This window comes from Pinus tabuliformis, chromosome 1_1, assembly GCF_031772625.1.
Source record: "Pinus tabuliformis cultivar Carrire ecotype Pingquan chromosome 1_1, CPIR1, whole genome shotgun sequence".
Classification (NCBI taxonomy): domain Eukaryota; kingdom Viridiplantae; phylum Streptophyta; class Pinopsida; order Pinales; family Pinaceae; genus Pinus; species Pinus tabuliformis.
This window is the reverse complement of record NC_142297.1, coordinates 317,192,215-317,264,303: the sequence shown is the minus strand read 5'-3', so window position 1 is coordinate 317,264,303 and position 72,089 is coordinate 317,192,215.

Genomic DNA, 72,089 nt, shown 5'->3' with positions numbered 1-72,089 from the left:
GCTTTCAATCCTCCGCCAGATCATATTTTCGAAGTCCTATACTCTTTTCCTCATTTGCTTCTAAGAAGCAATGATAATCTTTGTCAGAACAACTACACTAGGAAGTTTCTGAACCTTTAGTTTGTTTCTTTAATCATTCCTTTTATTAGAAAATAATTAAGATGATGCTTTGAAATAAGAAGCTTGATATCAGATAGAAATTTTTCGTTGTGGCTGAATTTTATCATCACTACTATCTAAAGCCTAAAACATTTACAACCCTGCAAGGTATAATTTATATGAATCTTGACATAAGAAGGAATGATTACATGATTGTTTTCCTTTACTTCATGTTGTTGAGACATTGGTATAAACATTCTTGTTAGAGTTTATCTTTCAAAACTTGGATTTTCCTTTTCACTTTTAAATTTCTTCATTTTTATTTTTGTTTGTTGATTTATTTTCTCACTTTAGCTTAAGAATTCTTTTCCTTTTGTTTTCAATTTTAATTTTGGTGACTCTGCCATGATTTATATGGAAAGCCTTTTTGTTACCTAACAATGGTCGACATATATAGGGAAAAATTGTTAATAGTCTACTACTAGCTTTTTCTTAAAATCTCTTAATATTTTTTTTTCTTATTATAAAGGTAGACATACTTAAGAAAGAGATTACAAAACAATAGAAGTTGACAAAGTATCATAAAATCGGAGAAATTTCTCTTTTTTTTTCATTAAAATGTAATTATTTTGAGATTTCGATATTTTATTAGATCTTTCAAAATTTTATTATTAGTCAAGAAAAATTATTTTTAACCAAGTAAAGACACTTTACAACAAAGCACCTTTAACTCTGAAATTGTCATTCTTAACTGTTAAGGAGTCGATGATTTTATCTATCCCAAAAAGTCTTATTTTTCTATAGTGTAATCCAAAAGTATATTTAAACTTAAAAGATCAAAGATCTTGTCATGAGCTTACTTACCATGATCATAGGGGAAAAATACGCTGACATTACCAACACTGCTAAACAAACTAGGGTAATGGCTTATGATTGCAAACAATTATAAGATAAGGGGTCTCATCACGAGCCAGCTTATTTAGTCCAATTATATCCAGTGAATGGCATTGCCAACTATCTGGCTACCAAACCAGGACAAAGGCTTTTAAGAACTAAAAAAAATAAAAAATACAAGGAATATAAATATATAAAAATGGATTTATCTCTAAGTCAATAATTCTTAAATAGATGAGATTCTAAATCATTCATGATTAAAAGGTAACTCTGTCGAGAATATATATGTTTTCTAGCAGCAGTGGCTCTATCTATGACAAATGAGTATATTTTAAAAAGCTAAGTTGTAAAGTAACCCCTGCTTTATCTCTACAACTAATTAAGGACTGAAATAGAATTTTGAAATATTTTAACTTATGAAGAATTTTAAGAAAAATTACAATAAGATGATTCTGGTTTTTATTCAAACTAATGAACCTAGTCAATCATTCCAAAAATAATTTTCTCTTCTTTAATTATTTTTACTTTAGTTTTAGGAAAATCTCATTCATACCAAACAGAGATAACTGGTTCTTCTCCCTGTGTCGCCATTATTGTGGTAAAACACAACCCCCCCATTTTTGACTTGTTCACTTCAAATAATGGGGACCCTTTCTATAAAATTTTTGGCTAAACGCCTTTTAGGATTTTTATTAAGTTGATTATCCTATGCTTTTGTTAATTTTTCAATTTTTTTAGACATTCGTTTTTTATTGCTTTGTTGAAATCGATTTTTGGCAAGCTCCCCATCAATACTTGTTTTGCCTCATTCGGTCCACTGGTTTGTAAATGGCACTCCTTTGAAATCTAATTATTTATGTCACTTGGGTTAAACATGTGTAAAATGTATAATATTCCATTTTTGTAATTAAACTAGTTCAATAATGTATTTATTTTAAATATTAACCACTAATTAGTTATTACTAACATTTTTCATTTTGTTCCTTATACAACCAAATCATGAAGCATTGAGATTTCAGAAATTTACTCTAATTTTCAAATAAATTACTAATCTCGAAAATTCAAATTGTCAAACTCGTTGTAGTTTAATTTTTATTTTTATCAATATAGCTGTAATTTAGATAATAAAAATACGCTTTAGATAATTTCATAACTAAACTAAATTTCATTAAAATAAAACCAAAATAAAATAATATAAAAATGTGTATATAAAATAAATAAATAAAATTACACTCGGATCAGAAAATTGCATCGGAAGTTTTTAAACTACACATTTTTTAAATCCCTATAACCCTGACCTCCTTATTTGGCGATTGTGAATAAGTCAAAGGGGCATAAGTATCATAATGAAACTTCATAATTCATTTGTTTGACTTTCAAACTCATTCATACGAATGAGTGAAATGGTAATGGAGTGGTAGGATAATATAGTTTAATATTAAAATAAAAGTTAATATTTAATATTAAATTTTAAATTAATTAATATATAAGATATAATTAATTAAATTAAATTAAAATTAGCTAATAATTAAATTAATATTAATTATTTAATTAGTTTATAAATAGTTAATTTATTTTATAAATTGACTAAAATTAATTGTTAGATAATTAAAATCTAATTTAGAATAAGAATTTAATTAAAAATTCTGATTTTTTTAGCCCAGTAACAGAATTTCCAGAATTATGCCATATTTGACTCATCAACTTTGGATATTCATAGATTGAGTTATACTTCGCCAAATGAGGCCCAGGATGGCTCATTGAAAAGATAAAATCAAGGAGGTTTCACTAACATATTTAGTTATTTATTGGGTCAAAAAGTAGTCAGAACATCAAGCTCCGAATTTTTAAAACAAAATCAAATTTCTGAGTTTTATTTTCTTCATTTTCATTTGCCCAAGCCTATTATAAGCGCAGATTCATTCATCAATAATATCCTTGGCCAATTAAAATCATCATATGCATCAATAGAAAGCTCAGATTTCCTTTTCAGCTTAATTAATTATATTTGATTGGATTTGTTTTAATGCCAGAAATGACATATTGATTTTATTGTTACATCTTAATTTATTTTGATTTTTTTTGCAAAAAAACAATAGAAGGGATATGGAGAAAAGGATCTCAATCAATGAGAATTCTCCAACAATATAAGGTTGGAATTTTGAACAAATAAAATTGGATTGGCCAGATTTTTTCTTCAACAAACTTTCCTGTCAAAAATACCTTTGGAAATATTATAAATGGCGGATTGCAGAATGTAATTAGAGGCTACTCTCCTCTACAATTTTGGACTTCTAAAAGCACTTATACAATAGGAATTTAGAGTTGTAGGAGGAAGGAGAGAATATCTCAGATCTGAGGATTATTGAGGATTTTTCCTTTGTATCTTGAATTATGTATGATGGGCAGAGTTTGCACTATTGAAGCTCTTGTTTTGAAAGCAAAAGTTCAAGCAATGTAAAAGACTATTGGAGACCGGAGCCATAAAAATGGATTCAATAAATTGGTATTTCTAATACTATTATTTTAAATACTAGTTTCATTTTATGATAATAGGAATGTGCAATTTTATTCATGTTTGTGCACTATTGTCGATATGGGTAATTTGTCTCAATGTTGTTATTATTTATCTCTACTCTTATGGATTAAATTTTGATTTCTGAGTAACTATTTACTCATAAATCTATTTTATAAAACTAATTTATTAAATAGTGATGTGTTGTGAACTATTTCCGCATATTATTGTTTAATTATTGGATTTACTGATTTGACAATCAATATCATTTTTGTGAATTACTTCCCGAGTGTTGTTGGCCTATTATTTCAGTTAAGAAATCTCAATAGGATGTGTTTCGGTATTCACAAATGTCAGCTAATCGAATTACTTCATTAGCTTGATATTAACTAAAAGCCAGACATATTTAAATCCTTATCACTTAATTATCTTTCTCTTAGTTGGGTTAGATGTATATCTACCTAATTATAATAGGATTAAGATTAGTTTCTTTTTCTTGCATTATAGAATAAGTTTACATTTAGATTAATTTTTACATTCTTTTAAGTCCTCTTCTCAAAGAAGCAAAATTTTAGTTGTGGTTTGGTTGAACCCAAATGAGCTTAAGGGTCATTCTCTTTCCCAATCAGCAAGAAGAAGTGATTTGATATCCCTGTCTATTGGTAGTTAAAGATACATCATAAACTAATAACGATAGGGAAAAGGTAACTGGACCTAGTTAAACCAGTGGGAGCCACTACGCAAAATGGAAAAGGAGCTGCTTTAAGGTCCGGACAGTGTGGTTATCCCCCAATGTTGAGGCAGACATTTTTGGCCCCTCAACATTTTAAATATTTAGAACTACAGAAGTGAAACTTCTTAAGTCGAATATTATACAAATTGACAACCAAAGATTCTGCAATTTTGTGAAAGAAGTTTTTTCAAGACTTGCACTTTTGCATCTTCTGAAGGTTTTCTCAGATAGGAAAGTGGAATCGAAGTCTTGTTTACATAGAAAGGATTCGAATGCATATGGTACTTCTATCATTGTTTTTGTCTTATTTCTTTATGTGAATGAACATTTCCTAAAAGTTGCTATTGTTGATATGTATGTATGTTTTTCAGACAATTCTTTAGCATATAATTTCTGAAGGTTTTAGAATTGTTATCATTTAAATATATATATGTCAGTGATATATATTGTGATGAATGTGATAATATTTTTATAATTACTTTGTTTAACTTATTAAACAAATTAATCATTATATGAATACATCTTTCTATTTACAAATAAGCCATCTTTATGATTATTTGTCTATTAGAAATAATTAGAAATCGCATTGTTAGCAGGATACCCGGGTTATATAGTTATATTTTTATATTTATGAATTGTAGGATAAAACACTTATCACCTCTGTTACACATTATAAAACAATCACCTATCAACTCATACATCACTAGGAAACTGGCCCCATTATATCCAGTCAGAGCCACCATACCAAACGAAAAAGGAGTTGCACTAAGGTCCGAACCGGGTGGTTTTCTCTGATGTTGATGCAATGATTTTAGAGGCATCAATAGAACCCTGAGTTGATAAAGTAAATTTAAAGGCATCAATATAACTCTGAGTTGATAAAGTAAAGTTGGTAGCCCCAGGAGTTGCAACATTCTTTCTGCAATACTAGTGCTCATCACTTCCTTCATAGATGCTTTCATATGCTCCCTTTCCTTGTTTGGGCGTAGCTCTAGATGGAGCTTACAACATGTGGATCTCCAATTTCCACCCTTGTTGGAATGGCTACAATGGTTCTTCTTCCTCCATACTTTTTTTACCTTCTTTGAATGACTGTCTATGGTGCAAGTTCGACTAGGAGAGATTTCCTTAGCTCTTCCTTTGAAATGCTTAGTATCACTAGAATGTTGTGTTGTACTTTCAGCATCCGACACTATCTCAATCTTATCACTTGAAATCTCTCCTATCGTCATGGGTTTGGAATGTATTTTATCGATAATCTTGGAGAGTGTCCCATATTCCTTTCCAACATATCCTAATCTTGCATGTCGACGTAGTTCCACCACTTGGAAGGGTTTCACAATTCCATAGACATTAACTCCTAAGCCCTTGGCTTCATATCCCATATTATTCATTAGATTCGAACCAATTCCTATAGTGTGCTTTTCAAATGTACCAAAATCATCATCATAATGAGCACATGAAATTGAATAATCACTGGCACTGTTTATCTCAGTTATCGATTCTAATCCAGGTGATGATGGCTTCACTAAACCTTCGTTGCACTTCAAATTTTTGAAGGCTTCTTCCGTGGCTTGTAACTAAATCTACAATCCCTACTTCTTCTCTTCTGCTTCTTGTAGAAGTCTTCTCAGTTTAGAATTCTTTGCTTGAATTCTCTGGTTGATCTCCTCAAGTTCTTGGAGCCATGCATTCCTTGGTGCTCTTCTAATATTTCATACAATATCTACTACAATATTTGTCTCATCACTTAAATCAGAACCCAAGTCAATTGGTCCATCAGCTACAATCCCGAAAGCTATGATATTCATCTATTCGCCTGAATTGGGACCAAGTTCATGGTCAACACCTGCAAATATAGCAGATGTGACCTTCATCTCATTGTTTGAATCACATCTAAAGTCGTGTTGCATTGGAGCAACCATATTTTGCATCCCTTTTCCACCATACTTCTTTGGCTTCAATTTTGGATGCAATTTCTAGCAATGCTCCTCATCATGGCCTTCTTTCTCATAATGAGTGCAAGATGGTTTTATTTCCTTTTTCATTGTTGTCACTACCTTCTTTGAATGGTGGTTTTGTTCATACTTTCCCCTGCTTCAAGGTGAATGGATTTCACACGAGCCGCATCAAAAGTAGTTGGTTCAAACAACAATAATGAATGTCAAAGATAATTATCTAAAGAACCCATATATTTCATTAAAGTATCAGGTGAATCTAAAGGAATGCCCAATGACAAAGCTTGCTTCCTAAATTCCTCTGTGAAACTTTAAACATCTTGACCTTTTCTTTGTCTCAAAATTTTCCAGTCTATCAGGGCTTTTTGCCAATATCCCAATGGATAAAATTGTCCTTTTAAATCATAAACAAATTCAAACTAAGAAGAAAGGAGTTTACCCACACACTTGCTACCTTTCCAAATTTTTCTCTTCCACCATACACGAGTGATGCCTCCTAGTTGAAGAGATGCTAATTGGATATTTGCCTCATCCTCTTTGATTTGTTATATTCCACAATACACTTCAATATGTCTGATCCAATTGTTTAACTTTTCTGCATTAGATTCTCTGTTAAACTTAGGAAAATCAAACTTTACATCCAACTTAAAAAAGTGTTTTTAGAAGAATTTCTATGCCGATGATTAGAGTTATGAGAATGGGATGATGAAGAAGAATAACATTCACTGGAAGATGAAGACGAAGCTTCAAGAGGTTCTCCTCTGTTTCCTTGATTTACAGAAGCATTATCCTCTGCTTTCTCTTCCTTCTTCTTTTCCTTTTTTATCAATTTCCTCTCGTAATCTGCAAACAAATTTTCTACCTTATTTTCCATGGTGTTGAAAGCGTCACAAAATGCTTGTTCCTCCTTAGTAAAGGCATCATCATCTACCATTTTCCTTATCCGTGCTATATGTCCAATATCTGGGTCAAAAGACTAATTTTTTTCTTCACCCTTTTTGAGCTTGGACCTAGTTATCATTCCAATTCGTAATTCAAATCAGAAAAAGGGCCACTTTGATACCAAACTTGATATGATATATCTCTGATACCATCATGATCCAAGATATTTTCTTCAATTGATGTTAGAAAAACTTCATGAAAGAGCATGTAAAATCCATATGTGTAAACACTTAAAGAAGAAGCATCATAAAATAGACCATAAATACAACACACAATGTTTGATAATGGAGTTCGTCTAGTGTGGGCTACGTCGTTGGGCCTTAATTCAACAATGGGGAGGCTGCTTCATTCATCTCATCAAAATGAAATGAAAGTACGTGGAAAAAATACATCATTATACCTCCATTTCTAAGGATGGCCTAAAAATAGGCTGCTCAAATGCAAAAAAACATATTGCACTAGTGAAATCATTGTGAAATAATGATTAAAATGAGTATAAACTCTATTCTACCTCTGTCAACTTTGGCTCCCCAAAGAATCTTTGAATTCTATAATAAAATATTTGCAAGAATATTCTAAGAAAACTCCCTTGAGAATATTCCTCTAGAATTGTGTGCCCTCCTAGTTCTGTGAATAGAGTTTCAGCCTACATCCTAGTTCTCACGCTCTGAATTATGCCCTCGTCCTCCATGTTCCACGCTCCTCTATTGGTTGCTTGGCAAGTGAAATGGGTTTATATATATTTCGTTGGGCGTTAAAAAAAAAACTCACCCATTGGGTGGTTAGCTGACAAGTGATGTATGGTACAATGGTAAATGATGGGTCAGGGGTTCAAACTCACCCAAACCCATTCTATAAAACAAGCAATGTTTGTTAATCATTTTTCCATATCGTATAAACTGTTGAATATAAAAAAAATTAAAACGATTTTGAAACCACCATACTATTATATGTTAACCTATTAGCCATCTATAATATATATATTATATTTTGTGTTGGCATTTTGGCACCGGTGTGGCGCTATGGTATAGGTGTTGTCCTTGATGGCAACTCACTTTGGTGACAAATCTCAGTTCAGGCGCTCAAAATGAAGGAAATCTTGTATACGCAGGTTTACCTTGCCGAAGACGCGTATATACGTGGGTTATACGTTCAAAAGTCGTGTATGCGTATACACACACTTTTATGCACAGAAAAGCGCATACATGGTGGGAAACTTATTTTTGGTCTGTAGTTGTTAGTCCTTGGAATTTGAACCTATGGTTTTGGACCATGGTATCTCGTCAAAAGTGTTGACCCCAGGTTTTGGGCCCTTGGCATTGGTTTATTATGGTTTTGGACCGTGGTATTGTGGAAGGGCTAAAACTATAAAAGAGGAAGGAGATCATGTGGCAGAGAACAATTTGATTTATTGAATATCTGATATCGTGATAGATCTGGAATACTGGTGATTGGGTTATGGTGCAGATCTAGATCTGAATGAAGGAGGAACCTGAGCACGAGAAGGATAAGGAAAATTGATGGATCAAAATCTCAAGGCTTGAACATTGGTATCTCTGTATGATTTTGATCTGTTATATGTGGCGCACTCTTGATCTATAAATCTAGGTTAACTAATGTCTGAATGTTTAAAAGAATAAATTATCCTTTATAGATATGTATGGCAGGTTGGTTGTGGTATAGAAGCGTATACACGCAGATTGATGAATAGTGAAGTAGTGTACATATCTTGACTTATGTTCTAGCTGCTTCTGTTTTATTGCTGCAGTATTCTGGGTTCAGAATTGGTGTTTGATTACAGTTACTGTGGTGTGGGTACAGCTGACAGAGAAGTGTTTATCTGATTCTGTTTTTGATTGGTGAAAGGGGTTTGGTTGATGCAGAAATACTTGATGTTTGATTGATATTACTTGTGGATCCAGTCTGAAAATTAATGAAACGAGGTCCCTGAAAGCAGAGAGAAGGTTGCAGCCTTCTGCAGGTAGGAGCCTGCGTACTAGTATCTCAAGCTAGTACAAGAACTAAGGGGGTTGGAGCTCCCTTCCAAGAAAGCTGGAGAACGAGAGAGAGTTGTAGCTCTCTGCAGGTTGCAGCCTGCGTACTGGTAAAGACTGCACCAGTGAAAAACATTGTAAAGAGAAGTTTCTAATTAAAAAGAAGATAGAGACGAATTGCAGCAGGGGGTTTTCACCCACATTGGGTTTCCTCCTTATATCTTGTGTTCATGTGTGTGACTGTCTTCTGCTCTGTTTCACTGGTTCTAGTACTGTTTATTTGCTTCTGATTCACAGATTAATAACTAACATCTGAAAGATAAATCAAATTATAAGTCTGCTTTATATACGCGGTTTTCCCTATCTGAAGTTGCGTATATACGCGGTTTTTATTAACTGAAGTAGCGTATATTATCTGAAGTTGAAAAAGGAAATATTTGTCTTGATAATACTGATTCACCCCCCCTCTCAGTATTATTTCCAACAATTGGTATCAAAGCAGGTCCTTCTGAGGAAGCTTGATCGCTTGAAGGAAGATCTTTCATCATGAGTAACTACGAGAGGGAAGCATCAATCAGGCCATCGGTTTTTGATGGGACAAACTTCATATATTGGAAGGTAAGAGTTACTGCCTATCTTCAATCTCTGGGTACAGAAGTCTGGGACATCATAGAAACAGAGTATACTTTTCCATCAGCCACCCCTATAGATTCAGCTGAGAAGAAGAAATATGAAACAAATGCAAAGGCGATCAATACTCTTCTAGGATGTCTATCTCAATCATAATTCGTGAAAGTTATGCAGTTAAAATCAGCAAAAGAAATATGGGACAAGATTGTCCTAAGCTATGAAGGAGATGATCAGGTAAAATGAGCAAAACTTCAAACCCTTAGGATTCAGTATGAAAATCTCAAGATGTATAATGATGAAAGTGTGGCTAAATATTTTCTTCATGTAGATGAGATTCTTAATTGTATGAAAAACTTGGGAGAAGAAATAAAAGAGGCTGTTGTGGTTGAAAAAGTTCTAAGATCTTTGTCACCTAGGTTTGAATCTAAAGTTTCTGCAATAGAAGAAAAGGAGAATCTACAAAGTCTTAAAATGTCACAACTGCACGGAATTCTTACTGCTTATGAAATGAGGAAAGGAGGTCCATCAGACAGGAGAGAAGCTGCCTTCAAGGCTTCAGGCAAAGGAGAATACTATGAATCAGGACACGTGTCAGAAGAAGAAGAAGAATCAAATTTTGTCAAAAATCTTCAAAGGGGTGCCGGACGATTCCGAGGTAAGTTACCTTTCAAGTGCTTTGCTTGTGGAAGAGTAGGTCACTATGCTGCCAAATGTCCTCATAAGGATAAGATTGACAAGGGAAAGGAACTTGTTAGATGGAACAAGAAACAGAATGCAAATAAGAAAAGATATTACACTCATGAAGATAGTAATGGTCTTTCAAATAGTGACGAAGATGAACAAGGTAATGAATATAAAATTTTAATGGCTTTTGAAGATGATGACTACATGGATGCTATAGATGTAGAAGGTTTTTGTGAAGAGATGACTAATCTCATAATCTGCTTAGAAGAGAAAAATGCAATTATTGATTCTCTACAATGTCAACTGGCTGAAAGGGAAAAACATCTTGAAAAATTGGAATGTGAAATTCTTTGTCTTAGAAAGGAGATTGAGAAAACAAAAGCTATTAATATTAAATTTGTTAAAGGATCTGAAACTCTGGATGAGATTATCAATGTGCAGTGTTCTCCGCTAATCAAGACAGGTCTGGGATATAATGGAGAAACATCTCAAGCTTCTACTTCCAAAAGTTATCTTGATGCAGCAAGGAGGAGCGAGCAAAGGCCTAATAGAAATCATCAAGTAAATCAGGGACAGTTTACCTCAAGAACGAATAAAGACTATCAAGAAAATCGAGGACAAGCTACCTTAAGGACAAACAGAAGCTACAATCAGCCATAGGTAAAATCTTCCCAATTTGCCTCAAGAATGGATGTCAGTAGAAACTACAATCGGTTGGATGATAGATTTGATAATCGCAGGAGTTTCTTCAATGGCCAATGTTTCTCTTGCCATAATTTTGGTCACAAAGCAGCTCAATGTGTTGCCTATAAGACAATCATGACTAGAGAAGCTCAAAAACAAAGGAATATGACTGGAATCACAAAAAGGACTTATAACAACTTTTCGGCCCTTGAGAATCAAGTTGAATGTTCTATTTGTAATAACCTTGGTCATGAAGATTCTGAATGCAGGAGCAGGTTGTGGAAGACAACTCAGAAGGAACATACCTCAAGTGCCAGAACATGGAGAATGAAGGAACCACAACCAGAAAGATGTGGGATAGCTTTCTATGCAGAAGGACAGGAAAATCTATGGTATATTGACAGTGGATGTTCGAAGCATATGACAGGGGATAAAGAAAAACTTGAATCATATACTGCATTAGAAAAGGGAAAGAAGGTATCTTTTGGAAACGATACTCCTGCAGCCATAAAAGGAAAAGGCACTGCTTAGTTGAAAGAACAGGTCAAAGCTGGAAATGTTTTGTATGTAGATGGCTTGAAGCATAATCTACTAAGTGTTAGTTAGATGTGCGATCAAGGAACCGAGGTAATATTTCTATCAAATGGATGTAGTGTTCGTGATCTTGATACAGGAAAAACAGTGATCAAAGGCAGAATAACTCCAAATAATCTATACATATTTGAAGAAGGACAACAAAAATGCTATCTGAGCAAGGATGATGAACACTGGTTACGGCACCGGAGGTTGGGGCATCTAAGCTTTTCACAAATAAGGAAAGCATGCAAATACCAGGCAGTTCGTGGACTTCCAGATATCAAAATACCAGACAACACCATATGCAAATCATGTCAGTTTGGTAAGCAAACCAAAACTAACTTTCCTGAGAATGAAGGATCAGCTAGCATGCCTTGAGCTAGTCCATACAGATGTATGTGGTCCATTTAGGACAAGGTCACCTCGACGAGAAGAATACTTGATATTATTCATTGACAACTTCTCCAGGTTTTTTTGGTTAGGACTTATGAAGCACAAAGACGAAGCATTTGAAAAATTCAAATCCTTCAAAGCCTTGGCTGAAAATGAATCAGATTACAAATTTAAGTGCCTCAAGTCTGACAGAGGTGGGGAGTTTACCTCAAATGAATTTTTCGATTTTTGTGAAGAACATGGAATAAGAAAGGAATTCTCTACGGCTAGGACTCCTCAATAAAATGGAGTGGTGGAAAGGATGAACAGAACAGTCCAACAAATGGCTTGTGCTATGCTTGATGAGTCTGGAACTCCCGCAACCTTCTGGGGTGAAGCTGCATATGCTGCGGTTTTTATTCTCAACAAAACAAATGTCCGAGTGAACAACACTCAAACTCCTCATGAGCTCTGGTATGGTGAGACTCCTTTGGTAAAGCATTTCCAAATTTTTGGGAGCAAATGCTATATTAAGAATATTGATGAGCAGCTTGGCAAACTTGAACCTAGAGCAGATGAAAGCATTCTCCTTGGTTATACTCCTCACAACAAAGCATATAAGTGTTACAATAAAAGACTTGGAAGAATTGTTGACATCATTGATGTAGTGGTTGATGAAAAAGGATACATCCCTAGGCAAGTAAATCATGAAGATATCGATGAGGATGAAGACTACTCTCTAAATCAGATAAATGATGAAGAAGAACCTCAAGAGGCACTAGAGGGACAGACAAGGATAGAAGAGAAGACTCCATCCAGATACGTTCAGAACAATCATCCAGAATCTCAGATTTTGGGGCAAAAAGAAGCAGGTGTACAAACTAGAAGAACAATTGCAGAAGCCTCAAGCTATTTAGCATTACTCTCCTCCACTGAACCACAAAATGTAAAAGAGGCATGCAAAGATGAATGCTGGGTCAAGGCAATGAATGAAGAACTTGAGCAGATCGAAAAGCACAACACTTGGGAGTTGGTTCCTAGACCAAAAGATAAGAATGTCATAGGAACAAAATGGATCTTCAAAACAAGTTGAATGAAAATGGAGAAGTTATTAGAAACAAGGCCAGGCTTGTTTGTAAAGGGTATGCTCAACAAGAAGGAATAGACTTTGAAGAAACTTTTGCTCCTGTTGCTAGACTTGAAGCCATTCGAATGTTCCTTGCTCTCTCAATCTTTCAGAAGTTCAAAGTATTTCAAATGGACGTGAAGTCAGCCTTTCTGAATGGAGACTTAGAAGAAGAAGTATACATCGAGCAACCAGATGGTTTCATCCTTGGGAATGATCCAAATCTTGTATGCAGACTTAAAAAGGCTCTCTATGGGCTTAAACAAGCTCCAAGGGCTTGGTACTATTGTTTGGATAAATACCTTCATCAACAAGGTTTTTCAAAAGGATCAGCAGATAGCAATCTCTATATAAAAATTGAAAATAAAAAATTGCTAATACTTGTTGTGTATGTAGATGATATTATCTTTGGAATCAATGAAGAAGCTGTGAGTCAAAGCTTTGCCTTGGTGATGCAAGGAGAATTCGAAATGTCCTTGCTTGGAGAACTGACATACTTTCTTGGATTGGAAATCCAACAAAATGAAGGCGGTATCTTCTTGTCTCAAACTAAGTACCTCAAGCAGACTCTAAAGAAGTATGGCATGGAAGATTCAAAACCAGTATGTACCCCCATGGTTACAGGATGCAGCCTCAGTGCAAATGATGAATCGGCAACAGTGCATCAACCAACCTATAGATCTATGATTGGAAGTCTACTTTATTTGACAGGTACCCGACCAGACATCATGCATGCAGTGGGAATAGTTGGAAGATTTTAGGCAAATCCAAAGGAAACTCATCTTCAGGCAGTCAAGAGAATCTTCAAGTACCTTCAAGGAACTCAAAACTATGGCTTATGGTACCCTAGAGATACAGATCTCACACTTCATGCTTACACAGATGCAGATTGGGCCGGAAGCGTGGATGACAGGAAGAGCACAAGTGGTGGTGCATTCTTTATGGGTTCCAGATTAGTATCTTGGTTCAGCAAGAAACAGAGTTCGATTGCCTTATCTACAGATGAAGCGGAATATGTGGCTGCTACATCTTGTTGCACTCAACTTCTTTGGATGATGCAAACCTTACAGGATTTTCAAATCACTTGTACTCCACCTGTCTCTATCTTATGTGATAATACAAGTGCAATAAGCATTTCAAAGAATCATGTCATGCATTCAAAGACCAAGCACATACCTATCAAATATCACTTTCTTCGGGAACAAGTGCTTGAGCAAAAATTCAAGTTGGAGTATGTTCCTTCTAAGGAACAAATTGCTGATATCCTCACCAAACCACTGCCCAGGGAAACTTTTGAATATCTCAGACAGAAGCTGGGAGTAGTTGATGCTTCATCCTGCTGTTGAAGCTTGTCTGTTTCAAAGAAAAGTTGGTGTACACAAGTTGGATGAGGGGAATCCGCGTACATACACTGATTTATGCAGGTGCAGTCGTGTATATGGAGTTTTGAAGAAAATCCGCAAGGACATACTCTGGTTGAAGAGACTCTGATATGGGTCTGTCAGAAACCATCAGGCACAGGTTCAGGGGGAGAAGATAATCTTCTAATAATGCATTGCTGGCATTACCATAGAAGCTCTTGGTTCTAGTACTCAAGCTATTTTTGGTTCAGGTGGATCAAGTGCAGAAAGAAGAACAGAAGGGGAACATGGTTGCTGATATATACAGTGATTGTCAGATGTTGTTGATAGTAGTTATTGGTGACTTGCATAGTCTTGATATTTCGTCTCTATGTCATGTATATCTTTTTCTATCAAGGTCATGTAACGACCTATTTTGGTTTCCCCACTATGCCTAGGATGATTGATGCAATTGGTTGTCATATGTAAATTTTTGATGTATCCCCACTTGGTTGGGTGGATGATCCCCACTTGGTTGGGTGATGGTTGTATGTATTGAGTCTTTTGGTGATAGGAAGGTCTTTTATGATGTATAACTCATGGTTCTTCTTGAAGGACACCTTTTTGCAGATCTTGCCTACAGCCAGGGGGAGCATGTTCAGCACAGCAGAGCAGAGATATCGCCGTGTACTCAGGGGGAGCACAGCCCTTTGCCCTTGATGACAAAGGGGGAGAATGACTTTGAGGATCTTGGGATTGCCATCAAGTCCAAAGGGGGCGATTGTTGGCATTTTGGCACCGGTGTGGCGCTATGGTACAAGTGTTGTCCTTGATGGAAATTCACTTTGGTGACAGATCTCAGTTCAGGCGCTCAGAATGAAGGAAATATTGTATACGCAGGTTCACCTTGCCGAAGACAAGTATACACGCGGGTTATACGTTCAAAAGTCGCATATGCGTATACACGCACTTTTATGCACAGAAAAGCGCGTACATGGTGGGAAACTTATTTTTGGTCCGTGGTTGTTAGTCCTTGGAATTTGAACCTATGGTTTTGGACCATGGTATCTCGTCAGAAGTGTTGACCCCAGGTTTTGGGCACTTGGTATTGGTTTATTATGGTTTTGGACCGTGGTATTGTGGAAGGGCTAAAAATATAAAAGAGGAAGGAGATCATGTGGCAGAGAACAATCTGATTTATTGAATATCTGATATCGTGCTAGATCTGGAATACTGGTGATTGGTTTATGGTGTAGATCTAGATCTGAATGAAGGAGGAACCTGAGCGCGAGAAGGATAAGGACTATTGATGGATCAAAATCTCAAGGCTTGAACATTGGTATCTATGTATGATTTTGATCTATTATATGTGGCACACTCTTGATCTATAAATCTAGGTTAACTAATGTCTGAATGTTTAAAAGAATAAATTATCCTGTATAGATCTGTACGCAGGTTCAGTGAAGTGCAGGTGCGTATATACGCTTTTTCTGTGAATGAAAGATGCGTATACGGAGGTTGGTTGTGGTACAGAATCGTATACATGCAGATTGATGAATAGTGAAGTAACGTACATATCTTAATTTATGTTCTAGCTGCTTCTGTTTTATTGCTGCAGTATTCTGGGTTCAGAATTGGTGTTTGATTACAGTTACTGTGGTTTGGGTACAACTGATCTTAGAAGTGTTTATCTGATTCTGTTTTTGATTGGTGAAAGGGGTTTGGTTGATGCAGAAATACTTGATGTTTGATTGATATTACTTGTGGATCTAGTCTGAAAATTAATGAAACGAGGTCCCTGAAAGCAGAGAGAAGGTTGCAGCCTTCTGCAGGTAGGAGCCTGTGTACTAGTATCTCAAGCTAGTACAAGAACTAAGGGGGTTGGAGCTCCCTTCCAGGAAAGCTGGAGAACGCGAGAGAGTTGTAGCTCTCTGCGGGTTGCAGCCTGCGTACTGGTAAAGACTTCACCAGTGCAAAACATTGTAAAGCGAAGTTTCTAATTAAAAAGAAGATAGAGACGAATTGCAGCAGGGGGTTTTCACCCACATTGGGTTTCCTCCTTATATCTTGTGTTCATGTGTGTGACTATCTTCTGCTCTGTTTCACTGGTTCTAGTACTATTTATTTGCTTCTGATTCACAGATTAATAACTGACATCTAAAAGATAAATCAAATTATAAGTCTGCTTTATATACGCGGTTTTCCCTATCTGAAGTTGTGTATATACGCGGTTTTTTATTAACTGAATTAGCGTATATTATCTGAAGTTGAAAAAGTAAATATTTGTCTTGATAATACTGATTCACCCCCCCCCTCAATATTATTTCCAACATTTTAACCTATTGATTTTTTTTTTTGGCTTCTAACCAATCATACATCGAATTTGACCGTCTTCGTTACATTTTCATTAAGAACATGTGCAATATTTTTATCGCTGGTTGATGGTTATGTATTTGGAATTCCATGTTAGAACTTGTCCAACTAAAGAAAAAGTTACTTAGATGAGGCCAATTTGGCTATTTGTTGGGGGTCATGTGGCACCATCTGATTGGGTCATGTGGCCCCACAAGATTGGGCCATTGAAATTTCCTCAAATTTGGCGGGGTGCTGCCAGATCTGGTGGTCCTACGAAATTTAATTGCACCTAAAATCTCCTCTAAGTTTATCTAAGGTCCACCAAATTTGACTGATGATTTGGCTGGACTACCAAATTGAGGAGGTTCCAAAATTATTTGGCAACTTGCTAAACCTTGTCTTTTTCCAAGTTTGACAACGACTTTGACTGGGTGTAACTTTCACATATGAAATTGGATTGGAGCGTCATTTGTGTCATAGGAAATATTGTCACAAGCTCTTTGATAGGATTCTAGTTTCATTGTGATCCAAATATTTTTATTTTTGGGCCATTAGGGATCCCCTTAGATCATCACTATAAAGAGTATCGTGCTCCATCTCCTAATCTCACTCAACCTACAAGTTTTGAAGCTTAACAAATGGATGAAAGAATATCAAAAGAACTATGTTTCAATTGTGACAACAAGTATAGTGAGGGACATAAATGCAGTGATAAGAAATTATTCTACATAGAGTGTGAAGAGGAAGAGGATAAAAAAATCATACCCATCCTAAGTTCTAGGACTAGACGATGCTACTCCAACCATATGTTGTCATATATTTGATAGCATTATTACTCCACAAAACCTCAATATAGAAGAATATATCACAAGGAAAAAGGCAACTATGTTGATTGATTTTTTTAGTACCCATAACTTCATTAATTGAAAATTAGCAAAACTTTCTACTCAAGTCAACATGCCTTGCATTTCCTACTCCAATTTAGGTAACCTCATTCTATTCAACCATATATAACTTAGCCTTCCAATGCTTGTAATCACTCGATACTGAAATATGTAAATTTTTATCCTTAAGTTTGGATTCAGAAACTAACATTAATTCTAGTGATACTCATGAAACATTCCTTAATGGTTATGGATGGTGGAATCAAATCGTGATTTCTCACACAAATTTGTAGTTAAGAACTAAAATCATGAATGCATGTATTTATTTCCTTCAAGGTTGTGAACTTAATGGATATTCAAAGAGAAATAAGGATGATCAAAATATAACATACAATGCTAGGTTTCTCTAATCTTCTAATATTCTTGGTCATGGTATATGCAGCACATTGCCTCTCCTTTTAAAAGTTTTTCTAATACATTTTTCTAAATCTAATAATTACAATGTCAATAATGCAAATATTTAATCACTCCATCTTCAAACTATTAAGGGGTTCGAGAGAAATTTGAGTAAGTTTAATTAATTGAAATTCTTCTCCAAACATATTTTGGTTTTTTAGACTTTTTGTGAGTCCACCAAAGATGGGAAGTTTGAGTGCTTCACATTATTGTTGTATTTACTCACAACTATGTTTTCTTAATAGATTTTCATAGTGTTAACAATCCATTAGAGTCCCATTGTGGATTAGTGTTATATTTTATTTTTTAAATAGCTTTTTTTTACTAGCTCCATAATACTTCCATGTTATGTTATTGAGGTTTTCCTTGATGTCCATGAGTGTAAGGATTAAGGATAATGGGTACAATTACTATAATGATAAATGTAACAATAATGGGATAATACAATGAATACATACATACATTTTCATTATACTATTCACAATAATAAATGATTAAATGAGATAATAATATTTACATTATAAGAATCATTTTCCTATAAATTAAAACAAAAATTATGATGATAAAAAAAAATTATAATGAGAAAAGCCAAATCATAAATCTCTATCACCATATACTTATATATCTTTGTGCTTAGAGGTGGTATGGGTTAGATGTTTTCCCTTAAAGCTATATTTAAAAGTAATAAAATAATACTTATATTAGTAAATTAAAAATATTATTAACAAAAGATAATTTTTGATGTTTCCGATAATTAAAATACTTCAATTTCTATCTTAATTTTACATTGAATTTATATAAATAAAAAAAAAGTAATTGAGAGTTTAAAAAAAAAAGAAAATGTTTATAATTGATATTTACTTTTTTAATAAAAAGGAAATGTGTAAGTCTATTAATAATTAAAAAAATAACAAAATTGTATCAATAAAAGATAATATTTAAAATTCTTATTCCATATATGCAAGAGAGATTTGTAATTCTTCCTATTCTTCCTTTTTGATAAGAGGGAGGTGTGTAAGTCTATTAATAATTTAAAAAATAACAAAATTGTATCAATAGAAGATAATATTTAAAATTCTTATTTCATATATGCGAGAGAGGTTTGTAATTCTTGATATTCTTCCTTGATATGTAACATTTAAAAACAATTGTATAATATATATGTGTGGTGTTAATTTTTTTTATTAATGTGTTTTTCGAGATGAAAGAGATGCATGATTTTTTTATGTCACACATGGAATATATATATATATATATATATATATCCTAAATAAAATATTTCAATAAAATGGAAATGGATTCCAAACACGAAAACTCTAGAGGCCTAAATTGGTAACCAGACTTGAATCCTTATTGCTTGTGTCCTCCTACACTAGGGAGCCTATGAGTGACACCTCCAAATATTTGAACACATCGGAGACTACTTGCAAATTGATTCCAAACACCAAAACTCCAAAAACCAGATTTAGTGATAAGACTTGCTTTCATATTGCTTGTATCCTTTTATACACTACAGATTTATGAGTGATTATTACACTAGAGTTACAAAAACAACAAAAAATTATTCATATAAAAATGTACCTAAAAATAAATTATAATTTATTTACTTTGTAATTAATATATATTTTTATAAAATTATTTGTTGCCTTTATAATTAAGATATATCTTTATAAATTATACTATATATAATTGTGGCGGTGGAAAAGATGAGGATGGATTTTCATATTATAAAGAGTCCTATAAACAACGAGTATTGATATATATTATAGAGGCCCGTAAATTACATTATGTATAATAGTGGAGCGGAAATGCTTAAAATGGAATTAATATATATACTTTTTAATCTAAATAGATATAGATATTTAATTTATATATATATATATAATTGGAAAATTACTTTCAAATTAAATAATAAAAATAATACAAAACTTATTAATTCATTTAATATATATATGAAATAGAGGTGTAAAAACCGATTCGTCATATTGATATGTATCTGCGAATAAATTATACAACCATGCACGCCATCAGGATTACCATGGACTTCCACTTTGGGATTATAATATATAATCGTGTCGGTGGAAAGGATGAGGATGGACCCAAATATTACAAAGACGCATACAAACAACCAGTATTGATCTATACTATATTAAAAAAACATTATAAATTAAATGATATATAATCGGGGAGGTGGAAAGGACTCAGATACATATATATAATTTATAAACAACCGGTGTTGACATAGATTATTAATCGTTATAAATTAAATTATATATAAGCGTGGGGTGGAAAGGATTAAGATGGACTATATATATCATATTTTTCACTTTCAATACACCACGATGGGTTGATTTTGTTGTTACACCTTTAGAAATAGAGGCGTAGAAGCAACCACGATTATTCATCGTATAGGCGGAACCAACCCTGTCACGCCCCCAAACTTACGGTAGTCTTTCAACCGTGTCGGCGAGGTGCGGCACCACCGAACACTTTCTTTTTAACAATACTCGTGCACATGGACTATGCCTAATTCACTTGTCCTTACTTAGTTTGTGTTTCGCAACCAAGTAAAATTAGTTATCCTTTATACTTAATGAAGCCCATACTCATTCATTATCCATATGCAATTAAACCGAGAACAATAACAATTGCACACAAGTATAAAGGGAGGGGCAACTCCCGAACAGTCTGCCCAACAATAATATATTATAACAGTTCTTCAATAATACATCATCAAGTATACTTGGCAAAACTCCAAGTCTATACTTAGAGTAATTTACAATCAAGGCAAAGACAGCCTTTACAATACACGTGCCAACCTCATACGGTAGGAGGGTGCTCACTCGAGACACCAAGAACTCCTCCTTTAAGCTCTGCACAAATCCACCTCAAAATCGTACCTCATCACCTACACTTGACTCCCGGTAAAACTACGTTGGTTCGATTGTCCAAATGAGCTCTAGGCTCACTGTATTTATACACATCCTGCGTGAGTTTTGGGAGGGGTGTCCAGCCTTAAGGCTGACCCCATAAACCTTCGCTCAACGCCCAAATGTGCCTTTCCACAAGTCGGCCTAGCTCCATTAGGCATCGCATATAAAAGAGAGTCGAACACTTAGTTTATTTTAAGTGTCACTTGCTATCGTCGCATTTTATCGTCACACAAGTTCAGAGGTTCGTCGCACTTCGTCGCTCGCCCGTCGCATGTTCGCCCGCTCGTCGCACCATCGTGCGCCCGCCGTGCCGCGTGCCTGTCGCTCGTCTGCCCGAGTTGCGAAGACCTTACATCCTCCTCCACCTGAAATCGTTGTCGTCCTCAACAACATACCATCTCGATAGCTCTCCACCAAGATCATCATCAACCATGATGTAGACTCCTCCATATAAGGAAAACATCCCTACAACATATATATAGATCCATCTCCATTATGTCTTAGCAACCAACTGTCACCAAGATAACCATACTAATGTATGTCATAGATGTCCATGATCATCGACCACCTTGTCACAATCTCCCCATGCTGCTTTCCACCATGGAAGGTTGATCCCTCCAACTCAAGCTACATGTCCACCGCAACAATGTGTCAACTCCATCATGCCATCATCACCATGTGCAAAACTGCCCATGTTATGTCAACAAGTGCTAACACACCTCAACCATGTGTCAACATCTCATCTCAACAAGAAGTCATCTCAATCCATGATGACTAATCATCATGTGTCGTCCTTATGTGAACTACTGCCATGATACTCCAACACAATGCCAACATATCTCTGTACACTACTAGTCCCCATGTTTGAACTAGTTGGGTGATCAGTCCAACTGTCACGCTCAAACAATGAGAATGCACATCCTCATGTCACCACCAGTCAGTTCTCAAAACATACTGCCACATCCTGAACTCGATCAAGAATCCATCCAAGTAAGTAAACCCATGCTCAGGTCCATGAAGTAGTCCTCATCTTAACTGCAACATGTCATCCATGATGTTTGGTGTTAATGTGCTACACGAAGTCAGCCACATCTACTCCAACATCATCCATATGTGTGTCTCTTTCATATGAAGAGACCATCTCATCAAAGTCTCCATGTTACATCAGCAACTCCATCTGCACAACATCTCTGCCTTGGCACTCCTCATTGGATGTCCATGAGTGACACCTCTACAAGTGCTCCACATAATGTCCCTGCATAAGACTGCCATGCTCCATGTCTCCAACCTGATGTCCATGACTATGTTGTCCATGTAGTCCAACCAAGTAGACTCCATCTCAACCTCTGGTCATCTGCATCCAAGCCTCCAACTTCGGTTTAGTGAACTCGGTCACTCAACCATATCATCTGTCATAAAGAAGCCTCCTCCAAGGCCCCTTGTAAAGTTGATGTGGTTCCTCCCTACCAAGGCCTCCACACCAACCTTTCCCCAAGGTTATATATAGAGAAAGGAGGGCCAAGAAGTTTCCTCCCTAACTCTCATCCACCCATGTGTCAGATTGATGTTGTGTCCTCAAGTACCTATGCACAACCTCAATCTCCTCACATGTACATCCAAGCTCACCTAGCTTGTTCTTTGTCAACTGAAAGTCATATATGCCCATAGCATACCTGCAAAATTCCACTACCCTAGCAGGATCTCTACCTTCATAACCTTCATCAACCACTGCTTCTGAAGTAGCACTCGGGCTCCCTTCATTTGCAACTCCATTGTGAAGATCATCAGTAGAAGATGCTCCCACCAAGTGTCTCCATGTTCGTGAGGTTCCCTTCTCACTTCCTTCATTCTTCCTTCCAGCTCTTGCAACGAAGTCAACAAGCTTCCTTTCCTTCGTTGTTTGAACCACACTCCCAAGTCCTCTTTGCTCCACATCCTCATGCTTCACATTCGGATCTTTGGGATACAAAGTCATAGAAGCCATTCTTGGTCTATACCCCAAGCAACTTCTTCTATTCATCGGTACCATCATGTTCTTCCCACCAGCTATGATCAAGAGAATGTCCCGGGCCACCATCGGTATGGCTTGTGCAAGCTCCATAAAGTCCAGCCCCAACACCATAGAATGATCATCCATGTCCACAACTCTCAAGTCCAACTTCCTGAACCATGATCCTACTTTCACCTGAGTGTCCTTCAGTACACCATCAACAGCTCTAATGGAAGAGTTAACTGCTTTGAAAGAACTACATTCCCTCTCCATCTTTGCTTTCTTCCCAAAAGACTTTGCTGCCTTCCTGCTCACGAAGCTATGAGTAGCTCCCGTATCAACCAAAGCTGCAAATCTCTTGCCCTTCACGGTCACCTGCACAAAACTTAGCTTCAAGGAACCATCTTCCTCTATCGGTTTTGTCTTGCGCCTTATCTCAACAACCTTCTTCAAGAATTCGGCCTCAGAAGTGTCAATAGGCTTATGCTCCTTCTTGACATTCCTCTTAAGGTACTTCACCTCCTTGCTTGGCTCTTCTAGGGAACTCGGTCCCGGTCTAGCTTGACTTACTTCAAGCTTTCCTTCTACCGTGTTCTGCTCAAGTGCACCAACCAAGTGTCCATTGACCAAGCTCATGGAACTAAACTTCCGAATGTCCTCTGGATGCTCTCGGTAGTGAGTCCCCAACCTGTCAATGTAGTCGAGCTCTTCCTGCTCAATCACAACAACCTTCTTACCAAGAAGCTTCTTCTTTATCTCTTCCTCAATTTGCTTGATTTCGGCTTCCACCTTGGCACTTTCCTTCCTCAACCGGGCCCTTTCATCAAAGAGCTCTTGAAGACCAAGTCCACTTCGTTGGATCTCCTCATCAAGTTCATTGAGTTCAACATCTGTCGTACTTCCGCATTGGCTTCTAAGTTCTTCAAGTTCCCTCCTTAGTTCTGAGCAACTTTCTCGAATCTTCATGTTCTCAGCCCTCATTGCAACCCAGTTAGAACTCCATCGACTCATATGTCCCAACACTTCGTACCGGAGAGCTTCAATTGCATTATGGCTGGATTCACCTTCAGCCACCATTACTGCCTTTTCAGCTTTCTCCATGTTCACCAAGTCACCTGCAATTAGAACCAACCCTTGTTCCACTTCGTGTGAAGCGGTTTCCTTCACCTGCAAGCACCTTGTCACGAGCAGTCCTGCTCACCAGCTCTAAACCACCTGTCAAGGTGTGTATCAGCTTCAATGCTTCAACACCTGAACCTGTTCACGAGCTCTGATACCACCTTCACTTCGGTGAAGGTGTGTAGAAGCTACAACCTTCAATACCCGGATCAGCTGTTCTGATACCACCCGTCACGCCCCCAAACCTACGGTAGTCTTTCAACCGTGCCGGCGAGGTGCGGCACCACCGAACACTTTCTTTTTAACAATACTCGTGCACATGGACTACACCTAATTCACTTGTCCTTACTTAGTTTGTGTTTCGCAACCAAATAAAATGCATTTATCCTTTATACTTAATGAAGCCCATACTCATTCATTATCCATATGCAATTAAACCGAGAACATCAACAATTGCACACAAGTATAAAGGGAGGGGCAACTCCCGAACAAGTCTGCCCAACAATAATATATTATAATAGTTCTTCAATAATACATCATCAAGTATACTTGGCAAAACTCCAAGTCTATACTTAGAATAATTTACAATCAAGGCAAAGACAACCTTTACAATACATGTGCCAACCTCATACGGTAGGAGGGTGCTCACCCAAGACACCAAGAACTCCTCCTTTAAGCTCTGCACAAATCCACCTCAAAATCGTACCTCATCACCTACACTTGACTCCCGGTAAAACTGCGCACTTCTACTGTAGAGCGCATGAGCTATGCGCACTCTACCCTCTTCCTGCGCCCTCTTTTACCCCTGTACAATGCGTAGAAGAGAACTGCGTTGGTTCGATTGTCCAAATGAGCTCTAGGCTCACTGTATTTATACACATCCTGCGTGAGTTTTGGGAGGGGTGTCCAGCCTTAAGGCCGGCCCCATAAACCTTCGCTCAACGCCCAAATGTGCCTTTCCACAAGTTGGCCTAGCTCCATTAGGCATCGCATATAAAAGAGAGTCGAACACTTAGTTTATTTTAAGTGTCACTTGCTATTGTCGCACAAGTTTGGAGGTTCGTCGCTCGCCCGTCGCATGTTCGCCCGCTCGTCGCATCATCGTGCACCCGCCGTGCCGCGCGCCCGTCACTCGTCTGCCCGAGTTGCGAAGACCTTACAAAACCAATCGTGATGGACGTCAATATAATCTAATTGTTTACATTGTTATTACACCCTTCCAAACACAAGCCTACAACCAACCCATATTTTTCATATTCATAATTATTATTAAATAAAGTAAAGGTCTTCAATATCCTAGTATGATGAGGTTGTATAGGGGAGACGTCCTCATGTGATGTTAAAGAATCTTAAATTAAAGTATAAAAGACTTACAAACTTTAAATTATATATATATAATTTTGTTATTACGCCTATTGATATGTGTAATAAACGAGATTCCTCATATTGATATGTACCCGTAAATAAATTATATATTCAAAAACGCTGGCGGTCGGGATCACCGTGGACTTCATTGTATAATTTGTTAAATGTGTGATTACAGCCCAATCTTATTTACATTAATATCTATTTTTTTTTGTTTTATATATCTCGGGGTTGGAAAGGACCAGGGTAGAATTTAGACCTTAATATTACAAACAGGCGTATACAACACTCATATTATATATATTATGAATTTTTATAATTTATATTACGTAAACTTATAAATGAATATGTTGGATTTATATACTTATACAAAGCTATATTATGTATAATATTGTCGGTGGAGAGGATAAGATTGACTTTATTATTACAAAGTAGTTAATAAATTATTGGAGGAATCACCACATTTCTATAGAATCTATAATTTTTATTTTGGGATTTTAGTAATGGGTTTGGAAAGTGTAACCCAAAATTTCTTCATGGTATCATAGCCTCCATCCAGGTTCGATTCACGAACCTACATTTCAAGGGGGATGTTGGAGGAATCACTGCACCTCTTTGGAATCCATAATTTCTACCTTGGAGATTGCCTCTTCATAAACAACTAGTATTGATATATATAAGTCTTTATAAATTAAATTATAGAGAATTAGATGGACTTGATATACACTAGTATAGATCCATCTTAACCACTGATCTAGCAATAGTAGAGAGATCAAATATCTGAGGTGAAAACTTCTTTAAGAGTACAAAATTTGAGAGACCCCGTTTTTCATTGTTTATGTTGCCATTTTTAAGGGTGATAAAATAGTGCCACTTCTTAAAATGTTTTAACTCTATTTTTTTTTCAATTGTTTTATATAATGTATATATATAGTTTGTTTTAAACTTCTAACTATGTTATTTCTCTATAAAGTTGATATAAGATTATGTTGCTTCACATGCACTTTGAAATATTTTATTTATGGTTGAGAGTGAGTAAAATATGTTTATCACTTTTCTTTAATATGTTCACTAAAAGTGAGATTATTGATGTTTTATAATACTTTTAATTAAACAAATTTAACATGTATATTCATTTTTGTTTTTTTATTATACCTTGACATAACTTCTTTATTTTATTTTTTTTAAATAAATACTTGTTAACTCTATATTAAACACAAACATATTTACACATCTCTCATACTCGTTTGTAGAATAATTCTCTCAATTTAATAATTTATTTTCCAAAAAAACTAAAAACACTTATATCATATGCCATCTGTTGGGTTTGTGGGTACACGCAATCAATATTCTTTGAACTCATATGGTATATAATTTGTTGATTTTGGTTTTACACCTTTACAGAGGCATGCAAGCAACCAACACATGAGCGGAATGACATCACAAGCTAAGATGAAAAATAGTCCACAAGTTAAAGTGATGGGTTAATCAAAAAACATGTATTCAACAAGATTCATAATATTTCATACAAAGTAGTTCATAACAAAATGCATAAGTTAAAAAACATACATTGCAAAAGAAACCAAAAAAGTCCAATTAGAATAACTACATATGCACAAAAGCGTGTTGGCTGTGTTATTATTATTATAAGTGAAAGTTCCATCCATACATACACTATTGACAGCTACTAGCCCCAATAGTGGAACATTACACCTGTTCCTCTAAAGAAATTTACTCACTCTACACTGTGGAGAAGCCAAGGCTCATCATAATACTCCCAAGCCTTCTTTAAGCCTAAGCCTGGCCAAAAACTTGGCTCCCAAAAGCCTCTTCTATGAGTTATGAGATTCTATTTATCACAAAGGGTGTGGTGACCCTTAACATTCACCTTTGTGACTCTTTGACTACCCTCATGACTCTTTAACTTCTTTACAAATAACTCATGACATTACATAGTGATTGTCCACATTTTACTAATGACACTTGGAATTTCACTTACAACATATTTATAAATAATATACATTTTCCACATGTACCCATGTGAGACAAAATATGTTAGAGACAACCTAAAATTACGAAACACTATGACTCAGAAGTTTGGGGAAGACCAACTCGGCAACCTCCACTTGATGCTTCTTGGTCACGTACTGATGCCAAGCTTGGTACTATGCTATGATGTTGCCAAGCTTGGTACTATGCTATGATGTCAACAAACTGCTTGATGGTGTCTTTCTGATAGTAGACTATTTCCTCCATAGATTCTAGGTATATGGTCTTAGAACCTTTGTTCAACTCATCTTGAAGCATGTGCAACATGGTGTTGACCATGACAAGACCACTAATGTACTTCTGCATGTTTTGTGCGCTCAGCTCCAAGTCATCATTGGTGGCCTCTCGCCTTAGCTGCTCCATGTACCTGTCGATCTCTAGCCGCACTTGGTTCTTGTGCTTAGATTCAGTGAGGGAACTAATTGACGGGATCTTGTGTGTTCATACCATGAAATCCAAACTCTTATATAACCGTGCATATGAAGCTTAAATTCTTTTGACAAATGGGGCGAGCTACTCATAGTTCTGGATCAACATCCACAACATTGTTTTGTCTAGCTTTGCCCGTGGCTTCATCATCTTTGACAAGTGAAGCAGAGCCCCTTTGTACCACATTGTCCACTTTTGCACATGGGCGATGGTGGCATGTATGTCCCTGAGCGTTTGGACAAACCTTTTGCTCCATTGTTGAAAGCCATGCAAATGGACCACCACCATATGGACGGTGAAAAATATGTCAGAGAGATTCTACATGGTAGTCTCAAGTGTTGATACTTCAGCAAGTATCATTTTCCTCATCTCTGCGATTATGGAACCTACGCTTTACTCTCTGGATTGTTCTGCCTCTTGCCCGGATACCTACAAGTTGTTTTCCATGCATTCATTCTCAGCTAATACGAACTTAACATTTGAGTTCGTGGATCCTACATAATTCAAAGTGGCATCAGCCATGGCAACTGGATGCTTTCGAAACATCTGACACTATCACCCTTTCTTTCATGAATGTAGGTGACACATGATCAACTAGAAAATGTTTTCTTTGCACTTGTACAATATTCTTCTGCAACTCGTCAAATGATAGATGGTACACATTCATCATTGGATCATAATTAAAGAGAACAACCTCTCCTTACTTGCTTTGGACTAGTTCTGACACTAGAGGTGGTGGAGACTGAGAGGTGACCTTGGGTGCTCTCGACATGAGGTTAGTATCTTGGTCTTATGGCTCTTGCCCCAACTCCATGTCCATTACATCAATCAATTGCTCAATCTACTGAGAAATCTCTCGATCATGCATCTACTCACCCTATTCTTCAATTGTTGGATGTTCTAACTCCTCAACTTGTATGGGCATTGTTTTATCTATCATCGCGCCTTGGCTTTCTTCTTCTTCCCATTTCTGCTTCTCTTGCCTTTCTCTCCTTCTTAACACTTGTTCTTCCTTCAACTTCTTCTCTGTTTCATTCAACTTCCGTTCTTCTTCCTCTATCCTTTGTTTTTCTTTCTTCCTTCGCTCTGCCCTCTTTATGCATTGTTGTCTCTTTGCCTCTGCTACCAAATCTACATTCTCAGTGATAGGATCTGCTTTCATCATGTAGCTTTGCTCAACCTCTGGGTTCTTGACAATCATCCTCTTACCCTTGTCCTGCACTGGTAAACATTACAAGCCAGTAACTAGGATCCCCAGGGTGGAAATTACGGATTCTATGAGGTGCGGTGATTCTTCCAACACCCCCCCTCAAACGCAACTTGGGGGTGTCGAACCCGGGTCCAAGCTCTGATACCATGTGGAGGTTTTCCGTTACACCAAAACCCGCAGGTTTTGGTAAACATTACAAGCCAGTAACTAGGATCCCCAGGGTGGAAATTACGGATTCTATGAGGTGCGGTGATTCTTCCAACACTGGCCTGCTGCTTATTGTTGTTATTTTTGTTGTTTCGCACGTTGTTGCTGCCTGTAGAGCAGCTTTCCATGTTGTGGCTATACTAACTTGCTCGTGGAGCTTGCAGTCATTGTAACAATATCTCCAAGGGTCCTCCTCATGCCAATGAAATGTCCTGTGGATCCATGTATAGTAAAACTTCGCACAATGGTTCTTGAAAATACCATGGGGATCATGCAGATTATAGTCTTCGGTGTCGAACTCAAACTTCACTATTTCCTTATATTCTGCATCAACATCCTTCAAGCTCTTAATCTCATACACTCCAATCCGCAAAGGAAGAATGAGCCATGGTGCCTTCTTCCTCAAATGAAACCTTGCTAATAAATGCGTGTAGATGTGGTATGAGACCTCTTGCATGACAAACTTGTCTGCGTAATACCTCTTGTTGGGTGCAGGATACCCCAAGGGCAGTTTTGGGGCTTAAGGCCCAAATTTGGTCCAATTTTGTAATTCCAATGTAAAGGCTCCACATTTTGTGGGTGCGGAGCGTGTAGTTGTTAAAGAGTCATATGGTTGCCCGCCCTTATTTTGACAATGTAATGTCGGCTGTAGAAGATCTACCCATGGTCCGCGGACCATGGGATTATATAAATAGAGCGAAGCTCTAAGTAGATAAGGACACACAATATCTAAGATCGAATAATGAAGATGTATGCGAGATAGTTCTGGAGTGTAAGTCTAAGTTTTGGGTCATAGCGTAGGTAGAGGCTCTGCAGCTGAGTGCGCAGAGGCCTAGTAGTCTACAGCTGAGTGCGCGGACCCCTGTAGCTGAGTGCACAGGGCGAGTTGAGTCTGTAATCATCTGGAAGTATTAATAAAGAGAAGTTTCTATCATTTATGTGTCTTTATTTCCTATTTATGCATCTGTTATATTGGGTATGAATTTAACTTCTAATGCTTATATGATGCGCGAATGTGTATAACTGTATTGATTAAGTGAACACAAGTAAGAACATTTGTTTACGCGAAGATAATTAAGATTTGTCAAAAAGATAAGTAAGATACTTAGTCTAGTTTGGGAAATAGTGCAGTTCACTGCCACATCAGCGCGAAAGGACTTCAGCCCCTGGTTAGGGCTGTGCAAAAGTCAATTGTAACAGATCGTGAAGGTACTGAAGGATAGACCAAAGTGCGAAGCACCCTGCGTGAAGGCAGGTATAGTTGGAATAAATCAACATCTCAACCATCTCAAGGGTGCGAAAAATTGGTTCCAGCATCCCCCCATACTGCTTTGGGTGAGACTTTAGTCCGCGCTCCGCAGGATGATGCCGAAAGGGCCAGTAGTGTAGTGATTTGTTTGGCTAACTAACGTTGAACCTGGGTCAGGCCCCCTCAAGCCAACAAAATTTTCCGTTGCCGGGACCGGAATCTGCATGACAGATGTGTGATTTCATATCACTGGAATCCAACTAAGAAAGAAATTGAAGTTTGGTTGGACACAAGAATTTACATGTTCGCAACATAGGAAAACAGAAACCTGTGATTGTCAAAAGAACAGTGGTTATATTGCTACCTATATACGGAGATCCACAAAATGTTTTTCATGTCCTTCCCTACTGAGCTATATGAGTGGATCGCGAAGCTAGCAGATAGCCAAAGAAGGTGGAAACTTGACGGTCCTATTGTGTGGACCCCAAAGCTAGTGCGAAGGTTGGAAGCATCGGAGGATAAGATCGCGCGTGTCATCGATCATTGGCTCAATCATATTATAGGAGGATTTGTTATTGAGTTCGCGGTTGACACCTCAGTCAACTACAATGAGGCAGAGTGACACTTTCTCAAAGGACCATGAGGTAAGTACATAAAGTCTTTGAATACTTAGATTAAAATTTTGTTGTGCAAAAATAAGGTTATGTAGTTACCTTGATGTTCGGGGCTACGTGAAGCGGAAAGGTTTACAGGAACAAAGTAAATAAGGGTCCAAAAAATAGCCCCTTGATTTCACCTCTGTGAGGGGATGAGGAAGAGATCGCGAAGGTATCTCCGTGAAGTGCTATTCACTCTATAAGAAAAAGAATTATGTGAATCCCACCTCCACCCACACCACCACCGGCTACACCTCCATCACCTCCATCTTCACCCGCACCAGCCCCGCCACCATTGCGATTCAGTATGGTGAACACAACGAAGTTGCCTTTGTTCAAAGGCTTGGTAAATGAGGACTCGAACCAATTTTGGTTCATAGTGAAGGCTGTATGGGCAGCTCAAGGTGTTACAGATGACCATATAAAGAAAGCAACACTGGTTAGCACCCTACAGGATCATGCACTGACTTGGTATATTAAGTACTCCAACTATAACTCGAATGCGATAGTAGCAAACATCAAAGCAACAATAAATAGGGAATTTGGCAGGCCTAAATCTGAAGCACAGTCGATTATTGGATTCAAAGAAATCACGATGCTACTAGGCTAGATGCCTTGGGAACTGGATCAGAGGCTGAAATGTACGATTCATGAAGCAAACATGAATCTGACAGATGGACAACATCGTGAGTGGTTTGTAGCTTCGCTACTACCACACTTGAGGAGTGTGTTGTCGCAGCAGAAGATAACAACTCAGGAATAAGCCTTGGAGATTGCCATGAGACTGCATGAGACCCTGATGCAAGATCCTAATCTAGGAGTTCAGCAAATCCACGCATAGATGAAGAATATGTGCCTTGAGATGCAAATCTTGAAGCAGGATAGGATGGTTCGACCAGAAGTGCGCGAAGAAGTATGGTGCTTGAAATGCAAGAGTCAGGGTCATGATAAAGACCATTGTCTGGTATTTATGAATTACCTTGTAGGAGGAGGACCAATGCCTATAAGGCCTGAATCTCAAGAAGGACCTAGCGCAGCGCCCGCTTTGTGGTGCGCTATCTATCAAGTAGCTGGAAAGCATGCCATAGATAACTGCCACTTGTTACAGAAGTATATGCAAACTCTGCAACAATTTTTCTACAACAGACAAGAAATATAAAACAATGCAAACCAAATCTTTTGAAGCTTGAATGCATCCACAGAAAATAAAATATTGAAAGCACATGAAAGGAACTCTGGAGACGTATCATGGTGTTGTGTCACATTGTGTGTGGATGACAAGCATGTACACACATTATAACTTGACAAACAAGCAAACATGAAGAGAGAAGAAAATTTCGCAACATTTCTTGTTACATATGACCCTAGGGATATGCATGAGAAATAGGATCGTGTAATTCTAGTGGAGGATGTGAAAACTGTGAATTGGATTGATTTTCAATGTGAACATGAGAGTGATGAGGAGCCTTGAGAGTTTCAATAGATTTCTAATCAGAAGTGGAACTGACATCAAGGCTACAATAACCTGACATAACCATCAACTCGAGCTGAAGTGCCTCAACAACTTGAGGAGTTTCCACATCATCAGAATATGGATCATCAAAGACCGATGGCTTGGAAAGATCAACAATAGGTAAATCAAAATTGTGATCAAATGAATGAGTGAAAAGATCATGATAGCCACGATCAGAAAATTCAATATGGACAACGACATCCTCATGATCTAATGAATCATACAGAGGGGTTGATGGAAAAAGAAAAATTCACCCTCTGAGTTTCCAGAAATGAAAGATGAGATATCAAGTGGATCTAGGAAGATAGATTTGTCCTCTCCGCAATCAAATTTTAGACTAACGTCCCGCACATTCTATGAATGTTCAGAAGTGGAGACATCTAGAGATGAATTTTCACAAGAAGAATCAGAAATGGCAGAATCATAAAAGATGTCAGGATAAAGCAGACGAGGTGCGGACAAAAGGTGGTCGTCCTTCACCGCAACTTCTTGTTTAGATTCCCACATATACTCATAAAAAATAATAACGTAGGTTGGTTGTTCAACACCAACTCTGTCCAAAACTTGATCCTCGTGAACATCACATGTGGACTCCGGAATGGATGAACACAACACACCAAAATCTGGAGGACCAAAGGAACCAGTAGACCAAGGCTTAGTGGATGAGACCACGCGACAACCATCAGGCTTGCAGTCCATATTTGCACAAAAATTGAGAGCATGTGGGGTAGGAAGAGATGGTGGTAGTTGCAACAAGTGGGTTCAAAACTTCTCCCACCTCATCCTACAGAGCTAGAGTTGTTTGATGAGAAGGGGATGAAGGGTCACTTGGGACAACAACCTCATCCATTTCAAATGTAGAAGTTCAAACACCGAGGTATGTTGGGAGAGAGTCAAAAGTTTGTAAATTGTGTTGATTCTCAAAGAGGTAAACAAGATATTGAAATCTTCCTTCCAAAAAATTCCAGTCAATTTCATCTTTTGGAAATTCAAAACAGTAATGAAGAAAACAATCATAAAAGTGCTCAAGTGATTTGTCAGGTGCTTTTATCCATTTTAAAATTTTATGATGAAGTGCTTTACGGTCATAAAGAATGAAAGGAAAACATATTTCTCTGAACATGTGCTCGAAAGAGTGTATAGAGGTTGGGGTAAATGTGTGACACAATCGAATGACGCACCCTTCAAATGTGAAAGCGAACAACCCATGGGCGATGTCATATGAGGGGACCTAATTCCTGTCACAGAAACCCAAAAATGAAATTCTGTGAATTAATAGGGGTGTTCCACTTTTTCCATCAAACTTGTATCTTGACAACTCATATATAACATCCGTCGACACATCGAAATCAACAGCATGAGAAAAATGTGTCGGGGTTGTGATTTTGATGTAAGTCATGAATGATATGCGGAAATTCAAAACAGACTTCAAGGGCTCACCTTGTCATCTGGCCCTCATTCTAGTGCCAGAAATGTTGATCGTACTAGACCTGCCAACATTCGAGGGTATCTACCAGATAAGAAGTCCCAACTAGACCTCAGACCGTTTGGAGTAGGAGTCCCAACAGTCGGTGATAATGTACTGCCTTGACTACGGTAGCATGGAGAGATAAGTATGATGACTTTGGGTGGAAACAAGTGTGTGACCTTCCAGGGAGTCAAGTGCGATGCATTGGGGTTCTAACACATGGAGGGGAAAAGAAGTGTGCCCCTTAGAAGCTTGTAATAGTACGCAACTTGAAAGGAACACACGAGTGAAAATACATCACAAGCTAAGATGCGGAATAGTCCACAAGTTAAAGTGATGGGTTAATCAAAGAACACACATTCAACAAGATTCATACAATTGCATACAAATTAGTTCAGAATAAAATGCATAAGTTAAATAACATACATTGCTAAAGCAACCAGAATAGTCCAACTACAATAACAACATATGCATGAAAGAATGTTTGCTCTATTATTATTATTATAAGTGAAAGTACCATCCATACATACACCATTGACATATACTATCCCCAATAATGGAACATTACAGTCAAGAAAATTTTCTCCTCTAAAAAGTATACTCGCTCTACATTGTTGAGAAGCGAAGGCTCGTCACAATACTCCCAAACCTTCTCTAAGTCTAAGCCTAGACAAAAGCTTGGCTCCCAAAAGAATCTTCTATGAGTTATGAGGTTCTATTTGTAACAAAGGGTTGAGTGACCCTTGACATTCCCCTTTGTGACTCTTTGACTACCCTCATGACTCTTCAACTTCTTTACAAATAACTTGTTACATTACATAGTGACTGCTCACATTCCACTAATGACACTTGGAATTTCACTTACAACATATTTACAAATAATATACATTTTCCACATGTACCCATATGAGACAAAATAGGCTAGAGACAACCTAACAAGCCAAAACACTATGACTCATAATTTTGGGGAAAGACCAACTGGAAAACCTCCACTTTATGCTTCTCGGTCATGTATTGATGCCAAGCTTGGTATTGTGCTATGATGTACCCAAACTGCTTGATGGTGTATTTATTATAGTGGACTCTTGCCTCCATAAATTTTGGGTATATGGTCTTAGAAACTTTGAGCAACTCACCCTACAACATGTGTAGCGTGTTTTTTACCATGATAGGACCATCAATGTACTTTTGTGTGTTTTATGTAGTTAGCTCCAAGTCATCATTGGTGGCCTCTTGCCTTAGTTGCTCCATGTACCTATCGATCTCTAGCCAGACTTGGTTCTTGTGCTTAGCTTCGGTGAGGGAACCGATTGACAGGATACTATGTGTTCTTACCATGACATCTAAACTCTTATATAGTCATGCATATGAAGAGTGTATGCTGCTAAAAAATGGGGCGAGTTGCTCATAGTTCGAGATCGACATCTGGACCTTTGATTTGTTTAGCTCTATCTGTGGCTTCATCATCTTTGGAAAGTGAAGTGGGGCTCCTTTATACCACATTTTCGACTCTTGCACATGGGCAATGATGGCATATATGTCCCTGAGAATTTGGAAAAAACTTTTTCTCCGCTATTGAAAGCCATGCAGATGGGCAATCATCTTATTCATGGTGACAAATCCATCATAAAGCTTCCACGTGGTAGTCTCGAGTGGTGATGCTTTAGCAAATATCGATTTCCTCATCTTTGCCATTGTGGAACCTACACTATGCTCTCCAGATTGTCTTGCCTCTTGTCTAGTTGCCTCCAAGTTCTTTGCCATCTTTTCATTCTTGGCTAACATGAATTTAACATTTATGTTCATGGCTCCTACATAAGCGAAAGTGGCATAGGTCATGGAAACTGGATGCTTTCTGACATCTGACACTATCACCCTTTCCTTCATGAATGCAAATGATGCGTGACCATCTGGAAAATTATTTCTCCATGCCTGTACAATCTTCTTTTGTAACTCATCAAATGATAGATGGTACACATCCATCACTGTATCGTCATCAAGGAGAAAACCTCTCCTTGTTGACTCGGAACTCATTCTAACAATGGAGGTGGTTGAGACTGAGAGGTGACATTAGGTGTTTTTGGCATGAGGGAAATATCTTGGTCCTGTGGCTCCTTCCCCAACTCCATGTCCGTTACTTCGATCAGTTGCTCAGTCTATTGACTAAGCTCTCGATCTTGCATCTGCTCACCCTCTTCTTTAGCTACTGCCTGTTCTGACTCATCAACCTGTATGGGTGTTGTTTTCTCTATCATCGTGCCTTTCCTTTCTTCTTCTTCCTATTTCTGCTTCTCTTCCCTCCCTCTCCTTCTCAACTCTTTCTCTTCCTTCAACTTCTTCTTCATTTCCTGCAACTTCCTTTATACTTCCTCTAGCCTTTTCTTTTCTTTCTTCCTTCACTCTTCCTCTTTTCCTCCACTTCCAAAGTTGCTTTCTCAGTGATAGGATCTTCTTTCATCTTGTAGCTTTGCTCATCCTATGGGTTCTCAACAATCTTCACCTTACCCTTGTCTTGAACTAGTTTGTTGCTTATTGTTGTTGTTGTTGTTTTTTCCAGCATTGTTGCTACCTGCAAAGCAGCTTTCCATGTTGTCGCTATACTGACCAGCTCATGAAGCTTTGACTCACTGTAACAGTATCTCCAAGGGTCATCCTCATGCCAATGAAATGTCTCGTGGATCCATGGATAGTACACCTTCACATAGTGGTTCTTGCAAATACTGTGGGGACCATACAAATTATAGTCATTAGTGCCGAACTTGAACTTCACTATTTCCTTAGCTTCAACATCTGCATCCTTTAAGCTCTTAATCTCGTACAATCCAATCTGCAAGGGATGCATGGGCCATGGTGCCTTCTTCCTCCTATGCAGCCCTGTTGATAACCCCGTGGAGATGTGTTATGGGACCTCTTGCATGACCAAATTGTCTGTGGCATACCTTGGTAGAACATGTAGAGGCTTCTCTCTGTAAAACATCCCGATGAAGGTGCCACCTAGTGAGGCATACCAATCTGCAATGTCAGGTATTTCCTCCATCGCCTCTTGGGACATGCAAGGTGCATCTTCCTCAAAGATCAACTTTTACAATGCTTTGATGAAATTTTCAGTCAACCTCACCATAACACCTTGGTAGCTACAGTCAGAAAGAAACTTGCAATAAATTTTGACGACAGACTCTTTCAATGTCCATGTCCAGCTCATGCTAGGAAACTGATGCTGGGCAGATATTGCATCAAGTAAAAAAGCAAACATGTAGAATCTTTCTTCCTCATCCTTGGGTGGATTCCGGGTGTTAGTCACATTGACTTTCAACTAAAGAGCCAATAGATCTGACCAGTTTAATGGCCTTCCATCACTCACCAACTGGTGCAACACAACCATCCAATTTTCAGGAAAGGTATTTTTTCTTTCTTGACCATATAATTGACATGCAAATATGATCAAGAACTGGTAAGCCTTCTTCAGAGACTTTATCTTGTAAGCATGATTGGGTGTCATTTTGAACTTCGACGACTCTTTCACCCAGTGCTTTATGTAGAAAATTCTATAGATTCACAAGCTAATGAAATTTGCTAAAGAAAGAGACAAGAATCTACTTCTACTGTTTACAGCGGAAGCCCATAAACATCTAGAAAATAATAATCAATAGAGGAAGAGAATCAAAGGCACATAGAATAATAAATATACAAGGAAATCCACAATGCAAAACCCCACTATCTATTTTTTATTAATCCGAAAAATTAAGATGAAATTACAATGCTTTTTCTTTCTAGAACAATCCCAAAACTCAACAAATTCAATCTCCAACTCATAAGAAAGATCAAGGCCAAATCTTAGCTTCTTCATAAGCTCTCCAAGTCTCTATTCCAATTTGTAAATTCCTATGGACGATATCTTGTGTTTAAAGAAATAAAGCCTCTAAAAACTATGCAATCCCTTAAGGATCAGTTCCTAATTGCATGCACTTTCAGTGAAGCTCAGAAAAATCTAAAACAAATAGTACATTGTTCCCGCACTTTAGTCTCAACTAGGTCTTTCTCAAAATCTACTTGCATGAGTTTTTGATGAGTAAATATTATGTTAACTAGAGTATCACTGGTGGAGTTCATTAGTGTCACCACTAACTATTAACTCACTATTAGTTCTCTCAATCAGTTTGAGAACTAATTTAACCAAACTGACTCATGAAACTGAGTCTTCTATTTTACAAGTCACAATTAATGTTGGAAATAATACTGAGAGGGGGGGGGTGAATCAGTATTATCATATCAATATAACTTTTTCTCTTTCCATATTAAGATTCATATGTGATGCAACAAGTATATATCCATTAAACGTATGATTCAGTTAGTTGATCTCTAATGAGTGCATCAGAACATTATTAACCATATGAGCAGTAAACTAGAGCAGTAAAATAGAACAGATCATCACACACAAGAAGCACACATGAACACCATGATGTAAGGTGGAAACCCAATGTGGGTGAAAACCACCTGCTGCAAGTCGTCTCAATCTTATTTAATAAGAAATACCTTTTACAATATTTCTGTACTGGTGCAGACTTATACCAGTACACAGGCTTCTACCTGCAGAAGGCTACAGCCTTCTCTCGTTCTCCAGACTCTCCTGGAAGGGAGCTACAACCCCCTTTGCGCAGGCTGCTACCTGCTGAGATGCTCCAACCTTTACTTGTTTTCCAGCTGCTACTAGAAGGGAGCTACCACCCCCTTGGCTCTTGTACTAGCTGATGTACTAGTACGTAGGTGCGGACCTACCGAAGGCTACAACCTTCTCTTTCTTCCTCCAAGTACCACATTTCATCAATTTTCAGACTAGATACACTGAAGCACAACATCATAATCTGAAAGGCCACGTTTCATCCAATTTTCATATTGGATCCATTAATATCATTGAAGCTCATAATCAATCAATACTAGCATCATCAATCTCTGAATTACCCAATACTGAATCAATGCGTTCACTAAAGCCAACCCGCATACAGATCTACAAATATTTCCTTATAACTTTGCAGCTATTCCATACATCAGACATACCCAGATCATACCATTCATGAAACATACGTCAATAATTCAGATCTAGTCTATCAAACCAGATAATGATAAACATTCCAATCATTAAGATCCCGATCCATCAAGTATCAAATAGATCTGCAATCAACCAACTTCCTTGTGCATAAGCTGAATTAATACTTTCTCAGCACATAGCAACCAGATATCAAATCAGAACCTTGAACACCACATTAATATATAAAAACAGCTAAAACATATTTCAAGTAAAGTCTGCAACTTCACCAATAGAAACCTGCGTATATATCTATAAATTCATTCTTTCAAACATTCAGATATTAGTTAACCCAGCTTATCAGATTTATAGATCAAGCATGCACCACATATCACAGATCAAAATCATATAGAGATACCACTATTGCAGCCTTAAGATTTTGACCCATCAATAGAACTTATCCTTCTCCTTCCTTCTTTATTCAGATCTAGATATGCACCATAACCCAATCACCGTATTCCAGATCTAGCACTTTATCAGATATTCAATTAATCAAAAGATGCCTTGCCAAATGATCTCATTCCTCTTTTATAGCCTTAGTCCTTTCTCAATACCACGGTCCAAAACCATAGGATCAAAAAAACTGTTGGACTAATACCATGAACCAACCATGAAAGTGCGTGAGATCAACACTTTTGGATGCAATACCACGGGCCAAAACCATAGGATCAAAAATTGTCGGACTAATACCATGAACCAACCATGAAAGTGCATGAGATCAACACTTTTGGATGCAATACCACGGACCAAAACCATAGGATCAAAAAATGTCGGACTAATACCATGAACCAACCATGAAAGTGTGTGAACTTTTCTCTTGCATGAAAGTGTGTAAACTTTTCTCTACATGAAATAAAATTTTCTCTGCATAAAAGTGCATATACATTTCTCTACATGAAATAAACTCTTCTTTGCATAAAAGTGCATGAACTTTTCTCTGCATAAAAGTGTGTGAACTTTTCTCTACATGGAATAAACTTTTCTCTGCATAAAAGTGCGTGAACTTTTCTCTACATGGAATAAACTTTTCTCTACATAAAAGTGCATGAACTTTTCTCTACATGAAGGAAACTTTGTTGCACTATAATTTATGAAATAAATTTGCTGCACTATAATTGATCATTTGTGTGATTTGCCATCAAGGACAACACTTGTCTCATAATGCCAACAATCTCCCCCTTTGGACTTGTCACACTGAGAATTGTCATCTGATATCTCTTCCGTAGATTCATCTAGATATATATAAGTGAGTTGATCTTCTATGATTTGTTTTCCATCAAGTACAACACATGCATCATAATGCCAACAATCTCCCCCTTTGGACTTGATGGAAACAATACCAAATCACTCTCCCCCTTTGACATCAAGGGCAAAGGGCGAACCAAGATATTCTATTTCTTTGTTGTCCATACTCCCCTTGAGTGCCTGCTGAAATTTCTGAATGAGCTCGCCCTTTGTATATGCCAAGGTGTACCAATCTGTCCATGCTCCCCTTGAGTACATGCTGAAGTCTCTGCTCTGCTGAAGTGTGTTGTTCATGCTCCCCTTGACTATAAGTAAGGTTTGCAAAAAGATGTTTTACAAGAAGAACATGACTCTATCATAAATGACCTTCCTATCACCAAGGACTCATACATACATCCATTTCCCAACCAAGTGGGGATATACTAGAATTGAATCATCCACCCAACCAAGTGGGGATACACCAAAAGTTTACACATGATAAAACAAGAACATTACATCTTCATCCCAGGCATAGTGGAGAAACCAATATAGGCCATTACATGACCTTGACACCATAAAAGAGATACATGACATAGAGACGAAATATCTAGAGCAAGACTTATGAAAGTCACCAGTAACTGATAGCAGCAGCATCTGTCAAACACTTTTCAGATCAGCAACCATGATCTCCTTTTGTTCTCCTTCTGCACCTGTTCTAACCAAAACAGCTTGTGTACACGAACCAAGAGCTTCTAAGGTAATGCTAACAATGCATTATTAGAAATTAATCTGCTCCCCCTAAATCTGTGTCAGATGGTCTCTGTCAGACCCATATCAGACTCTTCTCACCCAGAGTCTGGCCCACTGATTTTATTCAAACCAACATATACGCGACTGTATCCACAGAAACTTGCGTATATACGCGGATACTCCTTATGAAACTCGCGTACAGCCAATTCCAAATCAGAAACCTGTAAATGTCCTATGACAGGATATGTCTGCAGATAGATATCAACTCATCATCATAAAATCGCACACATTATATCCTATGTGTAAAACGCCATAGCCATCTTATCAACAAGATCATCCATGTATCATCTCTTGGGAATATCTGCATCAATCAACATATGTAAGTATCAACCTATCATCATATATGTAGAACTCATCATCATCATGTCTTCAACAATGCAACTTTGAGTAATCATGCATGTATCCAGCACTATGTATCTTGAGCTCAAGATCATTTGTCAAGGCTTCTTTATATCATCAAAAATCCTCATCCACATGAGCACCAAGAACTATAGGAATCTTACATCATAACTGTATTATATGATCTTTATGCATATGACGACAGCAGCATATGAGTGACTCATCAAGTAATGAAGATGTGTATTCCAGCTTTGTACTTCTCCTTATCCTTATGAAGATCACCATGTAAGCACCATTAGAGAATCAACCACAAATCTGATCTAAATATCAACTATGTAACTCCAAGAATCATCTGAACAATTCATAACCATATCATAGCAATATGAATCATTTATCCATATAAGCATCATCACCAAGGACTATTAACCATAATGCCAACAATGCATTAAAAGCATATGCTCCCCCTAAACCTGTGCCATCTTGGTTACTGTCAGATCTGATCATGCATATCAGCAAGAAGTATCAAGACATATTCATTATCAATTTAGAAACAAAACACTTCTAACCATCAAGTCATTTCCACACATCATCAGCAAATTGTAACCATTATCAAATAGTGCAAATAATAAACCGAATCATAACTGATCCTTTTCCTGAACCTGTCCCTACTGCCTTTCCTCAAACAATCATATACGCGACTATGTCATAACCAACTCGCATATATACGTGACTTCTCTTTAAGAAACTTGCGTATAAGATTTAGGACACTGAAGTTTTACACTTCCAGCTCCCTCTGATTCTGTTATGTTTGTATGTTGTGCTATGCCACCTCTTTCTGACTGTACTTATTTCTTCTTCCACATCTTCAAGTGTGATGATGATGTTTTCTCCTTTTGTTATGGTGCCCATACTTTGTTCCTGCATTCCTTAGCTATATGTCCAAGCTTATTACATGTGTAACATCTTACATGTCTCATATTTCTTCTATAGCAACCAACAGCTCTGCGACCAAACATATTGCAAGCAAAGCAATATCCATTAAAATACCTTGAATGTGATGATCTTTCTGCATGATGGTCTTGAAACCTTCTTCTTCTACATCTAGCTGCAACATGTCCAAGATTATGACATACATAACATTCAACATTATTCATAGGAGGATTAAAAGATTTTCTTTGAAGAATTTCTTTCCTTGGTTGATGATGAGATTGACCTTTCATCTCCTTATTGATCATTTCAGATTTTGCAGTCGAGTCCCTTGTCTTAGTTTGTGAACTAGATTCACCTTCAATAGATTCATGAAAACCAAGACCAGTTTTGATAGCAGAAGACCTTTGAATATTAAGAATATCATCCAAGACTTTAGTACTATCTTGAAATCGTAATAGTTTATCCTTTTCTTCTAATTTATCTTTTAGAATATTTACCTCAACTTGATGTTGCTCTTCCTTTTCAAGATACTGCTTCTTCACGTTTTCTTCAACATTTCTTTCTTCTTCCAACTGATGTCTTAGTTCAAGAACTTCATTTTCATGAGCTTGGAGTAGTTCTTTATTCTGCTTCTTTGATTCTTTAAGATCTTCTTTTAGCGAGCGGATCGTGGCTTCAAGACTTTCATAGTAACTGGATCTATCTCTGAGTTTCTTGATGGTTGTGTTTCTTTCATTGACTTCATCTCTTAGTGATGTTACTTCATCCTGCAACTTTTGATATTTTTCCTTGAATAACTTCCTTACCTTGTTTCCTTCCTCTAGTTGAGCTTTTAGTTTGGCAGCTTCTTCTTTGAAGACACATTCCCTTTTGTTCAATAGATCTTATTGATCTCTAATTTTGTCTGTAAGCCTTTTAAATTCTGCCTCTATTTGATATCTTTCTTGTTCACCCATAAGAGCATATTCAGTTGTTTCACTATCACTTTCATCTTTTCCAAATGGATAGATAGCTGGAACATCAGAGGATAGCAAATTCATACTTGATAGTTCATCTTCATTCTGAAATGATTCTGAATCTGATTCTGAATCTGAAGAGCTTCTTACACCTAATCCCCAATCGATTCTCCCACTGTCATAGTTCTTCTGAGATGTCTTCTTCTGCTTATGTGCTTTCTTCTTAAGCTTCTTTCCCATTGTTCCACGGATCTCCTTTAAGCGATCAAGCCTCTACAAAAGGACCTGCTCTGATACCAATTGTTGGAAATAATACTGAGAGGGGGGGTGTTATAGACAATTTTGTGCCTTACAGCAACAAGCATGAATTGTCAATAATCCAAGGGATCCAAAGTTCCCTAAACATGATGTTGCTACCCCTAGAGGAACAAGGTCAGCAAACCAACAGCTCTCAGATCAGTTCTCCACCTGAAAACACTCAAAAACAAGCAATCCTGAAATCAAAGCAGGTGCTCCACTAGGCTTCTACGCTGAAACACAACTGATCCATGGTGTACCTGCGTTGCAAAGCAAGCAGAACAAAGCCCACCTGCGTTGGGCGAGTTTGGACATGTGGCACAGTGAGTCATTGCTTTGGAATCTTCCAAAAATGACACTTGGATCAGGTATTTCGCCTTGTGATGAGTCAGAGGCTTTGTTTCTCCAAGTGGAAGCAAGGTTCACCAAGTGGACTCAAGAACTGAAGATCAACTAAAGATTAACTGAAGAGAGAGAGGACACAAGGCAGCTACACATCAGTTGCAAGTTGACTCATCCTTTCTCAATTCATCTATATATTGAGCTCTCTCCTATGAGCTCAGGAGGCTGGAATTTTGTGCAAAGTAATGATATGCTGTTGGTTTCATTCTTGAGTTATTGGGTGATTGTTTGAGAGAGGTGAAGAAGAGCAATTCTTTCTGCTGGGAGGTGTTGCTGGGTTGGAGCCTGCAATGGTTGTAATACTCTCAGAACCTTTATTTCTTCATTAATAAAAGCTATTGAGGTTCTTCTATGTGCTCTTGTTTCAATTATATATTGTGATGATTGCATGTTTGGTTTACACTAATCCATGAACCAGTTATGATTGCATGCCTCTTGTAGTTTCCTTCTTTGTTGTTTTGCAGGATCTCATTGCAGCTGGGCGAGCAGAAGGACAAAGAGCTAGGAGCAAGCGGCCAAAGAGGAGAGATTGGATTCGACATTAAGCGCAAGGCAACGGTTAGTGCTTTCTCCATTCTCTTTTGCTTTCATAAAGAAGTAAACCTTCAGTAGTTTGTTTTACAGTTGTTGCTAAGGAACTATCACCCTTAGAGTGGGATAGGGTCATCCGAGTCGGATACTTTTCCCTACAACAAACTGGCGACTCTGCTGGGGATCGTATCCATTTGATTGTGTTTGTAGTATTTTTGCTATTCATTTCCTGAACAAAAGAGTACCAAATCGAAAAGCTTTTGACTATATCAAAAGCGAAGTAGAGGTCAGCTACTCTTGCTCATTTTATGAGCAGATTCATGATTTGAAGAGCTGATCTACAAAGATCCTTGTAAGCTCTTAGTGATAGCTTTGCACCTTCTAAATCATCCCTTTGAGTGTGCTTGACTGATTGCTTCTGATTTGAGCAAAAACCGTGCATTTTTGAGAAAATTATGACCCGGAAACTGTGAAAACGCAACTCTCGTTTTCCAAAGCAGGTAGTACACAGGCTACCTGCTTTGCAACGCAGGTCCCGAACTAGCTACCTGCGCTGAGAGTCAGTTTGACTGTGCAGAGCCTGCGTTGACCCAAATTTGCTTAGTGCATTTGGGGTTTCCTCCTTTCTCTTGCCTGTTTTCACTTAGTTTTGCTGCTAGGTGTCAGTCTTGTACCTGTTTTGAAACCAATATTACTTGCCATCATTCCGCCTCTGTTATATAACGAAATTGTACTTGTTCTTTGTATTTCTTGCTCATTTACAATTTCCCATAACGAAAAGTAAACTAGTCATGCTTTTGGCCTCTTAGATCTGAACCTGTGTTAGGCATTTTGCTGGTCTAAAGAGTTAGCTTGTTTGCTGTCCATAGCTGATCAGTCATTTTACTTTCGTTAGTATGGTTTGATTTCATGTATTTCAGTGATTAAGCAAGTGAATCTTAAGGTGTCTTTTGATTTTTGGACAAACTTGTTTACTTTCGCTTTAAATCGAAATCAAAGTTATATAACCACTTTCTTTTTGTATCCATCCACATTAAGAAAGGGAAAAGAAAATACATGCATTGTGCATTTTGCATTTGACTGTGTGCTTGACGATTTAGGAAAATTTGCATTTTAGTGTGTGCTCTATGATCTTTGTGAAAAGATTTGCCTTTCTTTTCCCTCAGTAGTTAAGGTTTTCAAAGTTGAAAGATTGAAAAGTTTGCTTCTCATCTTAGACTGCATTTAGGAAGTTGTTGCATACATCTCGTGGTGATCCTTAAAGGCAAACTGATAAGAAAGATCAACATTAAAATAAATCCAATTTACATAACAACGCTTTGTAACATAACGCAAACATCTAGAGGTCTAGGTAGAGACGTGTTCCGGCGTCGTTAAACATAGTGACTGTCGATCTCTACGAAGGTGGGTGATTCCTCCTGAGAGTCGGTGGCACTAATACGGACTTGTGCTCCCACGTACCGTCGCGTATATATTGGGAGACCCCTATAGGCAATTATCCTTTATCCATAGGAAGCCGTGTCGACCGCCCTACTGATCGCGATGCAGTGAACACAGCATTCACGAAGATCGACCACCCGTACCGTAAAACGTATTCTGTGGTTTCGCGAAAGGTTTGGCACACCCTCTGCCTAGATCTCCAGAGCAGTTTCTTTTGGCCCTTTTCAAACTCTATAACTGAAAAGGTCCAACCGAGCATCTGTCACTTCGGGCTCGTTAAAACATCGAAGGCGACTAGAGTCATCTTTAGCTTTTTCTCGACTCTTAAAACATGAAAAAGCAAGTTTGTGTCTAAAAGCGTCGTTAATAAAATTTATTTTAAGCGGAACATAATCACCTGTTATTCCCACGTTGATCTTTCAGTTGAAAAGTATGGAGCCCACCAACCAAGGAGGCAACCTTGGCGGAAGTCCAAATCCCTTCTCCTCTTGGGGAGATGTTGGTGCGCCTCATATGGCAACATTGTCACTTCCAGGATTGACAATCGGCCTACCTGTCTGGCTCTTTTTAACTAATGTAGTCCAGATCGCCACTAATCCTGAGCAGTCGAATCAACAGTCAGACCGGTCTAGAACTACCCACCAGCCTTCCACTTCTTACAATACTCCCTCTAATCCTTCATCTTCGCAAGGTAGAGCTGGCAAAAGTCAGCCTCCCATGGAGAAGAAGGAAAAGAAGAAGAGAGAAAAGAAGCAGAAGGGGCCTATGGCGAAGGCGACTGGGGGCAAGCAAAAGACAGCTGACAAAAACCCACACACTGCACCGACCAGGCCTAAATCGCCATGTGTCATTTGCGAAGGGGCCCACTTCCATCGTGATTGTCCTTGTATTCCCCGGATACTAAGGGACTGGTCCCCAAGATTGCACAATCCGGTAGCATCAACCTCTGGCAGGCATGTTGATTGCAGTCCATCAACTAGCGAGAATGAAGGACGAAGAGGGAGACCAAGATCACCCTGTATATTGTGTGAAGGCGAGCATGCCATCCACCGATGTCCATTCTTAGATGAGGCAAAGAGAGTTTTAGAAGATCGTCCGGTTTCACCGTTACGACTTCCTCCTGGATACCAAAAACGCGCGCCTAATCCCTCGATAGTTGAAAATCCAGCTGACCCGCTCAAGTGGTCAGCTGAAGTGTCGGTCATTGGGAATGAACCTACTGAATCCAGACCAGACGATAGTCTAAAGGTCGAAACGGCAGTTGACCCGGTTCTTCCTTCAGAGGTTTCATCATCCAATGACTTCGTCATTGAAGACCCATCTTCAAATGACACCCTCACTGAAGAGGATAAGGATGACACCGTCCATATCCTTTTCATCAACACAGACTCTGATGAGCATCAGGGCAATGCGCCCATTCCTTTATCGCAGGAGGGAACATCGTCAGGGTCGTATCCGGCCGTATATTCGGTCCCACCACCAAGCAACCTAGTTGTATCCTTTGATTGGAATCAACTAGGCAGACCCCGGTTACCAGCCAGTATCCCATTCAGAATCATAGTCCAAATCTACAGAATGGTGATGGCTGGAACTATCATTGATGAAGGGGCATCTGTGAGTATCCTTTCCTCTGTTGCTTGGAAAGCACTGGGTTGCCCGGTGCTTTTACCTGAGATGAGAAATCTATCAGGTTTTGATAAAGGAACCAGTCACCCGTTAGGGATTCTCCCCAATGTTCCGCTTACATTGAAAGGGAAGACAGTTCGCATGAACATCATGGTCGTCCAGGGACCCTTGGCATATAACTTACTCCTTGGACGAGACTATATATATTGCATGGAGGCGATAGTGTCCTCGCTCTTTAGAGTCATGTGTTTTTCGCACGAAGGAAGAATGGTCCAGCTCGTAGACCAACTTTCATTTCCAGGATCACGCATTGCAAATAGTCAAATACCATCCCTTAACGGTTTATTCGCTCAAGGAATGCCACTGCCCCCGGTTCTACTTCCCGATGAATGCGAGTAATTCGGAAAGAAAGAACTGGGACCCAGGGGGCATGCACCCTGGCCTGCCTTGGGCAGAGAAAACCTTGGGTATAAAGTTAATTTCCGCAGAAGAATGGACTAGTCCGTACCCCGTCCGGCAGTGGAAGAGAGGGTTGTTCTAGGATAAAATTCTTTTGTCAAAGTTATGTTGAAGCGAAGCGATCGCTCCCTTTGTCTAAAGAAGTGGGCTCTCCTAAGGAGGGGGTCTATTTGTGGCAGCAAGAAGCCACCATCTTTGAATGTCAAGCCTCACCCATTAAAACAAGCTGTTTTGAAGGATAAGTAGGGGCAGTCTTCAAAGAAAGAGATGAAATTGCTGCAACAAGTAGTCACCATCCTTAGTAACCTAATGATAGACATCGCCGAAAAGAGAGTTTAGTTTGTGGCAGCAAACAAAACTATTTTTCGGATAATAAGAAAGAGATGGCAGAATCTCGAAATTATACTTTATACCTGGGGGCATGCAAACCTTTTGGAGTGCAAGCACGGGACGACTATTTATTTTTTAAATTTTTAGGTCCTCCCTTTAAACCTATAGGTCTAACCCATTAAACTCGTAGGATTAGCCGTTTCCAGCTTGCATAAAGAAAGGATGAAGGGCAAAAGTTAAAACCTGCCAAATTGGAGTGATTAGTGAGGTATCGCTCCTTAAATAAAGATTACCTCACCTAAAGCATTCCTTGTATTAAGACTGGTATAAATCGAGCAGTTTTAGCAATGTTCATGCTCGTTAAAAAATAAACGCAAGAATCGAGCAGTTTTTTAGCAGAGTTCATGCTCGTTAAAAAATAAACATAAATTGTGAGCAATCTTTCCCTAGCAGTTCAAGCTCATCCAGAAAAAATGAACCGGTAAACAACCTCGAGAAATGTAGCCTTTGAAAGCCATATTAAAAGCCCTTGGTCGTGTTTATATGCCATCACCTCCATCCGTTCATTTGGCCAATCGTTCGCCTCCATATGTTTGTTTACCCTTTTTGAGGAACAGCTGCGAAGAGTGATTTCACTTAGCCATCCTTGTGACACTGCCGTGATTGGAGAATTCCAACCTGTACCTGGAATCTGCTGCTATCCCTGTTCATCACTCGTTCCTCAAAAGACGAGTCTTCTTTGAGCTCTTTTCACTGACTCGTAAAATATGAAAAGTTTGCCGAGTTTTGGCCTTCCAGCTCGTTAAAGCGACCGGAAAGCTATCCCTCCTCTAGATTTTAATCTTTTTGGACCTGAGGGATTATTGCACAAAAAGATCGAGCGCTTGTTTTGTTCGGCTCGTTAAAGCAACCGAAAATTCATCCCTTCTGTATTGTTTTATACTTTTTCGGACTTAAGGGATTAGAAGACAAAAAAGGAATTTTGGAGTTAACTTTTCGTACCTTTTCAGACTCTCTAAAAATGAAAAGGACCGAGTTTTCCTTGTCGTTAGACTCGTTAAAATGATTAAATAGCGACAAACTTGTCTTTAGACGAGAACGAGTTTCCCTATCGCTAGGCTCGTTAAAACATAGCGATGGGCTTGCCCGAAGGGCAGGTTATAGAACAAGCATATGTTATCCTCCTCAAGCTTGACAAAAATAAAGAGGTACTGGTCAGCAATGACTGGGGAAAAATTGGGAGAACCTCACAGCATTAATGGTAGCAAGTCGCTCTTGAACACGACACTTTGTCCTCTGTACCGCATCGGGTTGGGTTGTTTCATTTACCGGTCGCAGAATCATGGTCCTCGCCACACCATCCACAATTGGGGTAATGCTACCAATCCATCACATCAGTGTCGTTATATGTTCAAGAGATGTGGTTCTGTAAAGAGTCAACCGTGTTCCACCCACTGCCATACATTATCCTTCATCCACTTCATGACCGCCACCCTGAATCATATATCACAGTTTGTTTTCACCTCATCATAATCACTAGCTCCGTTCCGTGTCACTGATGTGGGATTCATTAAGGCCCTCCTTTGACGGATCGCTCCTTGTCGACATCAGCTCATTATCCAAGGAGTTGATCTAGGAACACCCCCCTCAGTACTTTGAAGCTTGCATGCCTCAATGGCAAGTTTCTCACTTCCGGCGACGGGTATACATCAATGACCTTCGACCAGAAGATTTTGCATGGTGTTCGACGCCAAGTCCTTTATTCCCACCATGTAGATTGTACTGCCGTACCTTGAGGGTCATCATCCTTATCGGTGATTCCTCTCGCGCTTGTTAACGGTTTACATTATTGACCGGTAATCAAGCGATGTCTTTCCATGTTCGACTTCAAGAAATTCTCACGTGGATCGACTTGTACATCGAGTGAAGATCGGAAGAGATTGAAGACCCCGGATCTAGTTTCATCCATCCGGGCTGCGATATATATTCAGGACATAAAGACATTTGATATGTACATCATTACAGCAGATGATCATCCTTTTCAAAGGATGATAAATTCGGCAGAGAATTATCAGTCTACCATCAGACGATCGTCTGTTCTATGTACCAAAATGTATTTATAAAGCTAAGCATGGGAATGCCCGCCTCAGCTAGATCATGAAAAATGTATGAAAAATAATGTATTGTATTGTATCTTATTACAGGACACTTCTCAGCAGATTGAATGAACTTCGGATCCTCTCAATAAAGCATTTCACCCAATAAACGACCTCATACTTTAGGGGGCATCTGTTATAGACAATTTTGTGCCTTACAGCAACAAGCATGAATTGTCAATAATCCAAGGGATCCAAAGTTCCCTAAACATGATGTTGCTACCCCTAGAGGAACAAGGTCAGCAAACCAACAGCTCTCAGATCAGTTCTCCACCTGAAAACACTCAAAAACAAGCAATCCTGAAATCAAAGCAGGTGCTCCACTAGGCTTCTGCGCTGAAACACAACTGCTCCATGGTGTACCTGCGTTGCAAAGCAGGCAGAACAAAGCCCACCTGCGTTGGGTGAGTTTGGACATGTGGCACAGTGAGTCATTGCTTTGGAATCTTCCAAAAATGACACTTGGATCAGGTATTTCGCCTTGTGATGAGTCAGAGGCTTTGTTTCTCCAAGTGGAAGCAAGGTTCACCAAGTGGACTCAAGAACTAAAGATCAACTAAAGATTAACTGAAGAGAGAGAGGACACAAGGCAGCTACACATCAGTTGCAAGTTGACTCATCCTTTCTCAATTCATCTATATATTGAGCTCTCTCCTATGAGCTCAGGAGGCTGGAATTTTGTGCAAAGTAATGATATGTTGTTGGTTTCATTCTTGAGTTATTGGGTGATTGTTTGAGAGAGGTGAAGAAGAGCAATTCTTTCTGCTGGGAGGTGTTGCTGGGTTGGAGCCTGCAATGGTTGTAATACTCTCAGAACCTTTATTTCTTCATTAATAAAAGCTATTGAGGTTCTTCTATGTGCTCTTGTTTCAATTATATATTGTGATGATTGCATGTTTGGTTTACACTAATCCATGAACCAGTTATGATTGCATGCCTCTTGTAGTTTCCTTCTTTGTTGTTTTGCAGGATCTCATTGCAACTGGGCGAGCAGAAGGACAAAGAGCTAGGAGCAAGCGGCCAAAGAGGAGAGATTGGATTCGACATTAAGCGCAAGGCAACGGTTAGTGCTTTCTCCATTCTCTTTTGCTTTCATAAAGAAGTAAACCTTCAGTAGTTTGTTTTACAGTTGTTGCTAAGGAACTGTCACCCTTAGAGTGGGATAGGGTCATCCGAGTCGGATACTTTTCCCTACAACAGGGGGGGGTGAATCAGTATTATCAGATCAATATAACTTTTTCTTTTTCCATATTAAGATTCATATGTGATGCAACAAGTATATATCCATTAAACGTATGATTCTGTTAGTTGATCTCTAATGAGTGCATCAGAACATTATTAACCTAATGAGTAGTAAACCAGAGCAGTAAAATAGAACAGATCATCACACACAAGAAGCACACATGAACACCATGATGTAAGGTGGAAACCCAATGTGGGTGAAAACCACCTGCTGCAAGTCATCTCAATCTTCTTTAATAAGAAATACCTTTTACAATAGTTCTGTACTGGTGCAGACTTATACCAGTACATAGGCTTCTACCTGCAGAAGGCTACAACCTTCTCTCGTTCTCCAGACTCTCCTGGAAGGGAGCTACAACCCCCTTTGCGCAGGCTGCTACCTGCTGAGATGCTCCAATCTTTACTTGTTTTCCAGCTGCTACTAGAAGGGAGCTACCACCCCCTTGGCTCTTGTACTAGTTGATGTACTAGTACGTAGGTGTGGACCTACCGAAGGCTACAACCTTCTCTTTCTTCCTCCAGGTACCACGTTTCATCAATTTTCAGACTGGATACACTGAAGCACAACATCATAATCTGAAAGGCCACGTTTCATCCAATTTTCATACTGGACCCATTAATATCATTGAAGCTCATAATCAATCAATACTAGCATCATCAATCTTTGAATTACCCAATACTGAATCAATGCTTTCACCAAAGCCAACCCGCATACAGATCTACAAATATTTCCTTATAACTTTGCAGTTGTTCCATACATCAGACATACCCAGATCATACCATTCATAAAACATACGTCAATAATTCAGATCTAGTCTATCAAACCAGATAATGATAAACATTCCAATCCTTAAGATCCCGATCCATCAAGTATCAAATAGATCTGCAATCAACCAACTTCCTTGTGCGTAAGCTGAATTAATACTTTCTCAACACACATCAACTAGATATCAAATCAGAACCTTGAACACCACAGTAATATATAAAAATAGCTAAAACATATTTCAAGTAAAGTCTACAACTTCACCAACAGAAACCTGCGTATAGATCTATAAATTCATTCTTTCAAACATTCAGATATTAGTTAGCCCAGCTTATCAGATTTATAGATCAAGCATGCACCACATATCACAGATCAAAATCATATAGAGATACCACTATTCCAGCCTTAAGATTTTGACCCATCAATAGAACTTATCCTTCTCCTTGCGCTCATGTTCCTTCTTTATTCAGATCTAGATCTGCACCATAACCCAATCATCGTATTCCAGATCTAGCACTTTATCAAATATTCAATTAATCAAAAGATGCCTTGCCAAATGATCTCCTTCCTCTTTTATAGTCTTAGTCCTTTCTCAATACCACGGTCCAAAACCATAGGATCAAAAAAATTGTTGGACTAATACCATGAACCAACCATGAAAGTGCGTGAGATCAACACTTTTTGGATGCAATACCACGGGCCAAAACCATAGGATCAAAAATTGTCGGACTAATACCATGAACCAACCATGAAAGTGCGTGAGATCAAAACTTTTGGATGCAATACCACGGACCAAAACCATAGGATCAAAAACTGTCGGACTAATACCATGAACCAACCATGAAAGTGTGTGAACTTTTCTCTTGCATGAAAGTGCATAAACTTTTCTCTACATGAAATAAACTTTTCTCTGCATAAAAGTGCGTGAACATTTCTCTACATGAAATAAACTCTTCTCTGCATAAAAGTGCGTGAACTTTTCTCTACATGAAATAAACTTTTCTCTGCATAAAAGTGCGTGAACTTTTCTCTACATGGAATAAACTTTTCTCTGCATAAAAGTGCGTGAACTTTTCTCTACATGGAATAAACTTTTCTCTGCATAAAAGTCCGTGAACTTTTCTCTACATGAAGGAAACTTTGTTGCACTATAATTTATCAAATAAATTTGCTGCACTATAATTTATCATTTGTGTGATTTGCCATCAAGGACAACACTTGTCTCATAATGCCAACAATCTCCCCCTTTGGACTTGTCATACTGAGAATTGTCATCTGATATCTCTTCCGTAGATTCATCTAGATATATATAAGTGAGTTGATCTTCTATGAGTTGTTTTCCATCAAGTACAACACATGCATCATAATGCCAACAATTAACTCATACTGGACTCCTACAAAGTAGGGAGAACAAACACATGACAATAGAAAGACTTCCAACTCAAATTTCCTAAGTTAAGTAAGTTTAATAAACTTAATTTAACTATTTTAAGTTTGTATGAGAATAGAATTCAAATTTAATTTCCTGTTTAATTCAAGGACAAATTAAACTGGACTCTCTTGTTGCCATTTCTCAACACTCCCTCTCAACAAGAAAGGGATTATCCACTACCCCAATACTGTCTTTGTGAAACTCAAATTTATGTCTTGACAATGCCTTTGTGAAGATGTCAGCATCTTGCTTCTTCGTGGGAATGTAATCTAACAACATGATTCGCCTCAATACACAATCTCTAAGATGATGATACCAAATATCAATATGCTTGCACTAATCATGAAAAATTGTATTTTCAGAGAGTTTGATACAACTCTGATTGTCACAATAAATCATTTTCGGATCCATCTACTAACCAAATAAGCCAACCAGGATCTTCCTCATCTAGATAGCCTCACATGCTGCCTGACTTGCAACCATGTACTCTGCCTCTTCCGAACTAAGTGCAACCGATCTATGTTTCCTGATGTACCAAAAAACTGTCGCTGACCCAATACTAAATATCCCTCCTAATTTTCTCTTCTTGTCGGATGGACTCCCTACCCAATCTACATCGGTGAAGCCTTGAAGCTTCACTCCCTCTGTTTGTCTGTAACATAACCCAAACTAAGTAGTGCCTCTGAGGTATCTCAATACATGCTTTTCTGCCTTCTAATATAGCTTGGTAGGCCTAATCATCGCTTGATTAAGTTGGTTAACTTCATAGCACATATCCGGTCATGTGTTCACCAAGTACATGAGTGAACCCACAAGCTACATGTAAATAATAGCTTCTACTACTTGCCCTGAAGTAGCATCCTCCTTCCTCTCGTTACCAATTAGAGGAGTCTCCATGGGTTCACTTCTCTCCATACGGAATCTCCTAAGTATCTTGTTGGGATACCTTCCCTAAGATACAAACAACTCCCCATCTCCCTGCCATACGTCCATGCCAAGAAAGTAATGCATGAGCCCCATGTCCTTCATCTCAAACTCTCTTGCAAGGTCCTCCTTACAAGGTTTGATAAGCTTCGCATCATTTGTCAGTATAAGATTATGTACATAAAGTACAATGATCAACAACTTACCTTCCACCACTATGTGATATAGGTTCGCATCCGCTTCATTCTTCGTGAAGCCCAACCCAGTCAAGTTGATATCTATCCTGGTGTACCAAGTATGAGGTGCTTTCTTAAGCCCATATAACGCTATCTTGAGTCAGCACACATGTGACTCATGGTCCAAGCTTTCAAAACCTTCGGGCTTCTCTATATACACCTCTTCCTCAATCATTCCATTGAGGAAGGTAGTCTTCACATCCATCTGATGGATCTTCCAACCCATATGTGCTAATAGTGCCAAAATAGATCTAATTGACGAGTACCTTGCAACAGGAGCAAAGGTCTCATCATAGTCAATCCCCTCTACCTGTGAAAAGCCACGAACCACAAATTTGGCCTTATACTTCTCCACACTACCATCTGCAGCTTGCTTTACCTTGTAAAGCCAACACGAGCTCACAACTAACTTGTCCTCCAGTCTTGGAACCACATCCCAAACATTGTTTCGAACTATGGAGTCATACTCCTCCACCATCGCATCAACCCAAATTGGTTGTTGCACTGCTTCTTGAAAGGAAGATGGATCTGTCAAAACACATGCACCCATAAGTGTCATGTATCCATTGTACCTCTCTGGTGACCTCCTCTGTATGCGCTGAGAAGTGGGTGCTCCCACATTCTCCCGTGCATCATCCAACAATCTTCAGCTTCTCTGGAAGAATTTGCTTGAGTGGATGTCTCCACTCTCTGAACCTCTGCATGTGGCTTCTCCACATCAATCTGAGGCCCCTCAACCTTAGGAGCTAAAATCCCCTCATCTGCATGTATTTCAATGTAGTATACCTAGAGGGGATATTATGGGGTATAGAGGGAGGTACCCAAGGGAATAATGTAATAATGGGATGGGCCATAGTTAATAAATAAAGTGGTTAACTTGCATCATGTAAGGGACCACAAGTAGTTAGCAATAATGTGATAAGCCCATGGTATTAGATATATGGTATTGAGAGAACCATGGTAATGACCCATGGTACTCTATGTATGAATCCTATATAGAGGCTAGAGACTCCCGATTCATAGATGTCAAGGATTATTGTATGGACAAGCATATGGCTTCTGGAGTGTTCTTCTTCCTTAAGGAGTGATTGTATGGTGTTACCCTACCTCAAGGGTTTGATATTAATAAAGATCTGGAGTTTACCTATTTCTCTCTTGTTATTTATGATTATATTTATATTCTAATATATTTTCATGTCATATATATTACAAGTAGTATCATATCACTTTCTTGGGAAAGTGGAGAGATATTTTTTTATTTTTGTAGCAATTTTTTGGGGCGGCAAGTTTGAAGATCATATCTGAAAATTTTGGTGCAAAATTTGCATAAACAAATTGCAGATATGGATTCTTTGCAAAACAATACCCAAATTCAAAAAAAAATCGTCTGAATCAGAGTTCGAATGAGGGAGATATTGCTGATTTAAAAATCAGTTGTGTTGCAGAAATTTTTTTGATGAAAATTCATGGATGGCGGATATCCAGTTAATTTTTGTCATTTTTATGGGGAATTTTGAGAAAATAATTGAATATATGATATCCTCTTGAAATATTACCCAATTAAAAAAAAAATCAGTCGAATCGGAGTCCAGATGAGGGAGATATCACTGATTTAAGATCAACTTTTTCTTTTTCAGAAATTTTTGTGACAGCAGGAGAGTTGCAGCGCAAATCTAAAATTCCAGAGTACCTAGATCGGGATTTCTATCACATGGGAAGATGAAAAATGGTCATTCCATTTCCGAAAATAGATCATAGTAAGGATTCTAAGCAATATTGACCGAACTGGTCCATTTTAAATTTTCACCAAAGTAAGTGATTTTTTTTCAAAACCCTTTTCATGGCTTCTAGCAAAGAATTTTTTATAGGAAAAGATAATGGTCCTACTATTGAAGAATTCATAAACAGACAAAAGTCATTATGGCCAAAACATTGAAAAAAATTTGTACAAGATAAATTTAAAGATGAGGCGGCCACATGGTGGGAATCACTTAATAGAAAGAAGTGGTTAAACCTGCCCGATGAAGAATTTGAAAAATTCATTTTAGACAAATGGTATCATGCTAGAAAACAAGATAATGAGAAATGTGTGGGGTTATTTTCTACTGGTATCTCCTTATTACATGTTCATGGATGTATTCAGAAGGAGAAGATCATTGTGTCTATCAATCCTAGTTGCAAGTATAATTTTATTAATGTTCATTTAGCTAAAAGATTTCAAGTCCCAACCAAGCAAATGGAGCACACACAGGTTAATAATGAGGAGGTGCAAGTTTATAAATATTTGAATATTTATATGGACAAGTATGTATTGCATTCTAATTTTTACGCTTCAGATATGGATAACGTGGATGTTGTTTTTGGATACACTTGGATGGAATCTATTCTAAGTACTATCAATATTAATTTGCAGAAGAAATTCCTGAAGTTATGTTATAAAAAGAAGAAAATTACATTACAGGATATTTCCATCAATAAACAGGTAGGGTCCAAGGAGACTAAAACAGAAGATGTTTCAGGTACTGACACATCAGATGAGGAATCTGTGGTTGAAGTAATACTAGAAGATAAGCAACAATTGTAGGTGCCACAACATGTACTAGATACTCATCAGGCTCCATTAAGTGGTGAAATAAAGAAAGATACACCATTGATTAAAACTTCAACATATCACCACCCACATCACCCAACAAGAAAACAACCAACAAGATGGCAACAAGTTTGCAACAAGGAAAACAACCCCCACACGACATAGGAACCATCAGGATCAACTTCCATCTCAAGTGAGTGAGGCATGAGCTAGATCGAGCGTTCACCTTTCTCTTGGATGGCTAGATGCACGAGCATGGTATCGGTGGACTACTCTTTTGAGTAGATCATATTATTTGTGTTCTTCTTATGTTTTGGGGATGAAACATGTTTAAGGGGGGTGGAATGTAGTATACTTGGGGGGATATTATGGGGTACAGAGGGAGGTACCCAAGGGAATAATGTAATAATGGGATGGGCCATAGTTAATAAATAAAGTGGTTAACCCGCATCATGTAAGGGACCAAAAGTAGTTAGTAATAATGTGATAATCCCATGGTATTAGATATATGGTATTGAGAGAACCATGGTAATGACCCATGGTATTGTATGTATGAATCCTATATAGAGGCTAGAGACTCCCCATTCATAGATGTCAAGGATTATTATATTGCCAAGCATATGGCTTGTGGAGTGTTCTCCTTCCTTAAGGAGTGATTGTATGGTGTTACCCTACCTCAAGGGTTTGATCAATAAAGAGAAGCATTTTCATGTTATATTATTGGCTCAATCTTGTTATTTCTGGGTATATTTGTATTCTCATATATTCTCATATTTCTAACTACTTGTGGTCCCTTACATGATGCGGGTTAACCACTTTATTTATTAACTATGGCCCATCCCATTATTACATTATTCCCTTGGGTACCTCCCTCTATACCCCATAATAACCCCCCTAGGTATACTACACAAGCAAACCAACTGAAAGAAAACACTACTCCTACTCTTAAGCTAACAGTGCATGGGCCTGATCACGTAAAGTGATATTTTCAATGCAGCCACCGACACATTGGTTGACCCATGTTGGTGAAGGCTTGGTCTGCGAGCAACCCAGTTATGTGAACCAGCAAGCAAGAAAGATATAACAATGAAGAAAACCACACTTCGTGTTTCAAAGTGTGCATAGGACATAAGTGAGTGCAAGTACATGACGAGTAGTCCGAGGACTTATGATGGTGTTGTGTGACACAACATGCAGCTTTGAAGCATAAGCACATTCTTGACTATGACATGTAAGAAAATGAAATAAACAAAGATAACTTGTGTCCTGCACGTGTGTTTGTAATGTAAGATTCCTACAATGGATGAGCAATGGGATTGTGTAGTTCAAGTGGAGGAAGCATGATCTGTGTGTGAGATTGATTTTCAATGCATACAGATAAGTGATGAGGAGCCTCGAGTGATTGAACAGTTTCTTGATCGGAAGTGAGACTAACTCCAAGAGAGCGAGGGTCTGACATAACCATCAACTTGGGTTGAAGTGCTTCGACAGTCTTGGGTGTTTCAACTTCGTCATCAGATAGATCATCATAGACGGTGGCTTTGAAAAATCAACTGCAATAGAGTCACGATCGTGATCAAATGTGGAAGTGAATGGATCATGACAACCACAATCAGAAAAATCAATGATTTCATCGGCATCCTCATGATCAGATGAATCAAACAGAGGGATAGATGAAAAGTGAACAAACTCATCCTCTTTGTTTCTGGAAAAGACAGATGAAGGATCAAGTGGATTTCTAATGAACATCCTATCTTCTCTGTTGTCGAATGATGGACCAACATCAGTTGTACCCTACAAGTGATCAACAATGGGTGCATCTGTGGATGGAGATACACATGCAAAATCATGGATGGAAGGTTCACCAAAGATGTGTTGAATGAACGGAGGGGCTCGGATAGAAGGTACTCATCCTTCGTCGAGTGTTGATGCTCAAGCTCCCACTCATACTCTTCATGAATGATAGCGCATGTTGGTTGTGCAACACCAACTCTGTCAATGGCTTTTTCCTCATTCATACCAAGTGAAGAGTCCGGAATGGAAGAACACAAGATAGTATCATCCAAAGGAACACCCGAGTGCAAAGACGGAAGTTGTGGAATAGACTGTATATGACAACTAGATGGACTCACAACAAAATCTGCATGAAAATTAAGAGAAGTGATGTTGGGAGGATGTGAAAGCTGAACAGGTGTGTGAGCATGATCCTCAACATCACCTGGTAGTGGTGGAGCTGTTTGATGAAGGGACAACGGACATTTAGTCGAGACAGTGACCACATCCAGCTAACATTTGTAGCTCCCTCACTAAATAATGTTGAGTGAAGCTTGATTTCAAACTTCTTCTTGGGATGAGAAAATTTCTTAATGAAATACTAGAATCGGTCCCAAAGGTAGGAAAAATTCATTTGGCTCCTTAGAGCTTGAAACTGTAAGTCACGGAAGTGCTAGCAAAAATCCATAATCGATTCATGCAGAGTCTTCCGTTGTTGTAATAGTTTTCAGTCAACATGGTCTGGATCAAAATGATAGAAAGTGGCTTTAATGACATCACAGAAGTGCTCAAGTGAGTGCACGCTATCAGTGGGTAGGCTCAAAAACCATCTAAGTGGAGATTCGTGAAGTGTGTATGCAAGAAACAAGCTAGCCTATTCGTCAGAACACCCATCTTCCTCATGAAGCATGGAAAGAAAGTCATGTAAGTACTCAGGACATGCCACTTCGCCTTCACCATCATACGTGTAAGTGGACAAGTGATCGAAAAAATCCCTTGTGATGGTGACATCTTCATGATTTGAAAAGCATTGCGGAGGGAGGAGAGTGCAAGAATCCATGAAATATATGCAAAGGTTCAAAACAAGATGAGAGGACACAACTTGTCATCTGGCCCTCCTTCTAGCACCAGAAATGTTGATGATGTTGGACTCACCAACATGTCATGGGATATCCCTAGTAAGAAGTCCCAATTAGACCTCAGACCGTTTGGTGTACGAATCCCAGTAGTGGGTCATACAGTAATGCCTTGACCGCGATTTCGCATAGAGGCAAGTAAGATAACTCCATTGGTAGCAAGGGTGTGACAGTAGCAGTAAGTCAAGGAAGGTGCATGAGAGGTTCTAACACACTGAGAGTGAGGTGAGTGCGCCCCTTGGAAACCTGTAATAGTAATCAGCTTGAAATGGAACACATGAGCGAAGATGCATCATAAGATGGAAAGCAAGTTAGCGAGAAATCCAAAGTGATGGTTAAACCAAAAAAATGTTTCAGAAAGATTCATGCATACTTATATAGAATAGTCTATTCATGCATGCGTAAGCAACCAATACATATATCATTTAGAGTAAACCAGATAGCATAGAATACAATACAACATATGCATGAAACATGTCGACTCTTATTATATAAAGAAGTCTAATTTCTAGTCATACAATACATCCATGTTACATTCATTTGAGCTTGGACCTAGTTACCCACACACTTTCTACCTTTCTAAAGTTTTCTCTCCCACCATACACAAGCGATGCCTCCTAGTTGAAGAGATGCTAACTAGATATTTGCCTCATCCTCTTTGATTTTTTTTATTCCACAATACACTTCAATATATCTGATCCAATTGTTTAACTTTTTTGCATTAGATTCTCTGTTAAACATAGGAAAATCAAACTTTACATCCAACTTAAAAAAAGGTTTTTTAGAAGAATTTCTATGCCGATGATTAGAATTATGAGAACGAGATGATGAAGAAGAAGAAAATTCACTGGAAGATGAAGACGAAGGTTCGAGAGGTTCTCCTCTATTTCCTTGATTTACTGAAGCATTATCCTCTGCTTTCTCTTCCTTCTTCTTTCTCCTTTTTTATCAATTTCCTCTCGTAATCTGCAAATAATTTTTCTACCTTATTTTACATGGTGTTGAAAGCTTCATAGAATGCTTGTTCCTCCTCATTATGGGTATCATCATCTTCCATTTTATTTATTCGTGTTGTACATCCAATATCTGGGTCAAAAGACTAAATTTTCTTTCACCCTTTTTGAGCTTGGACCTAGTTATCATTCCCATTCGCAATTCAAATCAGCAAAAGGACCACTTTGATACCAAACTTGATATGATATGTGAAAACACTTAAAGAAGAAGAAACATAAAAGAAACCATAAAGACAATGCACACAATGTTTGATAATGGAGTTCTTCTAGTGTGGGCTATGTTGTTGGGCCCTGATTCAACAATGGGGAGGCTGCCTCATTCATCTCTCAAAAAGAAAAGAAAGTACATGGAAAAAATACATCATTATACCTCAATTTCTAAGGATGGCCTAAAAATAGGATACTCAAATGCAAAAACATATTGCGCTAGTGAAATCATTGTGAAACTATGATTAAAATGAGTATAAACTCTATTCTACCTCTGTCAATTTTGTCCCCTTACAGAATCTTCGAATTCTACAATAAAATATTTGCAATAATATTCTAAGAAAATTTCGTTGAGAATATTCCTCTAGAATTGTGTGCCCTCCTAGTTCTATGAATAGAGTTTCAGCCTGCATCCTAGTTCTGACGCTCTGAATTATGCCCTCGTCCTCCATGTTCCACACTCCTCTGTTGGTCGCTTGGCAAGTGAAATGGGTTTATATATATTTCGTTGTGCGTTAAAAACAAAATTCACCCATTGGGCGGTTGGCTAATAGGTTATGTACGGTACATTGGTAAACGATGGGTCAGGGGTTCAAACTCACCCAAACCCATTATATAAAACAAACAATGTGTGTTAATCATTTTCCCATATTGTATAAACTGTTGAATATATTTAAAAAAATTTAAAACGATTTTGAAACCACCATACTATTATATGTTAACATATCGGCCATATATAATATATATATTATATTTTAGCCTGTTGAGTTTTTTTTGGTTGGCTTCTGACCAATCATACATCAGATTTAACTGTCCTCATTACATTTTCGTTAACAACATGTGCAATATTGTTATCGTTGGCTGATGGTTATGTATTTGGAATCCGATGTTAGAACTTGTCCAACTACCGATAAATTTACTCAGGTGAGGCCAATTTGGCTATTGGTTGGGTGTCATGTGACACCATCTGATTAGGTCATGTGGCCCCACATAATTGGGCCACTGAAATTACCCCAAATTTGGTGGGGTGCTACCAGATCTAGTGGTCCGACAAAATTTAACTACACCTAAGCTCTCCGCTAAGTTTATCCGAGGTCCATGAAATTTGACTGAATATTTGGATGGACTGCCAAATTGAGGTGGTTCCAAATTTATTTGGTGACTTGCTAAACCTTGTCTTTTTCCAAGTTTGACAACAACTTTGATTGGGTGTAACTTTCACATACAAACTCAGATTGGGGCATCGTTTGTGTCATTGGAAATATTGTGATGAGATCTTTGATATGCTTCTAGTTTCATTGTGATCCAAATAATTTTATTTTTGGTCCATTAGGGATCCCCTTAGATCATCACTATAAAGAGTATCGTGCTCCATCTCCTAATCTCATTCAATTTACAAGTTTTAAAGCTAAGCACATGGATGAAATAATATCAAAAGGATTATGTTTCAATTGTGACAACGAGTATAGTGAGGGATATAAATGCATTGATAAGAAATTATTCTACATAGAGTGTGAAGAGGAAGAAGATAAAAAAATCATACCCATACTAAGTTCCAAGACTAGACGATGCTACTCCAACCATATGTTGTCATATATTTGATAGCATTAGTACTCCACAAAACCTCAATATAGAAGAATATATCACAAGGAAAAAAGCAACTATGTTGATTGATTTTGGTAGTACCCATAACTTCGTTAATTAAAAATTAGCAAAACTTTCTACTCCAGTCAACATGCCTTTCATTTCCTACTCCAATTTAGGTAACCTCATTCTATTCAACAATATATAACTTAGCCTTCCAATTATTATAATCAATCGATACTAAAATATGTAAATTTTTATTATTAAGTTTGGATTCACGAACTGACATTAATTCTAGTGATACACATGAAAAATTCCTTAATAGTCATGGATGGTGGAATCAAATCGCGATTGCTTACACAAATTTGTAGTGAAGAACTAAAATAATGAATGCATGTATTTATTTCTTTCAATGTCGTGAACTTAATGGATATTCAAAGAGAAACAAGGGGGCTACAGGGCAGCTAGTCCCTGCCTTGAGTGGGCTAGCCAACGAGGAAATATAAAACTAGAGTTTCGGGAATCTCTTACTGTACAGAAACTAAGGCTTGTCTCTAAAGGCTTTCACTTTTCTATGGAACTTAGTGTTTAGAAGCCTAAAGTTAGAAGCGTACTCTTACTAACCCATTTAATCATTCGTTAGCTAGGACCAGTAACCAGAGAGAGTTAGTGAGTACTCTGCACCTACGAGCTAGAAAGAGCGTATACATTGATATCGAGCTAGAGCAGGAACAAGCATATCTAAGTATTGAGCTTACATTACACCTATGACCACATTATTTATTGGAATACAAGATGATTTATTAGGTAGAATACTGTATGATATTAATCTACAGGGTGGCCCAGATTACAACCACATATCTCTCATGCGATGAGCACCAACATGCATGTATACCAAATGCCCTCTTCTCTATCAAGTTTAGTTGGTATGTCAAGGTTTTTTGGATTTTCTGTGTGGCAAGGGTTTAGATCATGAAGATGAGAAAACTCCTGCACATTAAGGGCAGCTAATGTGACAACTATATTGGTTTAAGGCACAAAAGATTAAACGAAGCAACAAAGCAAATGTTGCAAAGAGTAGAGCTCGTGTCCTCCCCTCGGCACAGTTAGGAGACCAAAAAACTCAGATGGGCACAGTTAGGAGACCAGTAAACTCAGATTACCTATAGCAGCTCCATAGTCAGAGAATGTAATTTCACAAAGTTTAGAACAAATAAGCGAGATTCCCAGCTGGCAAAGCTAGGATTCTCCAATTGCTGCAATTAGGGTGATTTCATGGGTTGGATGAATGGGATCGCTAGTTCTATCAACCTATGATAAATGCATATGGATTTCAATCATAAGGAACTAAAAACACATTATCATATTGTTTCTGGGAAAACTAGTGTCTTTTCAATCTGCTAGTCCCACTAGGACTGGTAGCTATCCTAGAAACAAACAATTAAAGCAATTTGTGATTTCCTCTATGTAGGATAGATAAGAGAGAAGCAAAGGGACCAACCTAGATCTTCCGCTTGACTCATTGCTTGATTTCTCTCCCCCTTGATAGAGCTTGCAACTCGTATCCTACTTGTCCCGCTTAGAGAATACCTGTAGAAACAAAGTAAAAGAGCACCATCAAAGCATCTCGATCTATTATATCATAAACAATGCAGAATCAAAAATACATTGAGCATACAATGGCATTTACAAATAACAAGATTCACAAGTACACGATTGTATGGAGGAAAACTCAAAGAACTTTATTAAAATAGAAGGGAGAACTACAACCCAGCTATCTAATCCAACATCATCCTCCCAACATCAAACCCCTCTTCACCTCATGAAAATCAAGATCACTCAACAATACAATGCTTCTTCTCAAAGACAAACTATCAGCACTTCCTTACAAATTACAAAATTCCAGCCTTCAGATCTGTCAGATGAGGGATCCATTTATAGATGTTTGCAAAGGTGTGAGTCATCTCTAGGATTTTGATTAGTTTCATTCCACTTGTATTTCTTGGTTCCACTTAGAGATTTCTTGGATCTCTTATTCATCCTTGGGTGAATTCAGAGAGGCAAGTGTCATAGAGGAAGTTTCTAGAAGATTCCATGAGCATCCACTTAGAAAACTGTTTCAGACATTTGTTCATTCTCGCTCATCGTACCCCACAGAAGGCTTCTTCAGTATGCATAACACGTGGCTAGTGTAGCAGTCAGTATGCATTGCACCCTGACAGTGGAGCATTCAGTATGGTCTTGTTTTGGCGAGTTATGAGTGGTTTTCTAGGTGGAACTTCTGGGGAATGATGTAATCAGTTGACCATGATCCTTTAGGGTATAAAACAACACTTTTAGGGGTTAAAGAGCCCTTGGTTATTTGACATATAAGATTGGGGTTGCGGTGCCCAAATATGTCTATAGCAGTTTCCCCCTAAAGCATGAAATCGTAAATCTTTTGATGTCGGGTGAAATGCTTTATCATGAGGATCCGAGGTATTCGAATTGGAAGGTGACCTATATAAGATACAATACAATACATCATCATCACATTATTTTCATGATCTAGCTGAGACGGGCATTCCCATGCTCATATTTATAAATTCATTTACATGTACATATGACAGATAATTGCCCGCAATTACAGATTGGAAAATATTTATATGTAGAGTCATCATCCCTTAGCTTGGATGATCATCTGTGCAGCTTCTGTGTACATTTGATGTCTTTATATTCTTTAATATATCGCAGCTTGGATGGATGAAACTAGATCCAGGGTCTTCAAACTCATTCAATCTTTGCCCGATGTACAAGTCGATCCATGTGAAAAGATGTTCTGAAGTCGAACATGGAAGGACGTTGCCCGATTACCAGTCAATAATGTAAGTTGTTAACAGGTGCGAGAGGAATCACCGTTAATGATAATGATCCTCAAGGTACTACAATACAATTCACGTGGTGTGAATATATGATCTGATGTCGAACACCACGTAAAATCTTTCGGTCGAAGGCCATTGATGTAAACCTATCGCCGGAAGTGAGAAACTTGCCATTGAGGCATGCAAGCTTCAAAGTACTAAAAGGGTTGTTTCTAAGTCAACTTCTTGGATAATGAGCTGATGTCGACAAGAAGTGACCCGTTGTAGGAGGGCCTTAATGTATCCCACATCTAAGACACGAAACGTAGCAAATGATTTTCTGGAGGTGAAAATGATCTGATGATACAAGGTTCAGGAATGGTGGTCATGAAAAATGGAGGGTGAAGGTATTGCAGCGGATGAGGCATTAGCTGGATGGTGAATTCTCTGAATGAATTCTCTTGAACATATCGGCGACACTGAGATGGATTGGTAGCGTTAACCCCAAAAATGGATGGTATGGAGGACCAATGGTGAAATGACCAGTGAATGGAATAACCCAACCCGACTCAATCAGGGTGATGGAGTGAAAGTTTCATGTTCAAGAGCGACCTGCTACCAATAAAGTTCTTCAAGTTTTCTTCCCTTTTTCCCCAGTCATTACTGACTAGTACCTCTTTATTTTTGTCAAGCTTGAGGAGGATAACATATGCTTGTTCTATAATTTGCCCTTCAGCCAAACCTATCGCTATGTTTTAGCGAGCCTAGTGACACTGAAACTCGTTCTTGTTTGGGTGGACAAGTTTGTCACTATTATTTTAACGATTTTAACGACAAGGATAACTCAGTCCTTTTCATGTTTATAGATTTTGAAAAGGGACAAAAATGAAACTCTAGCAGTTCTTTTTCAAAGCATAATCCCTCAAGTATGGAAAAGGCTAAAATAATACGAAAGGGATTATTTTTCGATAACTTTAGCGAGCCAAAAAGACAAGCACTCGATATTTTTTGCGGGATGATCCCTCAGGTTCAAAAAAGATTAAAATATACTAGAAGGATGGCATTTCAATTACTTTAATGAGCTGGAAAAGCCAATAGCTCGACAATCTTTTCATTTTTAACAAGTCTCAAAAGAGTTTAAAGGAGGCTCATTTTTTAGGAACAAGTGGCATTTAGGGTAACAACTGGTTCCGGATAAGCTTATAACTTCTCAAAACATGGTGATGTGAAGAGGTTCGCTAATAGGACCACTCGTCGTAGTTGTTCCTCAAAAGGGTAAAGAATCAAGTGGAAGTGTTTGATCAGCCAAAAGGATGGAGGTGATGGTAGAACACAACCAAGGCTCAAAAGGTTGATAGCATGGCAATCACAGAGGTTGTTTACTGAAGGCGGGTTTATTTTTTAATGAGCTTGAACCTTGCGTTAACATATGCTCAGTGGCAGGTTTATTTTTTAATGAGCTTGAAACTTGCGGAAACATTGCTCAATGTTCCCTTTTATGTAAGCTACGAACGACCAAACTAAAAAGCTAAAAAAACTAGAAAGCTAAGGAACTACTGAGGTTAGGTAGGATGGTTTTTCCCATGGAATGGTTTAAACACTTCCTTTGCTTCGTCCACAACACAGACAAAGGTGAATGGTGGATCAGACCAATCACCTAACCTAAGAAGTTGAAAAACTAAAAAGCTAAAAAATATAAAAAGCTAAGAAATGAAATTGGTCATTTTTCGCTTGCATAAAAAGGTTTGCATGCCCCTAGGCATCGAGAAGAGGAGAGTCTCCAGGTAACCATATGGAAGTCACTGCAATTAAGTAGGATTGTTTTTTTTTTTTGTCAATGGAGCCGACGAAACACTCCCTTGGCTTCATCCATAAAATAGACAAAGGTGAATGGTGTGAGATGACACTTCCAACCACATAACCTGCAAGGAAACCTATCTTTTCAGCTGGGTTCATCTCAAAATAGACAAGGGTGCATGCCCCCTAAGATTCATTACATTCAGCGGACTACTTGCGGTAATTAGGTGGATGGAATGAAGGTTGAAGAGACATTCTTGACATAGAAGTACCATTCAGGGATGATGCTTGACTTGAAGTTGTGCTTGAACCGGGTAATGAAAGCTGGTCAACAGTGACAATTTTGCCTTCATGTGGGAAACACATCACTCAGAAGAGTGTTGAAACAATAGCTTCCATGTTGTAAACATAGTCACGTCTAAGGAGCAGATTGTAATCTAACAGTCCTTGGACTACCATCACATTCAAGTGAAAGGTTTTCCTTCTCAAAGTTATGGGTAACATAGGAAGGATCCCTAACGGTTGACTGGTTCCTTTGTTAAAGCCTAACAAATTCTATGTAACAGGCCTAAGTGATGGCGAACCAAGCGCTTTCCAAGCAGTTGAGGAAAGGATACTCACTGAAGCCCCTTCATCTATGATAGTTCCAGGCACGACCATTTTGTATACTTGTACTATGATTTGGAATGGTACATTAGAAGGAAGACAGGATTTCGCTAGTCGATTCCAATCGAAGGAAGCGACTAGACTGCTCGAAGGGGGTACCGAATAAATGGTTGAATGAACCCCCTTGAGTAACAGGAACTAGGGGATTTTCCTCCTATTGTGAGGGAACGGGTGGATTGCTGCCAAGTTCATTAGACTCTGTATTAACAAAAAGAATTTGAACAATATCGTTCTCATTCTCTTTGGAAATTGTATCATCGGAAGGTGAACTTTCCGAAGATAAAACTGGGTCGACTACCATCTTGACCTGTTGACTTTGGTTCAGAGTGGACTCAGAAGATTTGCTTTCAGTGATAGGTGTCTCAACCGACTGTTGAGTCATCTCAGTCATATTTTCAACTAGTAAAGGACTTGAGGTGAGTTTCTTGTATCCAGATGGAAGTCGCTACGGTGAAGCAAGATGGTTATGCAAGACTCTTTTGGCGTCATCCAAGAAAGGTCAACGAGGAAGGTGATGGTCCCCTTCACATAATCCACATGGAATTTTGACCTTTCCTTTCTATCCAGGAACTTCATTTTCACTAGTTGATGGTGTGCTACCAACATGATCACCAGAGGTTGATGACACCAGACGGTGCGAATGGGGAGAACATTCTCTCAAGATCCATGGAATGCAAGGAAAATCTTGATGAAAATGGTTTCCTAAGAAAATTACACAAGGATATTTGGGAGATTTAGTGTGTGGATTTTCACCAGATGATTCATGGTTGCCCCCTTGATTGACTGACTTTTTCTTCTTCTTCTCCTTCCCTTTCTTCTTCTTCTCAGTCACTTGGCTACTAACATCACTATTTTCACAAAGCAAAGAGGAAGAAGGGGAGGGAGAAACAAATGAAGAAGAAGGCAAAGGGTCAACTCTAGTATTAACTAGTTGTTGATTCGATTCCTGAGGAATTACGGTATTTTGAATGACAGAGGTTGAGAATAGCCATACCAGCAGGCCAATTGTGACTCCTGGAAGGGAAAATGTGGCCATATATGGAGCACCAATATCTCCCCAAGAGGAGAAAGGACTAGGATTCCCCTCAAAAGGGATTCCTTGATTGGTAGACTCCATTATCTCAGCCTAAGATCAACAAAGGAACATGGATGTTATTCCGAATTAAATAAATTTTAATGACACTTTGACACAACTTTGCTTTTTCAATTTTTAAGAGTCGAGAAAAAGCCAAAGATGACTCTAGTCCCCTTTAATTTTTAATGAGCCTGAAGTGACAAGTGCTCAGATGGACCTTTTCTTTTAGCGAGTCGAAAAGAAACGAAAGTGACTACTCTGGAAATCTAGACAGAGGGATTATGATACCAATCGCAAAACTGTAATATACACCTTTGTGATAAATGAAAGAGAAATTACCAAGGACTTATGTATGGCAGTCAATCTTCCCGAATGTTGTGTTCAGTGCATTGCGATCGATAGGGTGGTAGACACGGCTTCTTATGGATAAAGGATATAAGCCTATTGTGATCTCCCAATATATTCTCAATGGTATGGGGAGCACAAGTCCGTGCTAGCACTTGTCATATCAAAGAGGAGGAATCACCCAACCTTTGATGAAAATGATAGTTACTAGCTTTTATGACGTCGGAACACGTCTCTAGCCTAGACCTCTAGATGTGTTGCGTTAGGTTCCAAAGGATTGTTAAGTTCATTGAAATTTATTTTAGAGTTGATCTTGCTTAGAAGTTTTCCTTTCAAGGTTCACCACGTGATGTAGATGTAAAATTCCTAAATCTGTAATCTAAAATGATAAACAATGGTTGTTTACTTTTTAGCAATGAAAATCCTAGCTACTAAGGAAAGAAGATTATGATTCTTTCAAACAGAGAGCAAAGAGCACACACTAAATGCACTTTTCCTAAATCATTTTTCGCACATAGTCTAAATGCAAATGCAAATGCATGTATTTGTTTTTTGTTCCCTTTAATGTGAAGAATGCCAAAAAAGGAAAACTAAGTATAGATCTAAAACATTTTCTTCAAAGTGACATTTCGACAATTCCTTTTTCAAAATGAAAGGAAGACTTAAATGACACTTTTCGATTTCGAATAAAAAAATGCTTTAAATGCAAATGAAAATGCATGTATTTGTTTTTTGTTCCCTTTAATGTGAAGAATGCCAAAAAAGGAAAACTAAGTATAGATCTGAAATATTTTCTTCAAAGCGACATTTCGACAATTCCTTTTTCAAAATGAAAGGAAGACGTAATGACACTTTTCGATTTCGAATAAAAAAACACTTTCAACACTTCAAATATTAACAATTCAAATCAAATACATGACAAAAGTTCAAATGACTATCTAGAGGAAGAAGCTTTACAACAATTCTCTTTTTTGACACAAAACGATAGTTACGACAATTTTTGCACCAAAACGACAGTTTGATTTATGCAACTTTTCGACGAAGGACCGTAAATGATGGAAAAATACATAAAAAAATTTACTAATCCTAATCAATGGAGGTTTATCTATGTAAAGCAAGGAGGCTTCAGCAATGCGATATTGTTCATAAGCAACAAAACTATTAAACAGAGCTAAAAACAAGGACAAAAAACCCAAATTTCAAGGAGATAAATAGGATTACTCAGTAATCGCACTTGTGCTTCATAGAAACAGTGATGCACCTCACCTGCTACACTCGCAAGGTGCGATGCATACTGAACTCCTGTGATATACAGTGCGATGGGCCGGGGAGAAAAACTGAGGTGGGTTTTTGCTCAAATTTGCAGCTGAGTTTAGTGATTCAAGCTGAGCTATGATGGACAGTAAAAAGCAAAGTACAGAGGAATGATCTTTGGAGGTTATTGAGCTACCAC